General features: G+C 41.2%; 3 protein-coding genes and 2 long non-coding RNA genes across 5 annotated transcripts in view; 3 read left to right on the plus strand and 2 right to left on the minus strand.

Annotated features, from left to right (window-relative positions):
* Positions 1–12,297: 12,297 nt before the first annotated feature.
* Positions 12,298–14,696, plus strand: tmem256 (transmembrane protein 256). Its single transcript, XM_034220533.1, has 4 exons — positions 12,298–12,410; positions 13,071–13,107; positions 13,270–13,350; positions 14,092–14,696. Exons 1-4 carry the CDS (start codon positions 12,329–12,331, stop codon positions 14,276–14,278), a joined length of 387 nt encoding a protein of 128 aa, XP_034076424.1. The 5' UTR covers positions 12,298–12,328; the 3' UTR covers positions 14,279–14,696.
* A 6,954-nt stretch (positions 14,697–21,650) lies between these two features.
* tmem102 (transmembrane protein 102) lies at positions 21,651–46,427 on the plus strand. Its single transcript, XM_034220564.1, has 6 exons — positions 21,651–22,042; positions 23,301–23,512; positions 39,369–39,716; positions 40,807–41,000; positions 41,986–42,198; positions 42,554–46,427. Exons 2-6 carry the CDS (start codon positions 23,311–23,313, stop codon positions 43,151–43,153), a joined length of 1,557 nt encoding a protein of 518 aa, XP_034076455.1. The 5' UTR covers positions 21,651–22,042; positions 23,301–23,310; the 3' UTR covers positions 43,154–46,427.
* Positions 46,428–58,392: 11,965 nt separating this feature from the next.
* On the minus strand, positions 58,393–58,844 carry LOC117549009. Its single transcript, XR_004569406.1, has 2 exons — positions 58,676–58,844; positions 58,393–58,547 (listed from the first exon to the last, which is right to left on the minus strand). It is a non-coding gene; the product is annotated as an uncharacterized LOC117549009 (long non-coding RNA).
* A 6,127-nt stretch (positions 58,845–64,971) lies between these two features.
* LOC117549010 lies at positions 64,972–65,417 on the minus strand. The gene is made up of 2 exons (XR_004569407.1): positions 65,255–65,417; positions 64,972–65,126 (listed from the first exon to the last, which is right to left on the minus strand). It is a non-coding gene; the product is annotated as an uncharacterized LOC117549010 (long non-coding RNA).
* A 5,693-nt stretch (positions 65,418–71,110) lies between these two features.
* LOC117549015 overlaps positions 71,111–72,089 on the plus strand; it is a 3,061-nt gene continuing 2,082 nt past the window's right edge. The window contains exons 1-2 of the mRNA XM_034220571.1: positions 71,111–71,303; positions 71,646–72,089. The exon at positions 71,646–72,089 is cut by the window's right edge and continues 2,082 nt beyond it. Of these exons, the coding sequence (XP_034076462.1) occupies positions 71,901–72,089 (189 nt within the window). The 5' untranslated portion in view covers positions 71,111–71,303; positions 71,646–71,900. The remainder of the gene's footprint in view (positions 71,304–71,645) is intronic.

A 72,089-nucleotide genomic window follows, 5' to 3' on the forward strand; every position in this document is an offset into this window, starting at 1 on the left:
ACCCAGTGTGGTGTGTTTGAGTGAAGCTCTGCTGCAGGAATTAGATATTTCAGGTACCAATATTCGTACCTTAATGCCACGGATTATGTGATAACCAGGAAGGCTGGTACTGAACGTAATTAAATAGAAGTTGATTTGAAATGAGGGTAAATGAGAGCATTAATTTTGGATTATATTATGTGCTCAGTGCAGGGGTAGAAAATGAATTTGTTCCCTGCTACGAAGCCGACGCTGAAGCAGTTTCCCCAACTAGGGTATTTTTTGGCCTAATTGCCGCCAGTGGCAAAATCCTACCCATTTGCATCGATCTCCTTTGAAGAGAGATGCAGATGAGCTTAACGAGTGTGATAATTATGCTCGCTCGGCGTGGGGAGCCTGCTGAAACCGCAACTTTGTGTGTTTGCGAGTGTGTGTGTGCATATTTCAGATTGTATGCCGGTGCATGCCTGAGTGTTTGTGCAAAAATGTCGGGGACAAACAACATGACATTTAGAAGAGAGTGACTTAGTGTGAATAACATTGAGTGGATTAATAACATCGGAGTGTGTTTTGATTGCATCGCACATACTGTACAGGCAGAAACACACAGCCACGGTATCAACGAAAGAAAGATTTATAAGATCATAAGATACAAATCATAAAAAAAAACGGTATCACTCTACATTTCTTTATAAAATGTCGGAAACATAATTTGACCACTGTATGATGCCTGGTTTTCATATTCACTTCAGTGTGATATATTTAAATGTTAAAGGTCCCATGTCATGGTCATTTCTACTGATCATAATTCCATTGTTGAGGTCTACTAAAATAGATTTATATTGTGCAATTTTCCAAAATCACATTGGTTTTCTCATACATCACTCTGTCCTAAACGGCTTGTTGGAGCTCCTGCCACCCCCTCCATATGAGCCCAGTGGCCATCTGCGAGACAGCGAGACACAGCGAAACCCGCCCGAACACACACACACACCCGCAGCCTGGCTGGGAGTTTGTGTGTGTGCTCACATACCGACTCACAGCCTCGCCGCGTCCCGCCATCTCAGGGAGGAGAAATCGGCGGAGCTGCAGCTGAGAAAAGATTGAGTGTGTGTATTTGAGGAAGTCCGGATTGGTCCATTTGGACCAATCCACGGACTTAACGTAATGGCTCCGCGGATGTAACGTAACGGCTCCACGGATTGGTCCATTTGGACCAATGGGTCCATTTGGGCATGGGCACGTCACTGTACCCTGGAAGAAAACAATGGAAAAAGAGAAATCTCCAACGAGGCGTTCTGGGGCAGCATGACAGGTATTTTCTGTGTTAGAGTTTTACTCCCTTGAGGGTTTGTGACTTTGCAGACCGTTTACATGCATAAAAACCTTCATAACACACAAGGGGACGGGTAATAACTGGAAAAGCATGCCATGGGACCTTTAAGTATAGAATATGTTGTTCTTTAAGGTTGCCATTTTTATTTAATTCAAGCAATTGTGTGCACGGATTTTTCTCTAAAAATATAGTATGAGTAACGTCACTTCCGGCCAAATGAAGGCCCCCGCCCACTTTCCGGTGAAAATAATGCATTAGAGTTGTCACTACCCGATCTGCAGCTCTGCCCGATCTGCAGTGTGCATGTGCGAGATGGTCCGCCATATTGGACAACTCTGGAAGGCAACCCAAGTAGGACAACATTGACACAGTGGCTTTTGGCAAAGCTCAAAAGGAAAACTCGAGAGAGAGAGATGAGTTATTGTTATTACAACGTGACTTCACTATTATTTAACAACTCTTTTTATTGGGTTCTTTTATTTGGGGTTAAGTACATTGTCAGAATAAGTGAGAAATGAATTTAACTTCTGTTAGACAGCTATATGCCATACATTTTTGCACACATTCACAGTAAATATGTATTCAGTATGATAGCTGTCTAACAGATATGTTCTGTTTGTTCGGGGACAGTAGTCCTAAACGATAGCTGGGGATTATGGGTAGTGTAGTGTCTTCGCCCATCCTAAACTCAGAAATGTTTTTCGGATTTCATATTGCATTAACACCATATCCCTACATGCATTGTGGCTAAAACATCCAATCAGCGAGCTTAAACCATAGCTGAGGATCTTGGATCAGTTCAGTGGCTGTGTATCGCAATGATGCTCGAAATGTCTCTTACGTCTGTTTCCGGTTATTTTTATTTTGAAATTCAGTTCCGGACGGACGCCAAAAAAGCCAGAGATTATGGAATTAAACAAATAAATAAAAACAAGGATAATTGTGTGTTATTGGTGAGTAAATAACAGTATGTTATTTAGAAAAGAATAACAAATTAGAAGGAAAAAAAGATAAAAAAATACAGATTTCAGTATTTTGAGGCTCTGAGTCCCATTTATTTTCCTCACAGACGACAAAAAAAGTCCGACATTATACGATTTAAAATAAAAACAATAATCGTGGCTTGATATTGAGTAAGAACATGTTTTTATGAACCCCACAGCTTCCGGTCTTCCAAGACCTGAACGGACAAAAGACGTGCTGCAGGCACGAAACACATTACCAGTAGAAATACATTGCTTTTAAAATCGTTCTGTGTGACACGAAAAAAAGGGGAAAATCGTGTTGGTGAACACGAATCAATAGATTAAATGTCGTGACTATAACACGAAATACCGTGAGACTGGGTTGTGCTACCGCCAGACCCGGCGCCAGAACAAATCTAAAGGGAGGGCATATGATTTTCATGGGAGGGCACACTAAACTGTCACGTGCTGCGGGCCTGCGGCACAATATCAAACAGCGTTGCGTAAAGACGCACACTTATCGCAAATACATACACAAATAAAGGGCAACATAGAAACCACTTTTGAAACATTGTGTGCGGGGCAGCACAAACACTGGTAAATCACGAGCAAGGCACACTGGTTAAGGATGGCAGCTTCCTCATCGTTGCACTCGGAGAGAAATAGTAGAGACGGAGACGATGAGCTGCTGTTAGCTCTATTATGGCATTGTGCATGTCGTGAGAGGTGTACGTTGCTGTGTGGGGAATGCTTTCCATTATTTTGGCCAACTCTGCATCTTTGTGCCGCGTATACTCAAACAGCGATAGCAAGAGCCCACTGCCTGACTCGGACATGCTGTGGAGTGAATCGTGGTCACCTCTGAGAGGGAATTGGTTGACAGCTAAAAAAGCTATAATATTAACGACAGCTGACAAGTAATAACGGTTCCGTGCCAGCTGATCTGCACCAAAGTACTCATTTCCTTATTTGTTTCCTCGCGTATCTCTCTCTCTCTCCACAAACTCTCACATGAAATGTGTTCTTTTGATGCCGCATGCCTTAGCAGTCCTTTATCAGTCTGTAATGCGTGTTTCCAGTCGCAAAAACGTTTGACAGTAAAAGCCGCATCAGATGAAGACGTATTTACTTTAAACTGTCTACAGGGGAAACAAAAGGCTGCGTCTGCTTTTAACGAATATTCAAGCCATGGTCTGTTGTTGTACCATGCAGCGGCAAAAGTGCGCTTCTTTCCTGAAAACAATCTCCCTGGAAAACGATCCAGTTTCACCTGGTTGGGTTTATTAACCCCAAGATCATCTGGGGCTGTTGGTCTTTGAGCGGTTGCTGGCCCAATAGCACCTGTTGACTGTGCTGCGAAGGTAGCGTCTGTAGTGGAGGCTCTGGCACGGAGGAGGAGGGGGATGCTGGCGGGTGTGTGTACAGGGTTGTGGCAACGCAGGTGGTGATGGTAGGGGCACAAGGAGCTGTGCCTCAGAGGACAGCGTTGGTGGCGGCCAGCCTTGATGAGTCAAGGCTTGGGCTCGCTAACTCAGCCCCGGGGTTTGCCGAGGTCAAGCTTGGACATTAAGGCGTGCTGCTGCAACGGCATGTGCAGAGTCGCCAGCAGCGCCATCGGCTGCAGTTCTTTCATCGCTATTTCGTTTAAATAAATCCTTAGACCTTTTAAGCCAATTTCTGATGTCCATTTTATGTAATTCAAACAGAAATGGAGAGTCTACAGAATGCACAATAAACAATAAACAAATCCAGAATAGGTGGCAGAGTGTGACGCTGTGATTGGTCTAAATGTGGACGAATCACAAATCACAACAGACACATGAATTTATTTGACGTAGCCTGCGATTTTTTTTTGTTACCATCTGATATCACATACATCGTAGCATAACAGTTCCCGTTTATTTATAATTAAAAAAATATATATATATTTATTTATTTTAAGTTTTAAATAATACCTGGCCCTCCCATGGCGCCGGGTATGGCTACCGCTAGCTTATTTGGCAAGATAGCGCCGAAAAATGGTCCTTGTTACTCACGTGATCCGACTACGTTAGCTCCGTTAGCTTTGCTAGCCTCGGGCCTTCACTTTCCGCCGACCGTTGCGACCACGGGTTTCCTTGTCGTCCAGTCGTCAGCTCGACTCGCGGACCGGCGTTCCTCGGTGCTTCGCGAGCTCTACAAGCTCCGCTAGCTTCGACGGTCCTTGCTAGCTTTGCTAGCCTCGGGCCTTCACTTTAAGCCCACCGTTGCAACCACAGGGTTTCCTTGTCGTCTGGTCGTCAGCTCGACTCGCGGACCGGCGTTCCTCGGTGCTTCGCGAGCTCCGCTAGCTTCGTTAGCTCCGCTCCGCTAGCTTCGTTAGCTCCGCTCCGCTAGCTTCGACGGTCCTTGCTAGCTTTGCTAGCCTCGGGCCTTCACTTCCCGCCGCTCGTTGTGACCACGGGCAATCCTGCTCGTCCGGTTGTCACTGTAGTCTACATTCCTAGCTGTCTCTCGCCATCGGTTGAAACCTTTATCCCTCCCGATGCGGTTAGTTAACAACTGTACTGTCTATCCCCCGACAGTATGGGTGAAATCAAGATGCACGGTAACAACTCATAGTTTTGATGATTTAATCAAATCCAAATAGGTTGTTAACCTTAGAAGAAAAAGGACAACAACAATACAACAATTAGGATCACACATATCCCATACAACTTAAATCCCATTCAATATAATAATCACACTTACTAGTGGCCTCTCCTGATTCCTCAATCTCAATGACGTTCATTTATGTATCCCCTCTATTTATAACATATCAATAAACCCTGTGAATCTCCACCCAGATTTAAAGTCACACTCACATAAACTGAACCCCATTAATTGGACCCTCATACAACCAGCACAAACCATGAGTTTACAGCACAGTGTGTGTGTGTGTGTGTGTGTTGTGTGTGTGTGTGTGTGTGTGTGTGTGATGTGTGTGTGTGTGTGTGTGTGTGTGTGTGGTGTGTGTGTGTTGTGTGTGTGTGTGTGTGGTGTGTGTGTGTGTGTGGTGTGTGTGTGTGTGTGTGTGTGTGTGTGTGTGTGTGTGTGTGTATACTGCTCTGCCAGTGTAATGGCAATGACTGGTGTTGTCTCCCCCAGCTCACAAAAGCCTGCACACCCAGACAAAATGTCAGTCGACAGGCCTGTCTCTACTATCTCTCTCGGCCTCCCCATCCTCTTCCTCGCCCCTCATTCTTTCCTCTTCGCTGAAAGGGAATGTAATGACGTGGACGGGTGACAGAGCGGGAGCATGAAAAGCTGTGACACCGGGGCACAATACGAACATTTGTGACTAAACATCTTGGAGACATGAAAGCCCCCTAACGGATAGATAATTGGCCGCGGTTGCTGCTCCTCAGACAGTGAAGGGCTGCGACTGTCAAAACACATCAAGGTTAAATCGAGAATTTCAGAAATGTTGGCTTCTTTTATAATCTATCCGAAGGAGGGAGCACGCCACCCAGCATGAAAAAGCTGTTACCTTGGTTGGTTATTGGCTAATGCTTACAAGCCAAAAAATCGTTATGACATCATAGAGTGGCCAAAATCTGATCAGCTCATTTTCAGACAGGTTTTTATATAAATATATCAGGACAAAAAGAGAGGGAATATTTTTTCCTGAAACTTTCAGAATCTTTTAATGCAGAGGGGACACATATTTATGTATAAAAGACATGAAAAGAGGATCTTGCATAATAGGTGCTTTAACTGTTACTCCATCAAAATTGTTGCAACAGTGATAGTTTACAAATGCTATTTAAGCTTAATATGTATTTATAAAAAATATCATATCATAAAATTCATTCATAATGTCTACCTTTAACATATCGATATTTTTCCAAAAGTATTGTAACACTGTAATCCTGCTATAAATATCTGCTGTTTTTGAACATTAATCTGATTACTTATTTTTATTTGTTATGTAATTGTAATCGAGTACCTTTTTTTTGTATGTTGATTACGTAATCTCGTTACATGTAAACCTAAACCTGCATGACACACCCTTTGGTTTAAACGGTAAATACACACAATCGTGACAGCTTGAACTTAAACATGACCCCTCATTAAAATGGCTCTTACAATTCCCATGCCAGAAAACATCACGAGTGTCTCTAAAATAATGACATCTGAGAGGTCTCACTGCGGTGTTCCCATCTGTCTTGTTACCTACTAACAAAAAAACAAACTTTACTTTTATTTGGAAGACACCAGCCGCTCCCATTTTATTTGCCTTGCATTAAAATTACCTAAGATGCATTGCCACTGGATAAACCAAACAATATAGCTAACAAGAATAGGAGATTGGTTTTTCAAAACAACCCAAGGCACTACATTAAACTGAGAGGAAATGGATATTTCAGGTGTGTGTACACTTATTTTAATATGCATGGCAAGGAAGCCACTTGTTGTTTTATTTCTCTTTTGTTTGTCATTGTCCCCACCATGCCATTGTCTTACTTCTACACTTAACAATTAAAAACAACATTTATTTGTATGTATATACAATATGCTTATGTTGCTGTTAGTAGATTGGTATATTTGAGAGGATCCTAATTTATTTTATATTGTGTCGATACTCTTCTGAATAAATATATTTTCTACTGATAATATATATTTTATATTATTTTTAGGTTTATTTGTATTTCTTTTGTATTTTATTCTATTTGTAAGACATGTTGTAATTCTTGCATATTGACTGTCAAAATGCTGCTGTGACAAAGCTATTTCCCAACTTTGGATAAAGTACTGTAAGTATTTTGTACCTTTAGTTACTTTGCAGATGTGGTTTAACGATGTGAAATATAATCAAGTGTTGAATCAGACTTTAGTTCCACCTGGAGTAAATTCACAAGCTGCCCTGCAGTATACAAAAGTCTTTCAAACTAGCTGCACCTTTACCAGCTTTGATAACACTTTAATGATCAATAATTATAAAACATATCATATATATTATTGTGAAATGGACCAATCTGCACAATGACTTACTTTTACTTTTAGTATATTTTGACGCTAATACTTTTGTACTTTTACTTGAGTAACATTTTGAATGCAGGACATTTACTTGTCACGGAGTATTCCTACACTCTGGCACTTCTACTTTTACTCAAGTACAAGATCTGAGTACTTCTCCCACCTCTGGTTATAACTGGGCTTTTCTTCACATTGTACATTTTACATTTAATTGAATATGGCATTCCTTGCACACTTGATGTAAATAAGGCCCTTCATAGTGGCTTCATAGTCTATTTGTATATATTTTTACTTTTTAGGTCTGTTTTATTCTATTTTGATTATGTCAATATTTCACGTTTGTTAATTTTCTGCTCTTTTTATTTGTCAAATGATGGGCAATGCCTTGATTAAACATGCCGTGACGAAAAATCTTATTTCATCTTATAACAACTTCCCATTTGCAGGTAGTGCTCAATCTGTTTCCTTGTTTGAAGCGGGTTGTATTCATCTTTCGCCACAGCCAAATGTTTTCTTGGACGGGGACACGATAGGCCGGGGACAAACAATCCGAGGAGATCAGACGCATAAATGCAAAATGCTTCTGCTCAAACACCGAGGTTTGTCTGAGAATGAAGCTGTCACCAGAGACGAGGCACGAGAGGAGGCTGAAGTGAGACGGATGTCGGCTCCTGGAGGAACCTCAGGACAATCTGCTGCTTGTAGGTCTCCCTTGAAAAAGAGATCAATGATCTCAATGGGACCTAGCTGGTTAAATAAAGGTTTGAAATGAAATGAAAATTGTCTGTGAAAACAGGATGTAAAGCCATACTTCATTGTCCTCGATGTCCCACCTGCCAAGGGTCAAAATCACCTGTGAGTGGATTTAACAGAAAACAAGGATACTTCTCCATACAAATACTTCGTTATTGTACTTTAGTAGATTCTTCTGGTATCAGTACTCAACTATTCTTTTGTCTGACAACTTTTTACTTTTACTCCTTACATTTTAACACAAACATGTACTTTCTACATGATTTAGAGTCAACACACGCCTATTTCCACCTAATTTCATACAGAAAACACGATTGGTATATATGACAATGACAGAAATACAATTTGAATTAGAAGTTCTTTAATGTTTATTAATGTAAAATTAGGTGAAGTTACCAGCTATAAAACAGTTTGAATTGATGGCTACTTTTTACTTAAAGGTCCCATGTCATGGCCATTTCTACTGATCATAATTCCATTGTTGAGGTCTACTAGAGTAGATTTAAATTGGGCAATTTTCCAAACTCACATTGGTTTCTCATACAGCATCTCTGTAAAGTATGTGTATTCACTCTCTGTCCTAAACAGCTTGCTGGAGCTCCTGCCCCCCCCCCCCCCTGATTGGTCGGGACGTTGCAAGGCTCGCTGCTGCGAGGAGCGGGTCGGCGATACAGCGAGACACAGTGAAACTCATCCTGAGCACACACAAACACTCACAGCCGAAGTAAAAACAATAAGTGTGGCTTGATATTGAGTAAGAAAAAGGTTTATAACGCTGTGAGAATGGGTCTGCTGAGAGCATTCCTCCGCGATCCCAACTCGTCTATTACCAGCGTTCAGGGAGCTCTATGCAAGTCAATGGGACTCCCAGTTAGTTAGCCAAGGGATCCTGGTGTGTGAGGTGCTCCGTGGATTGGTCCATTTGGGCCAATCCGGTGATTTGTTGTTGATTTGGGTGTTCACACGTCACAGAACCCAGGAAGAAAACAACGGAACATGAGAAATCTCCAACGAGGCGTTTTGGGGCAGCATAGACAGGTCTTCTCTGTGTTAGAGTTGTACTCGCTACAGGGTGTACTTTGAGGGTTTTTGACTCTGCAGACCGTTTACATGCAGAAAAACCTTCATAACACACTAGGGGAGGGGTAATAACCTGAAAAGCATGACATGGGCCCTTTAAGTAGCCTACATTTCAAAGTCCTTCTGTACTGAGAAGAAGTTTAGCCAGTACTTTAACTTTCAGTCTCAACAGGAGTATCTCTGTACTACTTGAGTGAAGGATGTGTGTACTTCTCTGATCCAAACCAACAAGCGGGCAGAGAAATTATGCCAAAAGGAGAACACGAACAGTCAGTGTCCACAGGTTGGGTTTGATGATGAAGGCTTGTGACTCATCGGGCTTCTTTTTAATTAGTTACTTGGTCATTAGGACGTGTTAATTGTATGCATTGTGTTACTGCTGCGTCAAAGTCAGCTAAGGATGAGGCTCAGCGGAAACTGTGTTTCAGTGACTCCCCAGTAATGCGGTGTGACCCCAAGTAATTTCAATATGATAATTGGAAGAAGTCCTCCCGCCCCCCTCAATGTGTACACACACACACACACACACACACAAACACACACACACGGCATGGAAAAGCAATACAGCACCCCCTTTTGGTAGGCATACTGAAGGGACTAGTTTTCAAAGGGTAACTCTAGCCTTCAACTTACCATCTCTGCTTGCAGGAAAAAATGTCCAAACATTATGAGAAATGCACAAAAGCTTAGTCAACATAGCTTTCCAAATTACACTGCTTTATAAAGGACTGCCACACCAATGCACCCTTTGCACCGCTGAGCATTCATTGATATGATGCAATTTGCTGCCAATGGTGTATGCTGAAAAAGGGTATTTAATCCTTTCTAAAGCCAAGCAACCCCTCTGTGGAGGAAAATTACCTATTCATACAGCACAATAGTAAAATTCACGCCTGCCAATAATAATGCAATTCAGAATGAGGCCTTAAGGCAGGGGAAAACATGATTTTCTTTTTCCATTTGTGAAATAGTCAGTGAAAGCAGTGAGTTTGCGCATTTTTACAGCTCTCAAGGCTGAATATGACCAGATGTTACACAGAATGAAATGATAATTAAATAAGGTGCTTTTTTACTTAAATCCTGTGTGCAGTTTCTCCTGCAGTGAAAGTCTGAATTTAGGCTACCAGTCATTGGAGTTTGAACTGCCTACACTAACATAGCCTCAGACAGTAGCTTACAGCCTAGGGGTGATTAAAGACTGCTGAAGTGTCGTGTCAGTGTCACATCTATTTGGTAGAGTTATGAAATTCACCAGTGGGCTGAAACCATGGATGTATAATAATAAGAACCTAAGGCTGAAACTGTAGCACGGCAGATCGCCATTTAGGTTGAAGCCTACAAAGGGATAGGGATTAGTGATGTGTCGGTCGCGGTCTTTTAAGTGAAAGACGGGAGCCGTCTCGCGCCCGCGAACGAGCCGTGTTTTTTTTTGTTTTTTTGTTAAGTAATACAAGACAGAATGATATGATGATGATCTCCGCGCTACAGCTGCTCCGTGCATGCATGCAGTGACATGTAATATCCAAGGATTAGAGACTGTTGGATGCTGCTGTTTTGCGTATTGCAATACATTTATTTTTATTATGATTTTTTATGATTAGAGACGGTTGGATGCTGCTGTTTTGAGCATTGCAATATATTTATTTTCACTATGTTATTTATTTCTGATTATCCTTAGGCTCAGCAAAGATTTGATGTCAGCTGCTGCTGTCTTTTTTTCTATAGTTAATAGTTACTGAAATAGAGCCCTGCTGTTTTGTCACGGCCTTTTCTTTAAATATAATTTAAAAATGTCCATACAGTAGCCCCTTTTTTAAATGTCTATGCTTACGTTTTTATAGGTTTTGCTATCTGCTTTGTATAGCGTGGTTCTAGCAAGTCAGTGCATTCATTGGGTGGTATCAGAGAGTTACAAGGGTCTGTAAATGCAATGAAAACATTTGGCCACAGCAAATCATTTATATTAAACATGTCATTTTTACTTTTGAATACTTCAGTACAAAGGATGTATTGAATAATTTAAGTGATATATGTGTACACATATAAATCATTAGTCAAAACAGGGCTACATTTGATTTAATTATAAAAGGTACAATATGTGGTAAACTGAAGAGCCGTTTGGGAGCCGAAAGAGCCGGCTCTTCTTGGTGAGCCGAGCCAAATGATCCGGCTCACCAAGAAGAGCCAAAATTCCCATCACTAAGCGGATGTGCCAGGAGCAGTGGAATGACCGCAGTGGTGCATTCATGGGCTAAACAGAAAGTCGTAATAAGGGACAAATAGTTGTCAATTGAATTATTTGTGTTAATATCAAAACGTGAGATGTGGACTAGGATGTGTAAATGAGTCTGACATATTTTCTATTCTATTTACGCCATCTGGTGTATTCATATCTTATGAATTGGTTGTTTAAAGATATGTGTATACTTAATTTGTGAACTGAATAAGCAACAATGGTATGCAAAAGGCCACAAGATCAGCGGATGTTTATATTCTCTATCTTCTGTAATACAGTTATGTTACAATGTGTTTGACTATTTGTATTACTTTGTTAAACCTCACCAGCAGAGGTGGAAAGTAAATACATATATTTACTCAAGTGCTGTACTTAAGTACACATTTGGGGTACTTGTACTTTACCCGAGCATTTTCATTGTGTACGACTTTATACTTCTACTTTTTTACATTTTGGAAGCAAATTGTGTACTTTTTACTCAACTACATTTATTTTTAGATATTAATTTACCAGTTACATTTATGGATTTTGAGGCACACAACTTTAGAAAACTTTTAAAAATATGATTATTTGGTATACATTAAATCATCTAACATAATATTTAATTCACTAAAACAATGAGTGGGTTAACATTACATTTATTGGAATTAAGATTGTTTTGTTAAAAAATATGTGTTGCTCTTGCTTTAAAATATATTAATATTTGTTTTGCAATAACTGCTATTACTCCGAATACTTTAAGTACATTTTCCTAATCGTACTCTTGTACTTTTACTGAAGTACCATTCTACATGCAGAACTTTTTATTGAAATGTGTGGTATTCTAATTTTTACTCAGGTTAAGAATCTGAATACTTTTTCCAACACTGACTATTTGTGTTACGTAACCTCTGATTTCAGAAGGCGGATTTTCCTTAAGGACAGTGAAGGCAGCATCGCTGTCAGTCTTCCGCTTGTTGGATAAACACGCAGCTTCCAAACATGACCGCTGCTGTTGTTGTCCGGAGGTTAGCAGCTCTGTCAGGGGCTTCTGCGGTGGCAGCAGGGGCATACGGGGCTCACGGTAGGGTCACTGCACATTAGAGTATTCGCCATACTCATGCAATAGTATTTCCTTTAGGTTGGAATTGTAAAACAGCGGGGAAACACTGCCATGTCAAGCTAACCACTCCAGCCTCCGTTGCAAAAAATGCCAATTTAAGATTAGCTTCTATAACGGCGTATTTGCTGGACTAAAAAATAACACATATCTGCTGCTAATGTTGAATAGGCTAATAGTTAGTTTGGCATACAAATGACACTCAAAGCAGCAGCATGCTAATTTACTAAATAAACAGTTTTGTAATTAAGGTGACCGCCCCCTGCGTGTCATGGAGGAGTCAATGGCAAACGTGCAGTCAGAAAGTCAAGTTAGTATTAGCTGAATTAAGCTAAACATTGCTCTATTTTATTTTTTTACGAGACATCAGACATAATCATGTTTGGGCTGCACTATTTGAGGTTATATTTATACCCCTCAGTATTCACTACTGCCATTGATCAAAAGCATCAACAAAAGCCTAAACTTAAAATCTTCAGACATTAGTTACTCATTCAAAACAAATGTATTGTGTGGGGAACTTATAAGAGACTAGTATTGATGCCATTTAAATTGTCATAAAGTGTGTCAACTTGTGTTTGAAAGTAATATTATATCTTTCATTTTGTAATTTTTCTGTTTTAGGCTTCAAAACAGCGACCCCGATGACTACCAGAGAGTGGTATGTTAATATTGCTGTTGTGATGGCACATTTTGATGTTAAAAAATTGCTTTTACTTCAACACTTTTTACCTGATCACTGTCACAGTCTCGATCGTGTCATGATCTGGATTATGCAGGATTAGTCTGAGTGCTGTTCTCTCTTTGTGTCTTGCTTTTCCAGCTATTTGAAACGGCCAACAAGTATCATTTCTACCACAGCCTGGCTCTGCTGGGTGCTGCCCACTCCAGCAAACCTGCTGTGGTGAGTATCAAACCTATACCAACTGTTAGCCCTCAAGTGTCCCTTTTGAAAAGGAATATTTAAGTGCCATAATCCGTCTGTCCCCACTCAGAAACCAGCATGGAATTGAAAGAGAAGTTGTTATTGTAACTCCTTTACACACATCTCTACAGTACATTTTAGCTACAACATGCATTGCTTATTCCGTTATTAAGAAAACATTTAATTGAATAAAAAATGACTGAAACAATGGGGTAAAAATTGAGACTGGTAGCTTTTTAAATATGTTTTTTTCCCTTAAAAGAAGGAGAAGTAACAATAGGCTGTTATCATCACATTATAAATAAGTAATAATATTATGTATACCTTCAGTACTAAGGGCATGTGTATTTACTATTTATGCACAATATATCATTTACAAAATAGGCAACCATAAAATAAATGAATTATTCAGAAGTGTACAGATTTGTTCAATATACATTTTGTCCTATTTTCAGATTTATGTTTCTAATTTAGTTTGAGGCAGAATCTAAAAAGAAACAAGACCATTTTCTTTCACACTAAGTAGAAGTACGAAATAACTCAATTTAATATATGACCGCCTTTAATCTTCTTAAATAAATGTTTTTGTTTGTGCCGCTGAATCTAAAAGGAACAAGTACATTTTCTGCAACTTACATTTTAAACCTAATAAATGACTAATTAATCTGCTTTTGTCAGTAACCTAATTATAAAATGTTTGTCTGTGTCCCCTCTCTACAGGCGGGGACCCTCCTGTAGCGGGCATGGGCATGTTCTGTGGCTCTCTGTACCACCAGTCCATGACCGAGAGACCCTGCTCTACGCAAGATTGCTCCCATGGGGGGGTGTAGCCTATGATCGCTGGCTGGCTGGCTATAATTATCTGAACTGTAACAGTTCACGTCCCCTCCACAGGGCCGCTCTGTGACGCTGGACTGTCAGACTGTTAATGGATGAACTGCAGGGGGGGGGGGGGAGTTTAGAAGTGCTGAGTAATGTCGCCCATCTAATCGCTCATGTCCAGGGGTTGTGGGTGTCAGCGGCAGATAAGGTCACAGGATTATCACTTTTCTACCATTGCTGTCTGTTTCTGATCGCTGCCCTTAAGTTAAAATGGATACACAGAGAATAAAGCATGTGTCATCTCGACAAATTGTTGACTCATTTCCACTGGTATGTCAATTTTGAACTTGGAAATCAAATCTAGAAGTTCCTGAAGTTTTACTTAACAGTGAATAAATACAGTTTCTATTTATGTTTCTGTAAATGTATACAGCAGTGGTATTGCAGAAGTAGAGCAAAAATGAAAGGAATATGAGGAGAAATAAATACTTTTTCTTACACATTGTTGGGTTTCCTGATTTTTACACATGACTTTTTCATTACTTCTCCAAGTACATTTTCAATCTGCCTAATACATGTCCTTTTCACCTATCTACATTGTCTTGTAAAGGTTGTACTTTGCTGATTAGACAAACCATGTAATTGGTTTATACATTTTTATAAATGAATATATGTATAATGCAGATTAAACTGACTACCTGATCGATTACAATTACAACTTGTTAATACATTAATGACTAATTCACTGTATAAAACAATCACCCTGAATGTGTTAATTCTGCATAATGAGTACTTTTAGGAATAACTCTTAAATGGCAATTATAGTCCAGACTGAAATTCAAATTATTATTAGACCTATAGTAAGTAACATTTATTTATAAAGCCCTTTTTCCAGACATAGTCACAAAGTATTTGACAAAGCATTAAAACATCAAGCCACGTGTAGCATTGTGCAGGATAGGTTAGATACTATGTACATAATATACATTTTTTACTATTTTCTGTCTAGATAATGTCAATTGTTAAATTCCTTCCAATGCATTTATCATATATGGACAGAAGAACATTTTCACTACCAATACAGTACTGCTGATATGGGTACATGTACCTGGATTAATGCATCCAGAGTAAATTAACAGTTGCGAAACCTGAATGCAATCCAATTCCAATTGAGAAACGCCAATTCCAGTTTAACAGCGGTCTCTTCAGTGAGTGGTTCTCAGTAAAGGTCGGATAAACTCAGGATCCACCGCCTATAGAAGCCAAAGAAAATCCTCCCTCTTGCGGTGCTGAATGTCTTCACAGCCTGGAGCATTTGATCCTCTAAGTGGCAGAACACAAAGTAGTTCATTACCCATGGCCTCCCCGTAGCCAGGGCCGTGTTCCAACCACTCCTCATTCAAATTGAAATCCATTGAAACACTAATTTGCCTTCCTGACTGTAGGCCCACGAATGGGAGACCTTTAGAAAATAGCTGTATAAATCTTCGGGTCAATTTTCTGGGGTCGTCACAGGAGCCGAGGCTCTGCTCAGAAGAGAAAGAGCTATCGACTGCACACGGTGCCAATGAGCTCTTGATCACAACTCATACAACCCTCATTAGAATAAAGTAGCTATTGAGAAGCATTCTGCTATTCCAGGACCAGGCAACAGATAACGCTCTGACACCCGGTCTCATATCTCTGACTCACAACTTTTAACTTTACAGGAGACACATGACTGGAAGTCACAGCGTGTTCCGCACTGTCAGGTGCATAATTGAAGTGCCATCATCACATTTTCAGCTGTACGTGTTAAATACTTGAGGGGATAATCATGTGACTGACTAGCAAGACAACATTTGACCACTTTCACACAGCAGTCTTATTTTAGGGCGATTTATTTATCAGCTGACATCCAGAAGTGTGGATCCCTGTTGGTGCCAGCACAGCACTCCTGTGTTAAGATCTAGCCGGATCAAGATGCTCTGCTGTGGCCGACCACATCAAATGTGTCTTCATTAATGTGCTTTTCTGTAGCTTTCCAAGTTATTGAGACAGAGCTAGTCAGTTCTCAGTGTTTGTCTTTTCATACATTTTAAGCAAGTTAACAGTGTCTTCAAATGAGGATTCAAAAGTTATCTAAATAACTAAAAACGTTTTCAACCCCTTCAAAATTGAGTATTCCCAACATTTGTTTTACCGATTTACCTGGCCAGGAAATAGTCCCAGTCAAAATGTTGTGATGCAAATAGATTTACCGTGTTATTTCCATGTTTAAGGACAAATTCCTGCAGCTCCTGCAAAGATTCAGGTGTGTCCTATTTCAGTGATAAGAGTACACATTAAATCCTCTTGTATTCATTATTATTTATAGGCTCTGTATGTTGCCATTTTATCCACATGTCATAAAGCAGGAGGGTCTGAAAGCAAATCCACTGCTGGTGCTTTGCTTCAGTCTGTAAAGTAGTGAGTGTCGGAGAAAGAAGATAATAACAGTAGATACTGTTCATTATACCTCCAGGGACTTCCTCTGCACTTCACAAGCCTCCCTATGCTTTTTTTCTCTTACTCTGCAGTTGGATTTAATTACATCAGCTCCTTCTGGTAGGCCTCGCTGTCCCATTGATTTCTTGGTCAGAGCCTGTTTTGGTTAAAGATGAAGAGGGAGTGTTTGTGTGAGAGTCAGCAGTCATGAACGAGGGGGGTGATAGAGAGCTTATGGGATGAGATGGGCTGACTGTGGAAATGCGTGCTCCTCTGGAATAAAACGCTGGCCATCTTGCATGATTAGCCACAGTTTCCTCCATCTTGCTCACATGGACCAGGAGACACACACATATCAACCCACAGGCAATGATGATACACACAACAGCAGTGCCAAATCCTCTCTCGGACATCAATCAGGCGGCGGCTCTTTGCACAGTGAAGCGGAATGACTGTAATGGCCGTCCCACATCGCCACGCTGACCCTTTCTAGCCACTTAAATGATGGTCAGCGCTACAGCACACCCTCAGATAGATTATTCCCTCACTTCAATGGACACAGAGTCACTACAGCCCCCTTTTTCACAGTTGTATCCTCTATCCTTTCACTCCAATCTGCAGCACAGTGATGACGGCCATGCATCAGAGGAGCTAACGGGATGACACCAAGGGGAAGCGGCCATTGTTAAGGCATCACCATAACCACTATCAGCGGCGGTCGTCTCGCAGAGTAACGCAGTGTCTGGGTTATTACCCAGCAGGGAGATGCTGGATGTTGGTGATGGTTTGGGTTATGCTGCGTAAAGGGATAACTGTCTGTTGTAATAGCGCTGTGAAAGTTTACAACTCTCAAACGTTAGAGTTGTAAACTACCCTTTTTTCCCTGTGAGCTGCTTAACCGTAACATTTAAACACTCCCTCATCAGAAGCAAGTTGCATTTCAGAGAGCAGAAAAGGGTTTAAGGGCATGTTAACATGAAGTAAACATTTTGCTCCCAGAACATTTCCCAATGGGCTGCAAATATAGATCATTTTATCACTGATCAGCACTTGCTCTAGGTGATATCTTTGTACGTGTTTAGTCCAATTACCAATCCATATTGCATACTATAAATTTCACAACACTAACTGGCATAGTATATTAGGAGTTAGTTAGTATACAAAATATCAACATGAATAGTACTCGCACTTTATAGACATTGGTTGTCGATTTTACACAGTTATTCCAAAATACAATTCTCCAATTAATCTACAATTTTGTTCTCCAAGATTAGTTTGGAAGTGCATGTGCTTCAACCGAACACTCGTGTAAACACAATAAAACCTTATAAGTATATAGATTGGATTTGTGACATTTGTGGAAGAGTCTACAGCATTGTCAGCTTGTTAGTCACATTACAATAACTGTAACGTTGACTTTAAATAAATATATTTTGTCAACAGATTTCACAGAACTGTAATTAGTTAATTGAAAGCAATAATATTAAGTTAAAATGAAATAATATGTTAAACTTAATATTATTGCTTTCAAGTGACCTAATACAGTTATGTGACATCTGTTGAAATAATGCATATGTTTGAAGTTAACATTTCATTTTTTTCAGTGCAGAAGGAATAAAGAGTTTTAAATGTTTTGTATTGTTAGTAGTACATTTTGAAATGCGTAAACCCCTTTTTGAAACGATGAATGTTTGAGAGATATTTATAGTATAACAAAGTATTTGGAACAACCTGAATACTCCGATCAAGGCAAGATCTTAAGATATATTTCTGTATTCCTGTTTGTGCAAAAGGCAAGGCAAGGCAAGTTTATTTATATAGCACTTTTCAACACAAGGCAATTCAAAGTGCTTTACAAAAAATGAAAGAGATTAAGAAAATGGCATTTAAAATCAGTCATTAAAAAGAAAAGCTAATAAAATAAACATTAAAAGAAAAAATACATGGATAAAAGTTACAGTGCAGTCAATTAAACATTAAAAGAAAAAAAGTACATGGATAAAAGTTACAGTGCAGTCTAAGATATGAATAGTTCAATTAAAAGCAGCGACAAAAAGAAAAGTCTTCAGCCTGGATTTAAAAGTAGTCAGAGTTGCAGCGGACCTGCAGGTTTCTGGGAGTTTGTTCCAGATATTTGGAGCATAATAACTGAACGCTGCTTCTCCATGTTTAGTTCTGACTCTGGGGACAGAAAGCTGACCAGTCCCTGAAGACCTGAGAGATCTGGATGGTTCATAATTTAGCAGGAGGTCAGTAAATGTATTTTGGGCCTAAACCATTCAGTGCTTTATAAACCAGCAGCAGTATTTTGAAATCTATTCTTTGACACACAGGAAGCCAGTGTAAAGACTTCAGAACTGGAGTGATGTGATCCACTTTCTTAGTGTTAGTGAGGACTCGAGCAGCAGCGTTCTGAATCAGCTGCAGCTTCCTAATAGATTTTTTAGTGAGACCTGTGAAGACACCATTGCAGTAGTCGAGTCTACTGAAGATAAAAGCATGGACAAGTTTTTCCAAATCCTGCTGTGACATTAGTCTTTTAATCCTAGATATATTCTTTAGGTGATAGTAGGCTGATTTAGTAACTGTTTTAATGTGACTGTTGAAACTCAGGTCAGAGTCCATGACTACACCTAGATTTCTGGCTTTATCTGTTGTTTTGAACATTGCACACTGAAGCTCAGCGCTAACTTTTATACGTTCTGCCTTGGCTCCAAAAACCATTACCTCAGTTTTATCTTTGTTTAATTGGAGAAAGTTCTGACACATCCAGTCATTGATTTGTTCAATGCACTTACTCAGTGTTTGAATTGGAGCATAGTCTCCTGGTGAAATTATTACGTAAATTTGTGTGTCATCTGCATAGCTATGGTAACTTATTTTGTTGTTCTTCATTATCTGAGCCAGTGGTAGCATGTAGATGTTAAAGAGAAGAGGCCCCAAGATGGAGCCTTGAGGAACCCCACATGTCATATTTGTCAACTCAGATGTGTATTTACCTATAGAAACAAAGTTGTTTCTGTCCTTTAAGTAGGATTCAAACCAATTCAGAACTGTTTCCGAAAGTCCCACCCAGTTTTCCAGTCGGTCTAGTAATATGCTGTGGTCAACAGTGTCAAACGCAGCACTGAGATCTAATAATACTAACACTGAAGTTCTGCCACTGTCTGTGTTTAAGTGGATGTCATTAAAGACCTTTACAAGAGCAGTCTCAGTGCTGTGGTTTGGACGAAAGCCTGACTGGAACACATCAAAATAGTTATTTAAATGCAAGAAATTACTCAACTGTTGAAAAACAACTTTTTCAATGATTTTACCTAGAAATGGCAGGTTTGATATGGGCCTGTAATTGTTCATTACTGAAGCATCTAGATTATTCTTTTTTAAGAGCGGTTTAATGACTGCAGTTTTCAGGGCCTGTGGAAAAATACCTGAGTGAAGAGATTTGTTTACTATATGAAGTAGATCTGAGGCCATGCAAGGCAACACATCTTTGAAAAATCCTGTTGGAATAATATCAAGGCAGCAAGAGGAGGATTTCAGAAGTTGAATAATGTCCTCTAGGCAAAGAATGAAATAAAAATGATATTTTCATCCATTTTCCTTCCTCCTGCTCTTCCGTCCACCTTTCCCTATTATTATCTTAGGGCACCTCCCCTCTTTCTTTCTTTTATTTTCTTGCATCACTTCTCCTTCACTAATTTTGCTGAATAAGCACTAACTTCAGAGACTGATCCATGAATATCAGACGTGACACATTCCCATCAAATGCCTGGGATTCGACTTGAAGATTTTTATGGTACCAATTCTAGCCCAGGGGGATATATTGAGGAATGTCAAGCGAGCTGGTAATGTTTTTCCATTTCTTTCTGATTAAAAAGAAACCAAAGAAAAAGTTCGAGAGATATTGCGTTTTCTTTTTGCTGTCTGTCTCACTGTCTCACTGCTGAAGGCCAGGATCGTCTCTAACCTCTCATTTTGCAGAAAGGTAATGTCACTCCCTCAACTTGCTCATTAAGTGCTCTTTGGTACAGAGTTACCTTGAAAAATGTCGGACTTATGCTACAGAATAGGCTGATGAATCACACGCTGCATTGTACTATACACAGACAGCTCTTCCCACAATGTGAGACGGTAATGATCCATCGACAGGCTGAGGTGCGACAGGTAATTCCAGACACCATCAATCCAAAGAAGTTTAGCAGGAAAAGAATAACTTGGAAGTGTAATTAAGGAGGTTTATGCGTACTGTATAGACAGGAAGTATTTTATATAGTGGAACCTGTTTTTTAGTGAGCATAACAAATTATACAAAAATGCAGAAAGAGGTAAAATGGTTGCTTCTTTTACACAATCTATTCAAATTGAGAAACAAACACTACCAGAAGCTCCCCATATAAATATGATTTATCTTGTGACTAGTCTAATAAAAAAGACGTGATTGAGTTGCGTTATGGCACTATTGCACTATAGGGACTATAAATACAATAAAATGAAATGAAATCTCTCTTTACTTTATAAAATGTGAGAAAGAAATGCTGTAATAAAAGCCAACACACTGTTATGGTAAAAAAATAAACTACAACGAGGTCCTTTTCTCGTAGTGTGTCATGATTCTGTTAAGACATTATGTAAGAGGCCAGCTATTTATTTATATATTAATTTTATATATGTTGGGTATATTGCATATCATTTATTTATTCAAATAAATTGAATGTAGGTTAAGATTGAATATTCAAAGCATTCTACCTGGTATGCAATTCCCTCCTCCTGTATGCATTCACAAAGTCAAGAGTTATTTTAACACATGTAATTATATAATAGGCTTACTCATTTATAACCATATAATACCATCATTCATTTAAGGATGATTATATTAGGCGGATCTCTTCAGATGCATTGTGTAATCCACTTTACATACCCTCCCTCCATCAACAGGTGGTCTATTATCATTATATAGGGGTGGGTGGGCACTGTGGGGAGAATCAGTGCTTCCACATGCAGCCCCTTACAACAGGAAGGACTCCTCACATTCCCATGCATCTAAACATTGGCTGTTCATTGGTGAAACCGCCCTGCCTTATACTGCTAAACCTCAGCACAGCCTTATTTTATCTGCGAGGACACGGGCACAATTTTTTAACCTGACCTCACAAATCCGTGTGTAGTCCTCCTGTAATGTGGGGCGTTCGTGGCACACATACTACTAATCCCTGGATCCTCAAGGACCATGATGATTTCTGGGACGGTGTTGCCAGGGGGAAGGTGGCGACTGGGACCTGTTGGAAATGACAGCTGAAGAAGGCGGATTGAAGCACAGGAATCACAATAACAGTAAACATAGAAGATAGCGGAGAGACTCCCTCGGATCACTGTGTAAAGGGTGTGTGTCTGTTTGCGATACTTGGCAGCTTTAGCCTGATAGCTAATCGTTGCACTGTGATCCGCTACTCGCAAGCTAACGAGTGCATGTGGGTGCAAGCGTGTGTGTGGCTATATATTTTTAGTGTGAATGTGAGTTTGTATACGGGGATGTGAGCTCGCATTTTCACTATCCCCACCTGTCATGTTAGCTAGCATGCTAATTTGATAAAAGCTACTTAGCTAATAAAAGAAATTAGCTGACTGGGCGAGGTACCAAACCGACCCTATTACTGGGAGTCCAATGGTGTGCTTATATAGTTATACAGCAGTCATATGCACCTAGCTAACGCTGCCCACGATATTGTGCTGTTTATTACGAATGATCTAATTAGCTAGCTAATGTTAGACAGCAGGCTGGCTAATTTGCTGTGCTATTAGCTTAGCGGCTAGGAGCTTGCTCGCTAATTGACCTAGTTTGGTAGGGCAGAGGCCATGACATTCCACTGAACTGTGTTTACATTACAAGTTTGTAACTTGTTACTAACAAGACACGGTATTTAATACAACTAGTTAAACATGTAATAACTCAATAAGCGTAACGCCCTTTCCACTTTACGCTAATTCCTTCAAGAAATATGCTGTCCCCTTAACAGGCTACATGTTACCCATTTCTTAAGCACGACCAACTCTTACTATTTGACATGCTATGATACAATGAACGATACAATATACGTCTTAAAGGCATGAACTATTTACAAAAAATATTTTATCAGGTTAGAAGCATGTAGTAAGTGAATCATACATATTATTAATCATGTTATAAGTGCATTTGTGGGCTGTTAGAATATTAAACATTTGCATCAGGTTTAATGACTGGATGTTAATCAAAGCTGTAATTGCTACAGCATATTTGTTTGTCACTAAAATGTAATTTCAGTTCTTCCCTGATGTCATGTGTTTCTCCAGACTTGCCCCTCAAAGTCTCATGATTCACATGGGGCTTTTGAAAACAAGGCCAGCATTATATGGAAATAACACAAAGGCTTAAGAACTAAATCAGTCTAAAAATACAGTTAGCTGAACATTGTGAAAACAGGTCAAACAAAGACCTGTGTTTTGTTCAAGGGTGCTAAATAGTTAGCTTCAAATCCAAAAGTTGTTATTGGCACTGTGACAGCATAGTTTATTTGAGTTGGCAATGAAAATAGGGCTGTTGTGATAATAAAAAAACCCAATCTAGCTAACCAAACAACTGATATATTATCTCTACCCTCCAGGGTTGTAGACATGGAGTCCCTGATGAGTGCGGTGGCCCCGCGCTCCCCAGCCCCCGCCAAGAAGCTGTCAGAGGTCGACTTCCGGTCGGGGGCCACCCTGGAGCAGTTGTCAGCGCAGGTGTCCGAGCTGGTGGTACTGGAGCAGGGAGAGTTCGGAGACCAGACTGCCTTAGAGGTCCACACCGCCAAGGACTTTATCTTCAACATGCTCGGTATGTCTGCAAAAAATGCTCTCCATTCACCACTAAATAATTGGAACACCTACTTCCTTACTTAGCTGTTGACCATTTGGTGTTGGAATCACAATCTTTACTTACCATCTGGGATAAACGTGCAGAAATATGTCACATTGTTTTTTAGAAAATCTGTTCTCCTAATTGTCACAGATGAATCTCCTTATTATGCTCTTGTCTCTGTCGATGTCTATTTTTGCCCCTCGGTCTCTTAGTATGCACAGGTATATATTTTTTAAGTGTGTATAGGAAAAAAAAGAGCATAATTATCTACTTTTGGCCCTTTATTTACCCAGGGTAGTTCTGGGAGAGCAATGAGTAATCATTCCCAGCAGCAACACCTTGTTCCCCAGTTGGCTATTTAACATGCATTAACATGTAACAAGCTGGGCTTGCACTCAGTGCATTTTATGTGACATCAATACAATCTAATGGAACAAATTGTATGGCTAAATCCATATCATGTCGAACACGTAGTTGTCATGATACTAAAATGTATAACTTAAATCTAAATTGACACAACATTGAGGGCACAACATTTTAGATTTCTATTAAAATTATGAATACAACAAGGCTTTAACGTGATACTAAGTTTTCTTTTCTTGGCCAGTAGCATAGAACAGCAGAAATGACTTAAGTAAACGTTAACAATGTTTAAACTTTCTTAAATGTAACAAAACTATATTATTCTTGAGGTAGTTCACTGCATTAAAGATCCTTTTGTATTCAAAAGGCAAACAAGAACATTTTTGACAGTTGAATCTGTTTTGAATATCCAGACTCAGACCGAAATGGGCAAGAACCAACAGGACTAAGGACAAGGACAGCAGAATATTTATTTATTTATGGTTGCTTTTGATTTATTTCTGTCTGTAGAAATGTGACATTCAATTTTAGCCAAAGGAGAAAAAGCAATACAATCTGATTTAAACATGATGGGACACGCTTCTGTTTTGCAGGCACGTTTTATGACTCAGGTTGTGAGACGGCATGTGTGACAAACACGATCAACACTGTATTCTTAGTATGTGTTGAAATGACGCATGTGAAAAGGTGCAATATCTGCCATTTAATCCCCTTGAAGATTATCACATGGTTGTTTTATTTAAGTGTCGAATGCAAAATTAGATATTTGTAAGAAGTGGCAATGGGGATGCATTCAAGCACATCCATTAGAATCCACACATGCACACCCTGAACCAATGAGAGATGGCTTTGCTAGGTGTGACATGAAGCTGTTTCTAATGTATTGTATTTTTCAGAAGTGAAGTGTCTTTGTTATTCCAATAGGTGGCACTCTCCCCCTCCCTGCTGTCATCCTCATGTCACCATCAGTCTGTCCATCCTGAAAAGTTTGGTCCATTTTGGTTCTAGTTTCATACTTCATTCACTGTGTATTTGGAATATTATTACACACAATCACTGTCAAACTAGTACTATTACATTGGTTGAGACACAGCTCCTGTAGGATTCAAAATAGCCTCATCAAACAGGTATGTCATGTATTTCCCAGTGGATGAAGTAGCCTGTGTCTCTTATTTTATTGTAACACCATTACTGTACATGCAGAGATTATATTTGTGCGTAAACTAGTTTTTTGGTCTTTTAGATTTGTCATGTTGCCAGTTGAGCTGCCTCTTTGTCTTCTCCCACTTTCACACTCTCAGTTAAGAGTCTCCTTTTTCTCCCTCTCCTGCATAATCACCAATGGTTTGCTGGTATTTCTTACACCCCGTGCCTCACCGCTCACTGTGACAGCTCTGACTGTGAGAAGAAAAAAGTTTGCAGCGTTCCACAGAGGGAGACGCTTTGGATTCTAGGAATATAAAGTTTAGTATGCGTCGGTAGCTGCATTAGGAGCATCTCAATGCTCTGCAGAGGATGAAAGGCAGCACTTAAATGAAGCACTGAAAAGCAAATGTCATCCTTTTGATGCAGGGACCTTGTTACCGGCCTTCTGGATGAGCTTTATCATGCGGCAGTTAAAGTTTGTGTGCATGGGTGCCACTGTGCTTTGTACACTGTCAGGAAAAAGGATAGAGAAAAGATATTAAACGTAAATACACCCAGTGAGTTTCTTCACAGTGTGACTGATCTAAAAATAAACTCTTATTTACCGTGCCTTTCGGTAAACACTGTTGAACCTTCGGGCAGGGGAGGTGGGGGTGACACAGTATCTATGTTTTGAAAAAGTCTGATGAAGGCAGAAATAGATCTAGAGTGCCGGTGAAGCAGAAGATATATTGCTTTGCCTAAACCCAACTTTTTGTCAAAGTGTGTTGGCCAGCTAAGTTCAGGAAATGTCATCTCTGTTCCTTTTTGTCCAGATTTTGAAATGTTTCTCTCTGAGACTACAGAATAACCTCTTGTCTGTTGATATTTTGCGACAAGAAATGAGTTTCTCTTTATGCAGTGCACCAAATCTTCCTTTTGTCCTCCAGTGACCTCACATTCTTGCCTTCCTGTTTGTCTTCTTACATCAGCCCCTTTGTTTTCCACTACTCTCCGCACTTAGCACTGTTCAAACATAAATGTGCATCACACTAAACAGGCCCTCAGTGAAGGCGTTTCAATAGGGAAGGGGGATCCGTTTTTTCTTCTTCTTCCAAGTCAGGAGATTCAAAAGTTCACCTTGAGCTGTAACAAAAACTGAAAAACAAAACAAAGCCTATCTGCGCGTGTTCGTTGGTGTGTGAGTGATGGTGCATGACAGCCTGCAAATGAATAATTCCCACTAAAATCCCAAGATCTTTTCGGCATTGTTGTGGCTCATAACATTTCACAGTTGTTCCAAAACAGAGGGATACAAATTCCAAACTTTTCTCACACCAAATGTCCAAAATCCTGACATTTCCATTGGACAGGGTTCCTTAAACTCAAATGTTATCCAGGTTGGTAGGTTCTATAAATAAGGCCTTACTGTACATTTTTTTTACATATTTGTCTGACATTATGCAGAACTTAATAACAAAAAAGTTATATTCAGTTATATTCAGTGCCATACACACAAGTGAGTACAACTTTTCCATGAGACGTTAAGGCTTTAATACTGGCTGCTTTTATAAGATACTAAATATCTCCTCCCAAACTTTCTAACCTTTCCATGGCTGCTCAGACTTTAAGCAAAGTCATGCATATTTTATTTCGGGGAATAAGAAATCCCTCCTGGTTACATTTTAACCACCAGAGTGGCGACTATCTCCTTCGGGAAACCAGCTGACTCAGTTTTGGTTTTCTAGCTCAGGACCCACAATTGATGCTTTGGCTGTCTAATTCTCTGCTAATGTCATTTTGGATTTGAGAGGCAGCCAATCCAGATCCATGGCAGTGCAACAGTAGATGAAATATTGTGTTTAATTAGTTCACACACACACACACACACACACACACACACACACACACACACACACACACACACACACACACACACACACACACACACACACACACACACACACACACACACACACCACACACACACACACACACACACACACACACACACACCACACACACACACACACACACACACACACACACACACCATTACATTGACTTACATGCATTTCCTGGAGACTTATCCTAACCTTAACCAACACATGCCTAACCCTAACCCTTACCCTTAACCTAATCCTAAACCTAACCAAGTCTTCACCCTAAAATTAATGATTCCCCTAATGGGGACCTCCATTTTGTCCCCATAAGGGAGGCGAGTCCCCACACGTGACTATGTAAACAGATCTAGGTCCCCACAAGTATAGTAATGCAAGGCCACACACACACACACACACACACACACACACACACACACACACACACACACACACACACACACACACACACACACACACACACACACACACACAGTACCAATACTTGAAAGGTACCGCGATACCCTGCCGTTAAAAACGTTACGATTCCTCCGTTTCATTAGTATCGGTACTTTAAGAATGACGGGGAAAAGTACTCCGGTGAGAAAGCGCTGTTTTAGTAAGAGCCGTGTGTGTTCAGCGCTCTGCTTCCACTCCCTGCACTGCAGCCGTGCCTGCAGTCCCTCCCCTCTCAAGCACGCTCTAAGTGCCTCCCCTCTCAAGCACGCTCTAAGTGCCTCCCATCTCTCGTGCACGCTCCAAGTCCCTCCCCTCTCTCGTGCACGCGCTAGCTGCCAGAGCATGTGAGAAAACGAGAAGCATGGCTGCAAGTGGGAGTGCAACTGCCGCTGCGCCTCGGCTTGTTGACACAAAAGATGCCAGAAGCGACATTTGGAAGTATTTGAGCTATATCTCTGACAGTGAGGGCAAGCCTACGGACACCACGAGGCCTGTCTGTGAGACATGTTTTAGATCCCTGCAAACCAAGGGAGCCAACACATCAAACTTCGCGAAGCACCTCACCGACCGGCATCCAGACAGGTTAGCGAATGTGATAGATATCATAATTACATCATGCTCAAGCCATGCCCTCAAATCTAAGTCAAACCAGTGTAATTTATTTTGTGACAAATGAACGTTTTCGTAGTTTGCCGAGGCAATTAATGGCAATGATAACTGTCTAATATGGTTATCTTTTTTGCTAACTTACCAATGTGGCTAACATCTGCAATGTACATTTAGTCAATAATTATTTATATTACTGTTGCCTACTATTACATGTTAATAAAATATAAAGTTAACTATCAAAGAAATCACATACACTCAAGTATAAAGAAAATACCATGTTGTAAGAAAACACTTAACAGATAAACTACAATTTTATTTATCATGAAAATAATAAAAGAAAAGTATCGAAAAAGAATCCGAATCTCAATTCTTGACTTGGTATCGGTATCGTGACCACACACACACACACACACACACACACACACACACACACACACACACACACACACACACACACACACACACACACACACACACACACACACACACACACACACACACACACACACACACACACACACACACACACACACCAAGCAGCACAGATGAGATGCGACTTTCCTGCCATAAACGACGGTCATTGTTCCTCACTGACTCAGCATTTTTTGGCAGCATTAAGCCTAATTGTCGGACAGCTGGCACATCAGTGAAAATGAATGCAAAACACAATTTAGATGATGTTAATTTAGCTCCGCTCGCAACCTCTCTTACATAATGCTCTGTAACAAATCAAACTGTCTGTCATTTAAACACAGTAGAGTGTCCTGTGACTGAACATGGCCTCATCCATTAAGCCTTTCATAGTATCTAATTAAATACGACTTACATAATTTGGCATGTTCTCTAAGCAGTGTTTTGACACCGCATGACATATTATCTACTGTGGTGTTCGTTTTAATAAGCACAGCTGACATAGTGATTTTTTTCCTCTTTCGTAATCACACTTGAAGTATTCCTGAGGCAAAGGGGGAGGAATAATTGGGTCTGTGGCTGTCAAATGATAACATAATTGTATGCGCAGGCTGTGGCGGCCTGAGTTGCCGGGGAAAAAAACAATTAAAAAGTGAATGTTTGCAGCACACCTCGTCACTTTCAGTTATTTTTATCAAGGGATTTAGAGGGCAAACAGACATTCCCCTATTTCCTTCAAATCAGATAGTGAAGTTTCTGAAAACTTCAAATAACGTTTTTATAAATGCTGGGAGAACTAAAGGACAAAGCGAGAGTTTGTGACGCACAATTTTTTGTAACGTGCAGATATGATTTTCAAATTAAAACAGGGGACCCAGTAAAGCTTTAACATGATTCTGTGCTTGTTTTATTCTCTACTTTAAACAGTTTAAAGGGCTGTTTATAGGCATGGGCAAATGATTAGACAAAGACATGCATCACCTTTTGCTATATAGGATCATGCCAGACTTTATACTTACTTAGCTGCTTTTTGTTGTGGTTTTGTTTCTCTTGGTGATCATTCTAATGGTTGTTTTGTAGATTGGTTTTTCTATTGATTTGCTGGTCTTTGTTGTGTTTTAGTGTCCCTTTGTAGTCATTTTGTGTCTCTTTGTGGAAGTTTTGGCCCTTTCAATTGTTGTTTCGCTCTAATTTGGTATTTTTTAAAGTTTCATTGTGGTCATTTTAAATCGTTTCCTGGTTGGGACGTGTCTCTTCAATTGAAAGCCAGGGGGGGGGGCTTGTGCCGTTAGGCCAATTCAGTATGCCATCCATATTAATAGGCAAAACAACTGTAACTGATTCCGTTTGTCCTTTATCTGGAAAATAACAAAAAAAACGTATATTGTAATAAGTACATAAGACATAAGTAGGACTGCTTCTGATAATGTAATGGGGGCTCATTACTTTATATGAGACTTTCTCTCCTCCTTAATAGTGTATCAAGGAATCAGTTTTGCATGGCTTCACAAGCAACTAGGCCGCTCTAAAATGTCAAAGTCCACCTGCAGTTTTTCCTTTAGCGATAATTGCCTGTCATTTAGCGGGACATGGCATCAGAGAGAGTATACCTGGCATCAAAGCAGCAGTGAAGAGCTGGAAGACCCTGACAGCTTCCTGCATCCTCCCTCTGCAGGTGGTGTGTCTTTCATCCCGCTGAGCGACTGTTTGTATTGAACACACACACACATACACACACCTGGCTCAGTGGTTTAAACCCATCCCGCCAAGTGAGATTAAAATGGAACTTCTCCATTTCATCTCTAAAAAGGGCCTATTTTTTAGCTAATCTCCTGCCTTGATATGAATTCATAAACAGCGAGTTGCAGGATTAATCTGCTATTAGCGTGCGAGGTGAGGCTGCAAGAAGCACTGATAACATCCGGGCGAGACTTCATTTGTCGGGAGTCTATTGTTACGGATTGAGATGCTCCTTTCGGGATGAGGCTGCTTTTTAAGATTAGTGTTATGGCACGATCCACAGCTGAAGTTGAGTTTTATTGTCTGAAATAACAGAAAGGTCGCATAGAGGAGCAACAGAAATTGTGAATATCATTCAGACTCAGACAACTTCCTTTTTAATCATTAGCCCTTTGGTAATGAATTTCAACTTACATTTTCAAAGGATTTGTTGAACATTTCAGAATTATATTGCTTTCTTTTCAAGACTTGTTTGACAATACAGGAGACAGTCAAGGGACAGTTAGCTTAACTTAATAAAAAGACGCAAAGTCCTCCATATTGTGATTAATCCTGGTCAGGAAGTAGTCCAGTGCATAACCTCGTCCATAAAACATAAAAAACGTTGTCTTTTGATGAAAAAAAGCTCATATTTTGGTGAGCTATCTAGATTTGCTTTATCAAATAGCTAGGCTAATGGTTTCCTCGTTTTATGCCAAGCTAAGTCAACAAAGTTGTAGCTTTGTTTTTAGCATAGAGACCTAAGAATGCATCTTTTAAGAAGTAGTTCGGAGCATTACTTTGTCCGTAAAACATAACAAAACCTTGTCTTTTGATGAAAGAAATACTAGATAAAGCTCTTTTATTGGTGAGCTTTAGAGGTTTACTATCCAGATTTACTTTATCAAAGAGCTAAGCTAATGGTATTCCCGGTTTTATGCTCAGCTAAGCTAACCGATAGCAGGTTGTAGCTTTGTTTTTAGCATAGAGACATGAGTATGCATCTTTTTATGTAACTCAGAACGTAATCAAACAAATATTAAACTAGTTTTTAACATGTTGGTGTTCCTCACTTATGGATCTACGTGAATGTAAGAGAAGTCAACTGTCTTTAGATAAATAAACGTTAAAAATAAATCGCAAAATAAAGCAATAACTGGCTTTTCCTGCATGACCAGTTTTGGCTCCTCTCTTTCTCACCTCCAGCAACAGCATATATAAGTCACCAGCTTATTTAGAGAAATCCCATTTTCCAGGGAGATTTACAGAGCTATTGTTGGAGTCCATCAAACCAGAGGTGTTTGGCAGAAACCTCTCATTCTGGCTGTGATGAAAAAAGGCGTTTTTCCCATGATGCCACTGCTCTGCTTCAGGGGGATTTCTCTGCAGTGCTTTGCAGAAGGTCTTATACTTTACTTGTAAATACAGATGCAACTATTAATCCATTATTTTCTCCCATTTTGAGGAGGCCCTGCTTAGTATAAATGCTCTCGGACCAGATTTCCCGTTTATCTTTCTCAAAGAAAATGTTTCTTGTCCTCCTTTTTTTGCTTCTTCAAAATAGCTTTTACCAACCCTTATCCAAACTAAATATGCATACAGATATCTAGACTTGAGTTTATTTCTGCATTAGTTTCATTGTAAGAATTCAAATTCAGAAATGAAGATGCAGTGCAGAGGTCGGCAGCGGCTGCAGATCTGTGCTGTTGGTTTAGGCTAATTTAAGTTTTTTTTCCTAGCCTCATTTCCTGGTGCAAGTCATTTTGAGACTCTAGCAACAAAATATTGTGCCTTCATTACAGCATACATGATTTATGCCCTTAAGAAATTGTGTTAGGATTGAAATTTGAATATACTGCCATAGATGTAGGTAGGCTGTGCTGTTACCAAACACTGAGTAACCAATAGCCATCAAATAGTGCGTCACAGACCTAAAATTGGGTGTATTCTGAGAATAGCTCTTATTGGAAAACGTCCCTCTAATGGAAATCTACATTCAAAGGCATTTCTTATAGGATTACGTTTAATCCGTGGCTGTGAAACCGGCCTCGACTGTCTCCATTCCAGCTCTATTCTCAGACTGTGAGTCTACAGGCATATATGATGGAGTGTGTGCATCCACGTGTGTGTGTGTACACGCGTGTGCGTGTGTACGCGTACGCTGGCGGATGCCCAGTAAAGCACTGTCGGTTTGAGAGTTTGGATTAAAAAAGCAGATTGTGTTCCTTGGAACAACCTCAAACTTCTGGCAGCCAGTGTTTCAGATTAAAGAAGCCTCACTAATTGATACAGTTTTTCCTCTCTAACTGGAGCCCTTGCCGGAGAGATAATAAGCTCTTTCTTTCTTTTTTCCCCAATTTATCAGTGACAGATAAAACCAAACAAATCAGAGGAGCCGCAGCTTCAAACTTGTTGCCCTTTGGCTGGTGTCTGATTCTTTCCCCCTTCCAACACGCTCTTTTCCTCACTCTTCCTGGCTTTGATCTGCCCATAAAGTGTTACTCCCCTCCCCTCTTCCCGAAGAGACTTCAAATTGATCGCTCATAATTTGTTTTGCAAATCTAATGCACAAACACTCACCTCAGATTTAGTGTGAGTTAAGTATGAAGCACTTTTTGCCATCACACAACTCTACTGTGATTACCTTAGACATCACACCAAATGATGTTACAGCAATCTGTAATGCTGTGTTTTTGCCATCACATGACAGTGCATTCAGACCTGTTTAATAAGTAAAAACGGGGAAGTGGGACTCTTCACCAATCAATATCAGAGAGGAGTGCACACTTTTTTAATTTTAATCCTAGTTCAGACATCACTTGAAGAACTTCGGCCAGGCAGGATATATGTACAGTATTCAATAAAAAATGTCTTAACCTGCTAGATTAGATAAGATTGCATATATGTTATAGCTCAGAGTTCCCGTTAGAATATTTTTTCGCCGGTCAACATGTCCGTTAAAGTTGAAATCTTCCGGACAAAATTTGAAAAGTGCTGGTCAAAGGTCTTCTTTGTTATTTATTAAGCTTTAAAACAAATTGATATGATTCGATATTAAACAAACTAACTATAGTAGATTAACTACATTATTCAAAAGTGTACAGTAATTTACAATAACACGGGAATAATACACAGAGCGCACTCTCCCTCTCCTGACAGCCCGTCATGCAGCTCGCGGATCAGTAATGAGTGACCCGACAGTAAAACTAAACATATCTATAACTAGTTACGGTAGTTTGAGAGGTAATTAAAATAGCTACGTGTGCTATTCTAACCTGAAGTGTGTGTTTTGTCCGCTCACCGCTACATGTGATCATGCAGAGCTGCGTGTCGACTCGTCAGCAGCAGCTGATCTCTCTCTCTTCAGATTAGACTTTACTCGCGTTTATGTCCATATCGATCAGATCCAGCTAGTTCTAGCTAATGATATGACTACCTGCTTATTAAAAGGGATATTTTTTTTTAAATCCTCTGGAGCAGAGAGAGGAGCTGTGGATTATTGTTATTGATTAATGCATCAGTGTTTCTTAGGGTCAAAAACACTAAACTCACAACTTAAAATGAAAGCGTTTAGTTTATTTAATAAAAGAGCACATGTTCAATGTGAAAAAGTAGATATAGATAAGTTGCAATTTGGTGCTATATATACTAGTGTTGTCACGATACCAACATTTTGGTTTCGATACCGATACCAAGTCAAGAATTGCGATTCCGATTCTTTTTCGATACTTTTCTTAAAAAAAGAGAAAGTCTTAAATGTAATTATTGTGCTTTATTTCACACCAGAACCATAACACAAACTTTTAAACAATGAGAATAATAAACAAAATAAATGACAATAATTCGTATTAAATAAAATTAAGCATCATAAACAACTTTTTTGTTTTATAAAATATAATTTTTTTTATATTTTATTAACATGTACAGTAATATAAATAATTAAAACTGCGGTCGCACATGTGCGCGCAGTGATGAGCGGGCCCTCGCGTCCGTGCGCCTGTCGGGGAGGGCAGCCGGTCGTCCCGGCGTCAAGCAGACGCGCGCGAGTCCTCGGAAATGAGCCGTTTGTCATTTCTCAAATTTCGCGTCCCAGACTCCCAGGTGTGTGTGTGAGAGAGTTGATGTGGCAGGCAGACAGGTAGGTGTCAGTAGGTTACCTGACATAAATGGTCAAAAATTGTACATTCTCCGTTAGCCTACGAGCTCCCCGTTTGAGCGAAGGACTGTTCCTTCTCAATGTAGCATGACATTGGATATGCGCTTAACTTGTCCTGGATTGGAATTTTTTCGAACATTTCCCTAGGAGGAGTTTGCAAAAATGTGCTTAAAATGCATGAAAAACGCACATATTTGAAAATTACCGAGTTTTTGGGGGGCGGGGGCTAATGGAGGCTACAACTACAACAAAATGAACATATTTTACCGTGATTTAATTGTAATACACGTTTCAAAATGATGCCGAAGTAACAACATACTGATACCGGTTAGTAAAAACCATGAATTAATGCTTTGACAAGTCTGCAGACAGACGGCAGGCGTAAAACCTTTTAAAATGCGTGTTTTCTAAATGGAGATTGGCTAAGCTAACGTTGTAAATGCTCCGACCGTCCACACTCACAACAACGGCCTATACAGACATAAATAAACCAGCGACTGTATTCGCCATGACACAGACAGTCTGTGGTTTGTACTTGTTTAACTTTTGTCAAGTTTCTGAACAGATATGAGGAGCTGTGAGCTGTGAGTGCTAACAGCTAACGGCTGTGTTGTTTTTCTGGGGCTCTCATTGAAGATGACGTCACGGCTCCGCCTACACTGCGTTACTATAGATACTACCCCAGTTCCTAAACTGTAATGGAAATGCGCCATAAAGTGAGCCAGTCCTAACGAGGCCTAACCACCGAGCGAGGCCGTGTAGTGGAAATGCGCCATTAGAGCTTGCTTGAGAGGGGCGGGACTGCAGGCACGGCTGCAGTGCAGGGAGTGGAAGCAGAGCGCTGAACACACACGGCAATTATTAAAACGGCGCTTTCTCACCGGAGTACTGACAGTCAGGAGGCGTAGCCGCCTTTATATACTGTGAGCTGCGCGTGCATTCAGGTAGGCTCGCCCCCTGATTGGCCGGCTACGTTTATACAACTTCAGTGTGTGAACGCTCGTGTATCATTGATGAGAGTAGTACCCATAGAGTCCAGAAAATGGCTCCGCCTGTGCTAATACGTAACCCACCGTTACCTCCAGATGACTGCAAAAATGATAACTCATTCTCAGAGTTTTAGGACTCATTCCTGCAGTCTATATTTAATAATGGAGCTTTCGGAGATGTCTTCAGATAGTTCAGGTTGGGGAATTTTAGGAAAGACTGAGATTGAAAGTCTAGTTAGTCAGGAGATGACTGGAGCCGTACAGGGAGATTCTGCTAACACATTTGAAAATCCAAAGATACATACTTTTTTTTTTTTCTTCGACCTCCACCCCAGTGGTCGCCTTAAATAAGGCCCTTTCATTTTGCACCTTCTCAAAGCAAAGCACCAGAGAGATCTTCGTGAGCTCATTTGAGTTTGACGTTTCAGTCCCTGGAATATTTCCCTCAAATTCTCATTTAAAAAATAACTGTTCTACCTTTTTTGATATACTGAAGGAAACAAATGCGTGGGTGGGGATGCTGCTCTTGAAATGTCCCTCAGTCACAGCATCATGCGTTGGATATAAAATCTAAAATAAACTAAAATATCTTTCTAAATGTAACATCTTCACACTTTAAATTGCCACTTTTTGAGTAGCTGTGGCATTTTCCTTTTCTCTGGAGTCACAATTTCAAGTCCAACACGCTTAGGTACACACACATGCCACCACATGAAAACATGCCACTAAGGTTGTGTGCCCATGTAATTGGATAAGAGGAATCATGGGGAGCTTTGTGCCCCGAGGCATGACCTACAGGCCCGGTCTGATGCCCCTGTTTCAGCTGTCTGCAGCCACTTAACCGCCCTGGAGGGACTCGAGCTCAGGATCTGTCCTCTGCTGCGGGTTTTTAAGTGTCCATGCTCCTCCTTTGACCTACAGTAGCTGGCAGTTAGCTTGAAACTAGCACAGGGTTTTAGTGGCAGGATCAAGTTGTTCTTTTAAGCTGGAAAAATATAATTTACTCCAGAACTGCGGCTCCCATGGGCCCGGAGCCTGGGAAGTTTACAACACAGCTAAGTAGCCATAAAGGGATTTGGAGGGTGAGTTTCTCCCCTATAAACTGTTTAGAGAGGAGAGTAAGGAATACCTTTTAAGCAGTATATAGTAAAACGATCATTGCTTGTATGCCTTGCCCAATCAGACTTCCTCAACAACTAAGTCAAGGCAAGGCAAGTTTATTTATATAGCACCTTTCAGCACCAGGCAATTCAAGGTGCTTTACAAAAATGAAAGACATTCAGACAAAGGCATTTAAAAACAGTAAAAGAAACATTAAAAGAAAAACAAAAAATGAAAGACATTAAGAAAATGGCATTTAAAATCAGTCATTAAAAAGAAAAGCTAATAAAATAAACATTAAAAGATAGAAGTTACAGTGCAGTCTAAGATATGAATAGTTCAATTATTTAACTAACTCAAGAAGCTACAATATGAACACAGGAAATCTCCTTTCCCATTTCTTGCTAATCTAAAACGGAAACCCCTCGACCAATCATGGTGTAGATGCATGTCGGCAAAGAGCTGAAATGAAGGACATGTAGGCTAGTTCTCGTTAATGTCTCGCCCAGCAGTCACTGAGAGGGGCTGTTAATTTCACACTCTATCTTGTGTCAATATTACTGCAGCTCATACTCATAAATATATGCATTACAAACCGAGCTGGAAATGTGTGCGTGCTCCGAGCTTGTCCGTGCATTTGAATATGAAATGCATTTTAATATGAGTGGAAGAGAAAAAACCCATTGGCGGAAACTAGGGATGTGCATCTCCATCACTGAGGCCGATACGATGCACATCTCGATACGCTGCCAACGATACGATACATTAACGATACCTTTGAAACACCAGGCGATGCGATACGATTCACCCCTGTTGCGATACAGTTCGATACGATTTGATTCAACATTATGCGATACAGGGCGATACGATGCGATTCAACACGATGCAAAATAATGATACAATTCAATATAGTACGACAGAGGATTTTTGTTTTATTCCTTATATGCAGCAAATCACACATTAACAAAAAAGTGATTTACATATTTGGTTCTCTCTACTAGTACTGCACATCCCATTATGCTGTTTCTTTTTTACCTTAAACAAAACAAACACTTGGACCTTTCACAAACTGGCCTTTTCACAAGTGTAGTAGTGTTCTCTGTCTCCAGTAGTGTTAATTTCGTTGACTAAAACTATGACGAAATATGTTCGTCAACGACCTTTTTTTCCTTGACGAAAATGAGACGATGACGAGACGGCACCGACGGTAGTAAACAATAACTGTAACGAAATCATCATGCAATATCGTTGACGAAAAGTGACGAGCCGAAAATGTAGTTTACTAAATAAAAACTATGCCAAAATCTCTCTTTACTTTCGTTGACGAAAAATGAGGAGACGAAATATTATTAAAGATAACGTTACATCTCTGATAGTCAGTTTTTCTCCCAGCAGTTCCATTTCCGGCGCTGCGGCTGGGCAGCAGCTGTGTGTCTGCGGTGCGCGCGGCGGTAGATTTGAATTACACCGGGCAGCGGCACACTGAACTGTCAGGAAGACTCGGGTCTAACTCATGGTCTAACTAACCTTATTTAACAGAAAATGAAATGGCAACAGGGCTTGGGAGCAGTGGTCGCACTCACGTTAACCGAATACCCCCCCGTCAGCGCGAGTGAGTGATAAATTGTGCACTCGACGGATAATAATGGATTATGACGGAAATGTTACGATCCTGTCCGTCAAAATTACTGACAACGAAAAAGTCTAAAGCCACCACTGCTTGGGAGAAAGAAACGATGTGATATTTGGGCCCATTTTCGCTACAATGAGGCGGAGAAAAAAAGCGAATGCATTGTTTTATCAGAAGGGAAGCACAGCTGGTAAAAACACCACAAACCTGATCAGATACTCTCTGCAAAGCTGCTTTCTTAATCATTCAACCTGCTTTTCATCAAACAAGGACAAGATATAATCTTATTGTGAAATACGTTTGACTAAAATGACAAATTATTGGTTTTGGCTGACTAGTTTGACTGAAATGTTCTATATAATCTGATGACTAAAAAAGACTCAACAGTTTTCATTGACAAAAAGTAGACTAAAATAATTAGTTTTCTTTGACTAAAATAAGACTAAAATGCTCAGACTTTTAGTCGACTAAATCTTGACCGGTCTCCAGAGTAAAGTACAATTTTATAACACCTCACAGTTAAACAATTTAAGGATGCATTGCCCATGATTAACAATGTGCAAATAACAACTACCATAGTGCAATGCCCATACAGCTGCCAGCCTGATGTGCTTAACACTCATCCATAGGCTAACTCACCAGTGAGCAGAAAGCAGTGGTTTCTATATAAACAATAAAAAATACAAATAAAATTTCACAAACAGGTATTTCATAACTGCTTACAGTAAGGAAGACATTTAAACTATTATTGGCAGTCACAGTCTGCTGTACACTAAACACCACTGTGTTTAACTCATATTAAGTGATTTAACTCGTATGTCTAACTTTCAGGTTTTTCTTTTCAGCCGCAGACCCCATGTCGCCTCTTTATGTGCGTCGCTAAGTTCCTCGTACTACTTGTGTACTTTAAAGCGGCACGGCATCGTTTACAATTTGCGAGCGATTTTTCAAGTTGTCCGTCTTTCTTGAAAAATCCGAAGTGTTGCCAAACATTTGATTTGTAGGTATTTTTCGGTGTGCTGTGTTTCTCTTTCTCCTCGACTTCCATGTGTGTTGATAACTGAGACTCTCGGCCGCTGTAGTGGCGAAGCAAAGATCAAATATCGTCTCTGCTGAGTGCTGACAGGTTGAGAGGATTTTATATGAATGAATCGTTTTTTTACCGATGCAAAGACGCTACAATCGATGCATCGCGAGTTCCACCCAAACTGTAGCCGATGTGCACTCTTTCAACCGGTGCACTCGCATCTTGAACGTTTATGCCGGTGCACCGATGCGAATCGGTGAATCTTAACATCCCTAGCGGAAACGCATCTCGAAACATACCGACGACTGAATATTAATTGTGCTGAGTGTGATTTAGTTTTTTTCTTCACCTGCAACCCTTTAGGATTAGTCCAAAAAGTGGACCAGCGCCTCCCGGTGGCCAACGAGTACCTCCTGCTGTCAGGTGGGGCCCGAGAGGGAGTCTTGGACCTCAACCCAGAGGATCTTGGGGACTACGCCAAAGGGGCCGACTTTGACCTGGACTTCACCCTGCTGGTGCCCGCCCTCAAGCTCCACGACCGCAACCAGCCCGTCACGCTGGACATGAGGCACTCCCCCCCTTGCCACTCCTGGCTCAGCCTCCGCCTCTGCGACTCCAACGTCATGTCCCGCTGGAGCATCTGCTGCCAGGAGGAGAATGGACTCCCCGCTGAGGAGGACGAGGAGGAGGAGGAAGAGGAGGGGGATATGTGTAAGTAGGATGGGAGTGAAGGGAGGATGGGTAGAAAGATATAAGCAGAGGTGGAAGAAGTACCAGTGTAGGAAATACTCTGTTACAAGTAAAAGTCTTGCAATCAAAATGTTACTCAAGTACAAGTACAAAAATATAAGCATCATAATATACTTAAAGTACCAAAAGTAGTCATTGTGTAGAATAATATATATTATATGTTTTATAATTATTGATCATGAAAGTGTTCTCAAAGCTGGTAAAAGTGAAGCTAGTTTTAATGACTTTGTATACTGCAGGGTAGCTTGTGAATTTACTCCAGGTGGAACTAAAGTCTGATTTAACACTTGATTATATTTCACATCATTAATCCAAATGTGCAAAGTAAGTAAAGGTATTAAATAAATGTAATGGAGTGAAAGTACAGTATTTACCTCTGAATTGTAGTGGAGTAGAAGTACAAAGTAGCACCTTAAACGAAAGGGAGCCAATTTCATTTTTTCCGTGTTTCCCCCCATGGTAATTTGATGCATGATGCACTTTTGCCCGTTCTTATATAACTCCTCAGATATGTTAGACGAGAAACGCCTCCCCACGCTGCAACATTTATGAGTATAGCCGCACAATCGAAAGTTCAAGCTACCTTATTACGCCTCGACATCAATCTGCCACACCGCTCGCCAGTGGGAGACTTCCAAGATGGGAAAAAGTAATGACGTTATTGAAATGGATCGCTTTAATTCGCAGCCGTTTGGAAAACACATTTGCAATATTTCTTGGTCGTATCATAACATTTCCCACGGGGTATTATGTAACAGTACTTCAGGTGGCAGGGGGGGATTAGCTTGATAAGTTAACAGCATTGACATGCATCCCAGCAAAATGCTACTGAAAGGTTAAAAAAAGGGCAAGAATTTAAATTTGATTTATATTATTTGCAGCAAAGCACTGGCACATTGTTTGCTTTTGACTGTATACTGCATCTAACAGGTACCAAAATATTTAAACTAGATTCCGTTTGCATGTTTTGTTTGATGAGCTAGAACCAGAAACTGTTGTGTCCGTATGGAGGGCCCCAGCATTTAGACCCTTCCCTCTCTCCCTTGCTCAGGTAAAGGTTCCATCCCTTCTCTGGACTCCCCTCAGTCTCTGGACGGGTGCTACTTCTCCCCCTCCCTGGTGACAGACTGGTTCTGGGGGGTGGTGAGCGAGGCTGTGGACGAGCTGAGGCGCAGCCCCCAGAGAGGCATTCCCACCCCGGACCGACTGGAGAGGAATGGCCCCCTCACCACTATCATCCTCCAGGTACAGATTGAAGAAATACTGAAAAAACTTGTTATCTATATGGAATGCTTTAAAGGTCCTTTATACATAAATATGTGTCCCCGGTGTGTCAGGGAACAAAACCCTCTCTCTTTTCCTCCGTACCCAAATCTCTAAAAACGGGGGTACAACGGAGCTGATCCAGATTTGCGTCCGATATAACGTAATATCGGAAATGTGGGCTGCCTTTACACCCACGGCCCTATCAATCAATCAATGTTTATTTATATAGCCCAATATCACAAATGTTACATTTGTCTCAGTGGACTTCACAGTTTGTACAGAATATCAGTATGACAATACGACACCCTCTGTCCTTAGACCCTCACATCGTACAAGGAAAAACTTCCAGAGAAAACCCACAGTTTAAAGGGAAAATGGGAGAAACCTCAGGGAGAGCAACAGAGGAGGGATCCCTCTCCCAGGACGGACAGACGTGCAATAGATGCCGTGTGTAAATTGAAAAGATAATACATTTACATTAGCAAGCATCGCTAACACTCAGAGCTAACCTGTACTGGAGAGAGTATGTGTAGAAAAGCAGGAAATGAAAAAAGGAATTCACCTTGTGGTAAACCCGCAAGAGAAAAAGCATTTGAGCTCCCAACTGCTTCAGAAATAATCCTTGATGTGGTTTGGAACATGATATGGCGTTTAATCACGGCAGCATTTAGCTGTATCTCGGTAGAATTCTGAGCAGGCACCAGCTCCTCTTTTTTTTTTTCTTTTTTTTTTTAAAGCTAAGGACCCAGAATCAGCAGTTCTCTAACAGGGCTGAAATAGAGGGATATGAGAGATGTCTAAAATATATGATCTGCTTGGTATTTTGAGCATAACACATGATAGACATGGTTTTTATATATCTGAGACCCATAATATATGCCTAAAAATAGCATGATAGGAGATCTTTAAGGTTCCCCGGAGTTTTCTTGTTAAAGTTATGTCCCCCCTCCCTCCCTCCCTGCAGGCGGGATCGAGCCGGGTGCTGTACGACCTCCTGCCTGTGGTGTCGTTCCGGGGCTGGCCTGCCGTGGCTCAAGGTTGGCTGACGGCCAACCACTTCTGGGATGGTAAAATCACAGAGGAGGAAGCCATATCGGGCTTCTATCTGCTTCCCTGCTGCTCCCCGCTGGGTGGCCGGCCCGACAGGGAGTGGAGGCTGGCATTCTCCCGTAGCGAGGTGAGCGGACTGTTAATGTGTCAGGTTTAAATCATCTATATGCTTCCATCTGGTCTTCTTTCTTTGCCTTTGTGTTACATTTTAAGTTATTGGGCAAAGATATGCCCATATGATCAAAGAAAGCAATTTTTTAAAGTACTACATACAGAAATGTGAACGTTTTATTACATTTGATATGCAAGGTGCAGACGAAACTAAAGAGTTTTCTGTCTTTGTGGAAGATGTGTAGACTTTCTGTTGTCCTGATATCAATTGGGAGCTTGTTACACCTTTTTGGAGTCAGATTAGCAAACTGTTCACATGTCTTGTCTACATATGTCTTTATTGATTGGTCCTCTATTTCTCTTATTCCCAGGTTCAGTTGAAGAAGTGCATCCCGTACCCCATGGCCCAGGCTTTCCAAGCAGCGAAGGCTGTGTTGTCCCGTGTCCTCTCCCGACCTCGCCGTGGCCTCAGCCTCTATCATCTGCGTACCCTCCTCTTCTGGGCCTGCGACCGACTTCCTGCCTCCTACCTGTCGTGCTCTGACCCCGACACCGCCGGCCGCCTCATCCTAGGTCTCCTTGATGACCTCGCTCATTGCATCCTGGGTAAAAATTGCCCAAACTACTTCCTGCCCCAGTGCAACATGCTGGAGCACCTCACAGACAGCCAGGCGCTGCTCGTCGCCAGGAAACTCGCCCACCTGAGATCGGATCCCAGCGAGCACCTGCGGGCGGCCCTGCATCAGGCCCAGCAGGCGGGGCAGCTGAAGAAGGAGCTAACAGCTAGCACCAACGGCCACGGGTCCCCCGGGCACAACCCAGCCAACGGCATCATCTCCCCGTCGGAGGACAAGCTGGCGCAGCGACTGCAGCAGCTGGTCACTGAGAACCCTGGGAAATCCATATCGGTCTTTCTCAACCCCGATGATGTCACCAGGCCGCACTTCCGCATCGATGACAAGTTTTACTGACATGTTTCGACGTGTGGGAATGTGTTTAGCTAACAAACACGGCCTGAAAATTACGTCAAAGGGTGAGAGGAATACAAATCAGGCATGGAACTGAACACACTCCTCAACAACGCCTTGCTGCTGACTCTTTAAACCAAAAACAAATGTCCTACTACTGACTTCACGACAGACATGATGTCACCAAGCTGTTGCCACGGAGACGGTCCTCTCCTAACGAGCTGGCCTTAACGAGACTCATCAGCTGGTGCTACAAAGACAATGGCTGGCTTTAGTCAAAAAAGTGTGTTGTGTGTGTGTGTGTGTGTGTGTGTGTGTGTGTGTGTGTGTGTGTGTGTGTGTGTGTGTGTGTGTGTGTGTGTGTGTGTGTGTGTGTGTGTGTGTGTGTGTGTGTGTGTGTGTGTGTGTGTGTGTGTGTGTGCACGCGCGTACGCCTAAGGGTTTTCACATATGACTTCTTAAGATGGAGAGAAAAGCTCCTTGATTGCTGCGTTCCTCCCTCCCGTTTGTTTTAGATCAGCAATGGCTGGAAAACAAGGTGTGGCTGATGTAACTGAATGTAATGTTGTGAGGAGAGTCTCTTTTCTCTGTCGACTACATTTTAGCCCACTTATCTTTCCACCCCCAAGCCACCATTTATGGCATCTTTTTCATTTAAAAATGTATCTTTCTCAGGTATTCAGTCATTTTTGTATGTATATGATTCATTTAAGGTCTTAATCTATGTTTCAATGCCCCTTACATTTCATTGGGTAGTGGAATGTACCAAAGAGCTGCGTTTGTGCGGTTTTGCAAAGAGAAATGTACATCTTATTTTGATGAGTCATGATCAGAATGTTAATCAACCTTTTCTCCTTCTGAAGGTCTGGTCACTACAGCAGCTACAACGCAACACTGGCAAAAATCAATCATTCCAATGGAATCAGTGCAGAAGTTGGACTTGATAATAAGTTTAAAACAGGGATTAATGACAGTTATACAACAGGTGTCGTTGGTGCAAATACGTCTCTTGAATGTTATCTAACTTGTTTTTCCCCTTCTTTATTGGAATCCTTTATTGATTAAAACAATTTCAGATCTTGAGAACAAGGCACAGAGCAAGTGGAAATAAGCTGGGTTAGCTATCTGTGAATAATCACTCCCAGAGGTTTGACATTTATTGATTATTTACTGTTTTGATGAAAAGAGCAAAATGGCAAATAACCCCTTGCCAAATGTTCTTTTATTCTCCTTTCTCAATGATGGTCAATTGACTGTATTTGTGTTTCAGATTGTTGATTAGCTAAACAAGTCATTTGAAGACACCACTATGGGCTCCGTGACATTTTACACAAACAAAAGTAACCAATAATGAAAACGTACTTTGCTGTTCTACCTTCTGCCGTGACCAGGCCTCGGAAAATGGTTGACACTGAAAAGGATGGGAATGTAAAATGTATTAAACTTGCTAATTATATTATAATACAATGTCTATCTTGTATTGTACTAAGATGTAAGGGTTGTTACATTATACGTGAAACCCTTGGCGCTTTTTCAAGTTCTGTTCCCCTACCTGAGCGGACATTTTGGTCTTTTGTGTTTGGAGTGTTAAGGTAGGCCCTTTATAAGGGATCTAGAAAATATATATTGAGATACGAGGAATCTAATTATGAGTGTACTAGGCAAAAACACAGGTCTAGAATCAGGACTTTGGTGATTTATCACGACTAATTCAAGGTACTTCACTTTCAAAACGGCCCGGCACATCTTCATCTATTAACTTTCCGTTGAAGTTTTGTTTGTCTCGATTTTGGAAACTAGTTCCAACCTGAGTGATTCTGATAATTGTCCTCTGCATGGTTGGACTTTTTTAATGAGTTTTGTGTGTGTGTGTGTGTGTGTGTGTGTGTGTGTGTGCGCGCACCCAGAGACGAGGCGCACAGCAGGACGCAGACAAACACCCAGATGCTGCCCGCTGAATTTCACCCTCAGTGGGTGCGTGTTAGTCGCTGCGCCCTATCGTTGCTCAGCAGACGGGTATCATCCACAGGGGGACGGGGGGAGGACAGGCCTATCTCTGCTCCTTTGAGGACGGAAGACAGGCCTTGCGGGGCCTGGACAGCTGCCTCTTTCTCCTGTATTCTGCTTTCTCTTTTTGCTCCTCTTCCTCCCTCCTAACACCCACATATCTCCTCATAGGGTTGGCTTCTTTATTTCTTTTAAGATCTAGAGCAGAAAAAAGTCTTCTAATCTTATGTTTACACTCTTTACACCAATTTGAGTAGGAGTTATAAAGCTAGTTAATGGTGCAGTGGAGACATAATAATAACCAGACGAGCATTAATGTCAATTTGTTGTGTCTTAATGTAAGTCATTTGAGACAAACTTGCTGCTATACTTGTGCAAAGGCAAGATTGAAAAGCTACATGCACATGATTGGTTACAGTTTATTTGAAATGTCAACGTGGTGATGGTTAATTCATTTAAAGCTGCTGGTGTGAATATTTCTGAGTTTTCTATTAGAACATCTGCTCTAAAATCTCATGTGCTTACTACTGAATGATTTTTTTTTTGTACTGCATCCATCTGTTCTGATGTGTATGAATTGAAAACCAAAGCGTGTTGTTGAGACGTTGTAGAATGTGTGTGTCCGTTAGAGCTTTCAGCACTTTTTCCGAGACAGGCTCAAATATCAAATAACTTTAAGACAGAAGAAATGCAGCAGTTATTTATTTATCGGAAATGTAAAAGGTACCTTCTCATTGCCTGTTATGTTCGACTGAGTCTCACTTTGTACCTTATTGGGCCTAGTTAGAGATTACTAAACACTGGAAAGAATCACAATATTAAAATGTACGGTGTCAGTTTTTAGATATGCAATCAATCCTTCTACTCTAATTCCAACTGTAATAGTGAAAGGGTATCTGCTGTCCAGGGGTTGCATGATGACACTCCCAAACATCTGTTTTCCGTGCTGAAACCACTGATGATTATTTTTCAGATTCTGCGCATAAATAACTGACTGAATACGATGAATATATCCAACATATCTCCAATCTGTTCCCCCCTGGAGGCTCACCGCTATCTGCACCGATACACTCCGATCCAATAAGATTCTGTTCTGAATCACTCCACACTTTGAGAAATGTCATATCTCTGTTATTACTTGAGGTCTTTTCTTTTTTAATAAGTGCAAATTATTTTCTCTATCATGATATGCTGTATTTATTACTGTTTCTTTCTGGGGGTTTATATTGATCAAGCTTTAGCATGGAATAAATCACTACATTTCAAATCACATGGTGTGGGAGTAAATCATTTTGCATGATTTATTTATATTCAATATATTCAATGAGAGGGGATGATTGGAAGAAGACCCCTTTATATACTCTGTATATAATTGTATAGTGCCTTACTTAACCTGCAACACACATTAAGTCCAACAGAGGGCGCTCTAAGACTGTTTCTACCGAGACATTTCTGCCCTCTCACAGTTAGAGGATGCTCCAGGCTGACAAACACATGCTGTAAGTATCACAACACTGACTGCACATTTTAATGGAGGCTTTTAATTTGGACTTGTAGCAACCAATTATTTAATACAATTAGCACTTAACCTTAAATAAAATGAAATAGAAACCGAATAAAGTAAAAACCTGGTCAAGTGTTCTGTCTTCTGTTGCTCTCCCTGAGGTTTCTTACATTTATTCCACCATTCATTTATTGAGAGGGGGGGGGGAGTTGGTCACTGTTCAAATCAATGAAAGGGTATGTTTTACAGATAGTAATTTTAAATATTTGGCTATATCAGTAACATTTGATTAATTGATTGAATGGAATACATTTCCTAACTGACATCTTAATAATAATAAAGCTGCTTCTTGTTTCAGTCCAGCGCTACCACTCAATATCTCCTTAAAAGGGTCGGGGTCGAAATGCACTTTTCTCTTGCCAATGATCTAGATCAGGAGTGTCCACATTTATTTGAAAGTGGACTTCTTAACACAAGAACACTACAGTATAATATATGTTAACATATATATTTAGGAAGACAAAAATAAGAAAAGCACAAGTTTCACGTGTGGGCCATATTCCATTGTACTTATTCAAATAAGCCAATTCAAAGTAGACAACGGGCTGTAGTTTGGACACCCCTGATCTAGATGGACACTTCCCTTATACATTTAATAATGTTGCCCATCACTTTCTCTTAATTGTCTATACTGTACGCTGCTAGAGTTACTCCCAAAAATAATGTATATATTTTTATTTTAAGACTAAATAAATAAACCTACATCATTGACATGATATAGACTAGAGTCTAGTCTATATCATGACAATGATGTAGGTTTAGTCTTATATCATTATCTGTGATGCAGATTCATGTTGTGTCTGCGTAGTAATTCTAGATGAAATAGCATGCTTGTTATTTGGAGAGTTCAAAAACTGATGATCCGTAAATTCCTTAATCCAAACTCAAGTGTTATTTTCAAACAGGTTGCAATCTTAATGGGAACTGGGGAAAAGTGTATTTCTTTGAATAAATCTTCAGATTGCAAAAGTTAAAGCTCTCCAGAAGGTTTCATGCAACTGGTATTTAAAATCTGAAGCAGTGCGTATGCTGAGGACATAATGTAATATCTGGTCGAGTCCCCAGGCGGTTCCTGACATTTTCGAAATATTTAGCCATTGTCTGTCATCAGTTATGTGATGATGGCGCAGATATTTTTGGTACAAACACACATATCATTTTAATTTTTTTTAATTAAAACTCCATGCAGGCACTGACAGCAGCTGTTGATGTCTATTAAGCAGATTATGAAGCGAGGAATTCTCTGGATTGTGTTACAGATGTGACTGTCCACAATTTAATGTTTATTTTATTTCAGCCTCATGTTAGCCCAGGTTTAAAGTTTAAACTACTTGAATTTGTGTCAGATTAATATGCTTTGTCCTTAGGTTGAGGTGTTTAATTATTTGTTTCTGATAAACATTGATGATAACAGATCCAATAATTCAATAGTTTTTGATGGATCTCATATTAGCTATTGCTCCAAACAAAAATATCTCAAGAAATATTGGATAGATTGCCATGAAATGTATAAACCCAAAGGAGCTAATATATGTTATCTCCAAAGGAGCTAACATATATTAACTGGAGTTAGCGTCAAACTCACGGTAACCAAACAACCATGCCGCCGAGAGGAGAGGACAACGTCAGCCTGTCACAGGTGCGTGAACTGTTAAAACAACAACAGGATGCATACGGGCAGCTACTAACGCAGCAAGAAAACAATTTTAAAAGTTTCATCCAAATCTTGGTTGATTCCACCAACAAGAGAATGGATGATATGAATAGGGAGGCTCAGGACCTTAAGAACAGTCTACAGTTCTCCCAAAAAGAAGTGGATGAACTAAAAGAGACTTGTAAGGAGTTGAAGAAGAAGAGCCAAGAAGCACGCACAGACATTAGTACTGTGCATGAATCTGTTATGACAATGAGTGGAAAATCAGACTATCTAGAGGGCCAATCGAAACGCAAAAACTTAATTATTGATGGAATCCCAAAGTCTCCAGGGGAGAGTTGGGAGGAATCGGAGTACAAGGTCCGGGAGCTGCTCAGAACAGAACTACAGATGGATGAGGAGAGGATCGAGATGGAAAGGGCACATTGAATGGGAAACGGCAGGGGCGCAGACAAGCCTAGGCAGATTGTTGTGAAGTTTCTGCGTTTCAAGGACAAGACGGCTGTGATGGGGAGACGAAACAGGTTGAAAGGAACGAACATCTTCCTCAACGAGGATTATCCTGAAGCGGTATGCCAGAAGAGAAAGGAACTCATCCCTGCCATGAAGGCCGAAAGGAGCAAAGGGAACATTGCTTACATTAGATACGACAGACTCATTGTTCATCCTCCGCAAACCCCCACCCATCCGCCGATCCCCCCCTCCCAAAGGGCTGAGAGAACGGACTCACGCCACTCATCTCAGAGGACTGAGAAAAGGGACTAAAGAGACAGAAGGGGTTCGTAGCTTGGTGCATGCATATACACACGCACACACAAGGGATGCACACATACACACACACAAACATGCACTTTAGCATCAGAACTGTAATGGACATTGTGCTTAATTTTCTGTGAGTCTATCTCTATTTATGTCAGTGAATGCTAAACTACCTAAGAAAGGGCTAAAGATCGCTCACTTGAATATCTGCAGCCTCAGAAATAAGGTTCAGTGTGTTCAGGATATGTTGATATCAAATAATATTCATATTTTGGCCATCTCTGAAACTCACTTAGATGACTCGTTTGAGGACGGTGCAATATCAATACAAGGGGTACAATTTTTACAGAAAGGATATAAACTGCAATGGGGGAGGAGTGGCTTTTTATGTACAAAGTCACATTCCTGTGAAGTATAGGGAGGATTTGATGTTAAGTGAGGTAGAGATGGTATGGCTGCAGGTTCACCTGCCCCATTTCAAACCTATGTTGCTGGGATGTTGCTATACACCAAGCTCTGATAGTAATTATCTAGATAAATTGTGTGAAATGATTGAGAAGACATGTGATGAAAACAGGGAGATATATTTATTGGGTGACGTGAATATTGACTTGCTGTCATCAGACTGTTCATTGAAAAACAAATTGATGACGGTAACAAGTGCATGTAACCTAGATCAGATGATCAATCAACCAACCAGGGTAATTACCAATAGCTCTGGAGTAACATCATCCAAATGCATTGATCACATATACACAAACACAAGTGAACTGTGCTCAAAAGTGGTATCAGTACCAATTGGCTTCAGCGATCATAACCTTGTAGCAATATGTAGGAAAGCCAAAGTCCCAAAAGCAGGACCGAAAATAGTGCTGAAGAGATCATATAAAGGGTTTTGCTGTGATTCATATGTGGAGGATGTTAAGGGAGTATGTTGGTCTAATGTTTTTAAAGAGAGTGACACAAATGTGGCACTGGATGTTTTCATGAAATTGTTGTTACCAGTGATGGATAAACATGCACCTGTTAAGAAGTTAACCGTTAAAACAGTAAAGGCACCATGAATTGACGAGGAGCTAAAGAAATGTATGGCTGATAGAGACAGAACAAAAAGGGCAGCAATGAATTCCGGCAATCATTCTGAGTGGCAGTTATATTGCAAAATAAGAAATAATGTGACAAAACTGAACAGAAAGAAGAAGAAAATGTATTATGAGATTAAGATAAATGATATAAAGCATGATGGAAAAAAGCTCTGGGGTACCTTGAATACCATCATGGGTAGGAAAAACAACTCAACACCATCCTTTATAGAATCAGAGGGGGCATACATCACTAGACCATTAGATATTGCCAATTATTTTAATAACTATTTCATTGATAAAGTGGAGAAGCTAAGGCAGGGAATGCCTAAATCTAGCTGCGAGTCGTCCTATGTTAATATTAGAGAACGTATTTTGAAAAACAAAAATTGCACCTTTAAGCTGGATAAAGTTAGGACAGAAGAGGTGGAAAAGTTATTGTTGGCAATCAATAATGATAAACCACCAGCACCAGGTATTGATAACTTAGACGGTCAGCTATTAAAGAATGTAGCCAAGTTCATTGCTGCACCCATCTGTCATATTTTTAACATGAGTCTGGAAGGTACATGCCCGCAAATCTGGAAAGTAGCTAAAGTTATTCCACTCCCTAAAAATGCAAAGAATGCCTTCACTGGCTCTAACAGCAGACCAATCAGCCTGTCACCTGTTCTAAACAAACTACTAGAAAAAATGGTATTCAATCAAATACAATGCTATTTTTCTGTTAACAGTCTGATGAGTGAGTATCAACATGCGTATAGAGAGGGTCACTCAACAGCCACAGCATTAACACAAATGACGGATCAATGGATGAAAGAGATTGATGTGAAGAAAATGGTCGGAGCAGTACTATTAGATTATAGCGCTGCCTTTGATTTGATAGACCATAGAATTTTACTTGACAAATTGGAGTGCTATGGTTTTGCCCCAAAGGCGATATCATGGCTAGAAAGCTATCTATATAACAGAACTCAAAGTGTATACTTTAATGGCAGTATCTCTAGTGCTAGATTTGTTGCAAGTGGAATTCCACAAGGAAGTTCACTAGGTCCTTTACTCTTCTCAATCTGTACAAATGATTTTCCATTAGCTCTTGAAAAAGCACAAGTCTCTATATACTCGGATGACACGACAATATATACACAGGCTCCCACAGAGATAACTGATATTCTGAACAAAGAACTGAAAACAGTAATGGAATGGGTGACCAGCAACAAATTAGTGCTCAACATTCAAAAAACAAAAAGTATTGTATTTGGCACAAATGACGTACTAAGGTCTAAACCGCAGTTGAATCTGATGCTGAATAATGTAGAGGTTGAGCAGGTGGAGGAAACAAAGCTCCTGGGACTCATCCTAGTGAACAATTTATCATGGACGAAACACATAGAGTCAGTGGTGGCAAAGATGGGGAGGAATATATCTGTCATCAAGAGGTGCTCAGTGTTTTTACCTCCGCAACTGACAAAACAAGTCATTGAGACTCTAGTCCTTTCACAACTGGACTACTGCTCAATGATCTGGTCAGGGGCAAACAAGAGGGACCTGGGAAAGCTGCAACTGGTTCAAAACAGAACAGCTCGGCTTGCCCTTAGGTGTACACCAAGACATAATGTAAACAAAATGCATGTCAAGCTCTCCTGGACATTAGTCACGGAGAGGCTGATGGTATCACTCCTTGTCTTTTTGAGAAACATAAATGAGCTGAAACATCCAACCTGTCTATATAAGCAACTTACACCTAGCTCTAAAATCCATACATATAAAACGAGACATGCCACAAGAGGTTGCTATCAAATCCCTAAAGCCAAAACAGAGTCTATGAAGAGCACAGTGCTGTATAGAGCCATGGCTGCATGGAACACACTGCCAGATCAGATTTCTAAAGAAACAACTAAAGCAAGCTTCAAAAGACGATTGAAGAGGCATCTAGAAGCCCAAAGACTGTAAATTACACAAGCGGCAGACAGGTTATGGTAAACATACAGCAGCACACCGATTCATATAGGTTTTTTAAACGCATGCAGGAATATGGTACTTTCGCTAACATAGACACACACACAGCCTTTCACAGTTATGATGAGGATTGTGTTTGTTTAGTTTGTTTTACTCTAAAAGAAGCGAAGGGAGACATTTGGAAAATCACTATTATTATTATTCTTTTTTTGAATTTTTCTTTCCAAGGAAATGGGGAATAAGAAAATAAGCTGTATGTGATGGTTGATATGAAAGTCACTGTTTGAAGGAAAATTTACGCCGTACACGATTTGTATCATTGTCTTGTAATGTACTGTCGAATGTCATGTTTTATGTTATTTGTGGACCCCAGGAAGATTAGCTGTTGTTATGCACCGGCTAATGGGGATCCTAATCAAATAAACAAATAAACCTTAATCCCATATAAAATCTGTGGAGGGAGCTGAAGCTTCTAGATGCCAAGCATCAGCCTCAAAACCTGAAGGATTTGGATTTGGACAGGACCTTCAGAGAGGAGTGGATCCTTCCTGAGATGTCCACAAACCTGGAGACCAACTACAAGAATCATCTGACCTCTGTGCTGTCCAACAAGGGTTTCTCCAGAAAGTACTAAGACATGTTCTGCAAGGGGATCAAATTATTTCCCACAGTTAAATGCAAATACATGTTTACCTTTTCTATAATGTCCATTTCTGGATTTTCTTTTTGATATTCTTACTCTCACTGTTAAAATAAACCTACCATTAAAAATATAGACTGTTAATTTCTTTCTTTATATACAAAATGTGCAGGCAGGGCCGTCCCTCCCTACAGGCCGATCACGCAGACTGCATGTGGCCTCACCTTGCGGAGTGGGCGCATAGGTTATGCTACGTAAATAGTTTTCGCCGCTGCGAGGCTCCACTAGCAACCCTAGTTGCCTCCACTGTAACTGCAAACAAAACGACATTCCCATCAGCCTTAGTAATTTTTTATGACAATAATAAGCAGAGCTGCCAAGTTTCAGTAAAAAGTAGGAGTGAGACTTTCGGGGGAAGATGCGTTTTGATTTTTTTTGTTGCCTTTTTTAACGTCGATTTAGAGGAATATCTCAATTTAAATGAACATTAAGACTGTTGTGATGTCTTCACCCCCATGCCAGCTGCTCTCCCTGCACTGTCGGCCTCCTCATGCTTATATAGTGTTAATAATTGACCAGCACAAGTAGAAATGAAAACAATTGTAACAAATAAAAGTTTGACAAATAAAATACATTTATTTATAAAATGTCAATATAAAGAAAACATAGCAGCCTTTTAAGAACCAATCGCAGCCTTTTCCTTTAGTGCATTTTTTTTTTAAGAGTAACAAAATTAGAACCAGAATAATATATATATATATATATATATATATATATATATATATATGCGTATATATTTATATATTATATATATATATATATATTTATATATAATTTATATTTATAAATAAATAAAGTGCATGTCTTTGTTCGTGTGTTTTGGTTTACATGACATGTCTCATGTTGTAGGTGTTTGTGGCAGATGTTGATGCCTTGATGACAGAGGGAGGGGGCTCCCATTTGAAACACTGTGGCTCAAGGTTTGCCATCTTCACAGTCATGATGGATGATAGAGTTCCATCAAGAGCCAAACAGTTTTTCGGGTTTTGTTCAGTCCCACCACAGAGAACACTCGTTCAGCATCAGCATTTGAATGTGGAAGTACCAACACCAACTTGGCAATACGAGAGAGCCTCCCAAATCTGCTCATACCGGTCACCTTTGAAAAATGTAGGAAGCCTAATTACTCTCAAGTATTTTTGTATAGAATTAAGTTGATTACGTCAATGGGTATTTCAAAGGGTGCAGAATAATTCTTACCTTATTCTTCATTGATGCCATGTTCCCCCAAAAGCTCTCAATGTCGAACGTGGCTGGGTCTTCGGGCATGGCAATGTCCATGGACTGGTAGTCCAAAAACTCCTCACTCAGTTTGTCACGCTCGTCAGGTCCGTTGTATGGGAGAAGTTCAGGAAACCTAAAAAGAACACAATGTGCACTGATCTGGTCAAGTAATGTAGCTGAAACGGGTTGTTTTTCAGATGTGGTCATTAAACTTTACAATCTATTAAGAAAATGTGACAAGAGCCAAGAGTCTTTAACCTGCTCTACTTATTAAGTATATTGAGATAACTTGTGTTATGATTTGGCACTATAGATAAATGTACTTGACTTGATACCCCAACTAACCTGTCGACAAAGTACAAGGCGTCTTCCACTCCACACTCTACCCTCTGCTGGACATCCAGAAACATGGCATGTTTTATCAGGGGCTCTCTCATGTGGAGTTTCTTCATGGCATACTCCACAGCCCTCACCAGAAATGCCACTGCTGCCTGCTGGAACCTCTGCACTTGCTGCGGTGTAATGTCTCCTGCATCAAGGAGCCTGTTGAGTGTAGCTCGAGTAGTGAATCCAATCACCAGCTTTTCTCCTACGAGAGACACAATAAATCAACAACATCACAGAGGTCATTAAGGTGCTGTATGCGATTCTGGAGAAAGATTGATGCAATATGTTCTCATTCCCAACACCAACATGTCAGTATGAGACTGGGAATAAGACCGGTGTTGAGTCCCTTTAGCAATCATCAACAACCACAATAGCTAACTTGAAAGCACCCCTTTAAGTATCTTCATCACATCAGTGATTGATTGATTGAATACTTTATTAGACAGAAATGCAAACAGCACAAGGTACAGTCACACATTTGGGCTAAAAGGATAACATAAAAAAGTCCTGTGGACTTGTTTCCATTGCGGTCCTATGTGTGTGATGAGATGAGATGATCAAACTCATAACTTGTCTGCACAAGCAGCCCTCTAACAAACACAAACAGTATCATGTGAGTGAGATCAGTGAGTGGAAAGTGTATGTGCATCTGCTGATGTGAAACTTGGAGGATTACCTATGGCAGTTGGTTTGATGGGTCCTTATAGAGGATTTCATGCAATTCCCGGTGCTGCAGTGCTGCTGGCTTCAGAAACTTCGAGAGCAACTTGCGGATGAAACTCTGTATCTACAAATTTGTATTTCAGAAAAGATTTTCAAAATTACATTTAACCTAGAAGTAGAGTGCTAATGAAAAAGGGAACAAACATAGTACATTATTACTAGCATACTGTATTGGTGCTTCCTTTAAACCAGTATCCCACATCCACAGTCAGATCCTCTGGATCAAAATATAGCTACATGTAACTGTTTGATTGAATATTTTATTAGACAGAAATGCAAACAGCACAGGTACAGTACTGTAAATTCCCTTAGCTCATAGTAAGTATCCATTAGCTCACACACGCAAATACGTGATGATTTAACACTGCTATTAGTCACGGTTGTTGTTAAACCCACCGCAGCAACCTGCCACACTGCTCACCAGCAGCCTGTGTAATATGAGGGGCCGTACAGGCCATAATTCATACTGGTCCTCTCACGCACATACATTCTCCTTTTACATACATATATTTTCACTGTTACATACATACATTCTCCTCTTACATACATATATTTTATAATATGCATGTCTGAAGAGAATATATGTATGCAAGTGAAGAATGTATGTATGTGTGAAGACAATATATGTATGTGAGAGAAGAATGTATGTATGTGAGAGAGAAAGTATAGTGGAAACGGAAGGAGTATGATTGAAACGGAAGGCAGGTCGTTCTTGCGCTGTGATTGGCTCAGAAGGTCGAGCGGGGCGGGCTCATGTTCAGAACTTCTGATTCAAATCAACATGATGGAGGGAGATGAATCGCGTAGATTGCAGCAAGCATTAGGGGGTTTAAGGAACATTTTTGTCAACCCTTGAAACTGTCACATCCCTGGCCAGGTGTCCTTGCGGGTGCGTTCGCTTTACTTATCAGAGCGTGCCGTAAGGGCGGTTACTCTTTGGTTTATAAACTCCCGCCTGGGACGGACTGATGCATTAGATTATGTGCTATATGGAGGGGACTTTGACAGAGTATTTCTCACAAAGTACACAGTAAAAGTACTTCAATGTATTGTTAGTAGCAGTCAAACTAGTACCGAGTCCAACAGTGTCAGTTTTATGAAGAACTTGTGGTAAAATATATTTGTAAAAAGAAAATGAAGAGCTACTGATTTGAAAAAACGGCTCTCTGTATAGTTTAAATCTCCTAACAATGTTGTCCATGTATTCTTCTCCCCTCGAGTCCAACAGTGTCAGTTTTATTAAGAACTTTCAGTAAAAAATATTTGTAAAATATGAAGAGCAGCTGATTTGAAAAGACAAACGCGAGAGACGGCTGAGTGACCGCAGTGCAGAATCGCTGTATAGTTTAAATCTCCTAACAATGTTGTCCATTTTAGACACATGCTTATTATATTTACAGCCTTAATAACATTCATTTTCTGGGCTCAATGTGTGTCTTGGCCGTTTTCGTTGTGATCGCTAAATTCACCTTGTTTCCCCTTGTTTATAATTATGTTCAACGTTCCAAGCAAACGAGTGCTTTTGTTTTGAAATCACTTCCGCGAGTATCGTGCCCCCCCCCACCCTTGTGACAGTTTCAAGGGTTGACAAAAATGTTCCTTAAACCCCCTAATGCTTGCTGCAATCTACGCGATTCATCTCCCTCCATCATGTTGATTTGAAATCAGAAGTTCTGAACATGAGCCCGCCCCGCTCGACCTTCTGAGCCAATCACAGCGCAAGAATGACCTGCCTTCCGTTTCAACCATACTCCTTCCGTTTCCACTATACTTTCTCTCACACATACATACATTCTTCTCTCACATACATATATTGTCTTCACACATACATACATTCTTCACTTGCATACATATATTGTCTTCACACATACATACATTCTTCTCTTGCATACATATATTCTCTTCAGACATGCATATATTATAAAATATATGTATGTAAAAGGAGAATGTATGTATTTAAGAGTGAAAATATATGTATGTAAAAGGAGAATGTATGTATGTAAGAGTGAAAATGTATGTATGTAAAAGTAGAATGTATGTATGTACGAATGAAAATATATGTATGTAAAAGGAGAATGTATGTATTTAAGAGTGAAAATATATGTATGTAAAAGGAGAATGTATGTATGTAAGAATGAAAATATATGTATGTAAAAGGAGAATGTATGTTTGTAAGAGTGAAAATATATGTATGTAAAAGAAGAATGTATGTGCGTGAAAGGACCAGTATGAATTACGGCCTGTACGGCCCCTCATAGTGTAACGTTAAGTCTCACGTAGTCAGACCCACCGTTGACTTCACCAACATAAAAATATTTGTAAAAATAATGTGGTTACCTACCGTTTGACCTCCGGCTTCAGATGAAAATGTCAGTCACGGCATTATTGAGGCGCTGACACAGACGTTTCACGTTTACTTTTCGATTTCTCCGCCATAGAGTTAGGTTGTTCTTCATAGGATAGAGACGCAATGACCCGCCCTCTGATTGGTTTGTATACGTGGTGCCTTTCGTTGGGTTGGTTAGATTTAGCCTCGAGGGCTGATGATTGGTTATCACATATCTCGGTCAGCCAATCGGGGGCAGAATAGGGCGGACTCACCCTGTCCCTGATTCGAACTACGGCAAGCCTCGAGCAACAAGTTATGGAAATATATCATTAAATACAAAAATAATTATAAAGTAGTGAGAGGGGGAAAAAAGCGTGTGAAATGGCAAGTGTGGCGTGAGGCGTGTGAAGAGGTTAAATCGCGTGACTCTCACTCTCAAAGGGTGAGACTTGGCAGCTCTGATAATAAGCCAGTATAGCATGCTAGCTTGCTAAACCAAGTTGGTGAACATGGTAAAATTTGTCCCGCTTAATATTAGCAGTGGAAGTGTCATCATATTGAGCAGGTTAGCATACTAAAGTTAGCGTCCATCTCAAAGCATCAATGATCCCCAATTGTTTCAGAGTGCTAACATGGCTGAAGTGAAATGGTAAAAAAAGGGTCCTTTACACATTGATACACTTACATGTTTATATCTGTGGTAACCGTGACTGAGGTTGCCACATGTAAAGCTAGTACTTGACAACGCCACCTCCTGCTAAGGGGCAGGAGGAACCCGTGGACCCTAAATGTAAGTCGTGGATCGCTTTGTTTAAAGCTTCCCTTAATTGGTCCAATTATGACAGAGGCATGAATTCCAAAAACATAACACAGCTTTATTTAATAAGTGTTTGGAAACAGTTTAAAATGTCGATTCATGTCCAGTATAAAAATGGCAAATACAATTCAATACATATATAAGTTACCCTCCTCAGTTGGGCAGGCCCGGTCCGCTGGGTTGCAGTGCCTGCTAATCGTGAGGGACAAAAACAAGAAAAGCCACACACCAAAACAACATAAGCATGCAATATTTAAACCACAATCTCTATAAAATAATAACAGTGAGTTATTTAGCATACAGAAAATAAAGTGTCACACCGTGCAGTCCCTACACTGAAGGCAGGCAGCGTTCCACCCGGGCCCAGGCCTACGCCGCAGAGGAGCGCAACCTACGACACAAATATTAAAATGATTATACTGCCATACACTGCACATGAAGAAAATGGGTAAGAAAATACACAAGAAACACTATAGGACAGTGGCTGGCCTGGTCTTCCACAGAGTAGGTTTCCAACTCGGCTTAATCCTGTCGGGGAAATGGTCACTTAATATCCCGGGTAGCTGGGCCGGTTGTGTACATTAAGCTCCGGTCTTGTGCCTGTCGGGAAAGTTTTCCTCCGTCAATGGTAAACTCTCGTCTTGCACTCGCCCTTTGTGAGAGGGAGAAGACCAGTGACAAGCAGCCAAGAGAGACTTTCTTGAACTGACGGCAAACTTTGTATGGCTTCCTGTTTACTCGGTCACCGGTCATGTGACCGCATCAGGTGACAATGACGTCAGATTCCCACATTCACCCCATCAAAAAGTGTCGTCGCCCCGACGACAAGTTACTCACAACCAGGGTCTAAACAAGTGGGCATTAACCATTTCAGGCACCCAGGGAGCAGCCGCCCTCACCACACCCATTGCGTTGTTGCTAGTCACTGTGGACCTTGGAAGGTTATGTGGGTTTAGGTTTCTTCCAGCAGTAGCCCGGGTTGTTCTTCTGGGAGCTGACGCCTCTCTTTGGGATGGTAGTGCCTCCTGCCTACCAGGGAGTATGATTGAATCGCCATTGACTGCACCTTGGGTGCTGGATGTTCGGTTGGGGAAGGGCTGTGGGACATCCTGTGGAGTTGAATCAGGGTTTTGAGGGAGTCTTCTTTTACTTCTCCAACCCAGGATCTCTTCATCTTCACTACTGCCGGAGTCACTGGCAGGGATGTCTTGGTTGCTGGACGACAGACATGGGTTAAGTGTCATTGGTGCAGATGGTAGAATTTCAAGATGCGCTGCCCTCATCTCGGCCCTATGCACCCGCCGAACATCAGCAGTGCCATCAGCTCTGGTAATGGTGTACGGCCCACCAGACTCAGTGGGCACGCTAACCACCAGATAAAGAACTGGTGACCAGACATCCTGGATCTTGCGACGACCTTTACATTGATGATCCTTCAAGTAGACCAGCTGTCCTTCTGTAAAACCTGCATCGCGTGCCTGCTGGTTGTGATGTTGCTGTCGGTAGTCTGCTGCCTGTTGTAGGTTATTTCGTGCCAAGTCTCTTGCTACTTGTAGCCGTTCCCGATGCTGCTGGACCCACTCATCCCAGGAGCTGGTTGTGTCTTCTGGGGTACCTTCTCCCAAGAGAAAATCTGCAGGGACCCGTGGTGGCACACCAAACATTAAGCTATAAGGGGTATTCCCAGTCGAGCGATGTGCTGAGGTGTTGTATGCCCACACTAGCTGGGAGATGTACTTTGGCCATACACGCTTCTTCTCCGGGGGAAGAGATCGGAGCAGGTCGTGAAGTGTCCGGTTGAATCTCTCACATTGGCCATTTCCCTGTGGATGGTATGGCGTAGTCCTGGACTTCTCAATCCCATATAACTGGCAAACCTGCCGGATGAGGGCACTCTCAAAGTTTCTCCCCTGATCAGAGTGTATTCTCTTTGGTACGCCGAACCGGTGGAACCAGCTGTTGACTAGGACTTTCGCTACCGTGAGAGCAGTCTGGTCCTTAGTTGGCACCGCCTGCGTGTATTTCGAGAACACGTCGGTCATGACCAGCACATTCTCTTTACCGTCAGTTGCAGGCTCCAGCAAGGTGAAATCTATGGCCAGTATCTCCATTGGTTGGGTGGCCAACAGAGTACCCTGGTAGGTCTTCACCCCAGGCTGGACAGCTTTTGACAATACACAGCGTTGGCAACTCCGACAGTGGTTCTCTATATCAGCCCCCATACCAGGCCAGTAACATCTCTGCCTGGCCAGGTCAGTGGTCCGTCGCACCCCCTGGTGTCCATGTTTGTCGTGGAGGTTATTTAAAAGTTCTTCGTGCAGGCACATGGGCAGAAGCAGTTGTGCATAGACTTCCCCATGAGGGGCTGTGACCTGCCTATACAGTACACCCTCTTTTTCCAGAATGCGATCCCATTGCTGGACAAGATGCTTGACATCCTTTGAGAGTAGTAACCTCTCTTCCATATTTGGTGGCTTTCCTCTTTTCCAGAATGAAAGAAAGACTTCAATGGTGAGGTCAGCACCTTGCAGTGTAGCCAGATCGTCTGGTGATCTGCTTGGGAAGACTCCGATTTGCTGCTGTGCCACTACCACAGGTTTCGCGACGTCAGGCGAAATATTTGAGGAGGTGTTGGCATGTTGGTTCGGCTGCTCTTGAGGCACATCCTGGTCACTGTACTGGCGAGAGAGAGAGTCAGCATTTCCATTGTTTCTTCCAGGTTTGTAATGCACAGTGAAGTCAAAAGCTGCTAATTGAGCTGCCCATCTTTGCTCAGTGGCCCCCAGCTTAATGTTCTGAAAATGGCTTAAGGGATTGTTATCAGTGTACACTGTGCACTTACTGCCCAACAAATATTCCCTGAATTTCTCTGATATTGCCCACTTCAGTGCCAGGAACTCTAGTTTCATAGAGCTATAGTTCTCCATGTTGCGCTCTGAACCCCTCAGTGAACGACTTGCATATGCCACTGGTCTTAATTTGCCCTGGTGGTCTTGTGACAGTACAGCTCCTAGTCCCTGATGACTAGCATCCACCTCTAGGACAAAAGGTTTTGTGAAGTCGGCAAAGGCTAAGATGGGTGTACTAGTAAACATCCTCTTCAATTCACTGAAACTGTGATTGCATTCCTCCGTCCACATGGTAGGCAGTATAACTGCTGGCCTTTTTCTGCTTTCTTTGGCTACTCTGATGACATTTGCCACCAGTTGATGTAGGGGCGCAGCCAATTGTGCAAACCCCTTTACAAAGCGACGGTAATAGCTGCAGAACCCAAGGAAAGATCTTACTTCAGTCACATCTCGGGGTACCCTCCAGTTTTCCACGGCAGAAATCTTGTCTGGATCAGTTGCCACTCCTTCACTGGACACCCGGTGTCCAAGGTACTGCACCTCTTTCTGAAAGAAGTGGCATTTGCTCATTTTGGCCTTCAGGCCTTTCATTTGGAATCTGCTGAGGACCATCTCCAACTGCTGCAGATGCTGTTCTATGGAGGTAGAGAAAACAATGACATCATCCAGATAGAGAAGGACTGACTGAAGGCTCTGGTCACCAAATATTCTTTCCATAAGTCTCTGAAAAGTCCCAGGAGCATTACACAAGCCAAAAGGCATTCTCTCAAACTCAAACAGTCCAAAAGGCGTACAAAAGGCTGTCTTGGCTCTATCCTTCTCAGCGACAGGGACCTGATTGTAGCCACTTGCCAGATCTAATGTGGAGAACCATTGAGCGCCAGCAAGAGCATCCAGAGTTTCCTCGATGCGGGGTAGTGGGTAGGCATCTTTCCGAGTTTTAGCATTGAGTTGCCGGTAATCCACACACATCCTAATCTCTCCAGTCTTCTTGCGCACCAACACAATGGGGGAAGCATAAGGACTGCTGCTCTCCCGGATGACTTTACTATCAAGCAGCTGCTTAATGTGATCCTTAACTGCCTGCCACTGCGTAGGGGGAATTCGTCTATATCTTTGGCGGACAGGGACCTCATCAAGAAGTGGAATCTCATGTACAATCTCATCAGTACACCCTAGGTCTCCCTCATGTTTAGCGAAGACTTGACTATACTTCCCTATCAGCTCCCTTGCCTGCATTTCTTCTGCAGGTGAAAGCCCTGGCCAACGTAAGGCTGAAATAGTTTCAGAAATGGTAACTGGGGCCTCTGCAACAACCTGTGCGCTGACTACCGTCACGACTTCCTCCACTTCACCCTCCACATGTTCCTCCTCAAAACTCAGTTCTGACCCCTCAATCCCCTCAACAAAATGCAATGTACCCAACACCTGTTTAAAGTGGACTGCAGCTCCGGTGGCTCCCACATTAACCACCGGCACAAAAGCAACACCGTTTTCGACTGTCACTAGGGAAGGGGACAAAAGCAGGCCTGGAGCAAGATCTGAGCCCCCAGGCTCTAAAAGCATGGTGGTGGGCGGAGCGTATGGAATTTTTGGGCAGGTCACTTGCACAAACTTTACTGATCCAGCGGGTATAAACTCCCCAGTCCTGCTGAGGACACGAACACTACCCCCCGGAACTAGTGGGCAGGCCTCGAGTCTGTGACAGTAGCGGAGAGCTGGCCCCCAGCCTGTCTCTGCCTGGATGGCAGACAAAGAGGCAGACAAAGAGGAAAACAATGCGTCCCCTTGTTGGGCAAATAGCTCTCTATAGCATTCTGTGATTACATTCATCCCCAAAAGCCCTGGCACATTGTGTTGCTGTAAGGCAGAAGCAGTGTCTTTCAACACCAAGACCCCACGACTTGGAATCTTTTTACCCAACACCTGGATATCCAACTCAAGATATCCAACATAGGGAATCTCTAGGCCGTTGGCAGCCTTCAAAGCTAACCACCCGCATGTTTTAAGTTTAGGGGCATCCCAGTGTTGAAACACCTTTTTAAAGAGTGACTCTGTTATGGTTGTGACCATAGAACCTGTGTCCAGCAAACACTTTACCTTTACACCACCCATCTGTACCTCTACCACAGGACATTTACCTATGAGGGGTCGCAGGTTGTTTGCAAGGGGAGGGGCCTGCTTAGGGTGACCATCATAAACAATGTGATCATTAGCGATTGATTCTTCTGCAAAACCCATACCTGACGATATTACAGCAGCTGGAGCCGGGCTGCATTCTGGCCGGTCACTGGGTACGCTGGATGCTTGTGGCCTCTGACCCTGGCGACACTGGCGGAGGACATGCCCAGGCTTCCGACAGCGGAGGCAAATGGGTTGGCCATCTGCAGTAAACTGGTAGTTGGGCTTATTGACACGAGAAACAGATTGGTCAAGTACAGTTTCCATCTTAGACAGACCTTTTATAATGCTTTCAATTTGCAACTGCTGTTTCTTAAATAGTTCTTGCAAAGAAACCAGATCGGGTCCAGCCCCAACAGCATGGCAAGCTCCACCTAAATTTACATCTGCCCCACATTGATGTAGGCCAGCTCGAGCATGTCCTGCAGGCCTCTCACCCTCTTCAGCCCACCTGATTCCCTCCTGACGCAGTGATAAAAAAGAAATTTCCGGACGTTGCCTTATGAGACTCTTTAACTCGCGGCGCAAGGCCATATCCCGCACATACTCCACAAACTGGTCCCTAGCCAGAATATCTGGCTCCATCAACCTATTTGGATATGCACGTTTGATAGTCTCAATCATTTCCCACAAAGAATGGGAGAATTCCTTTAAAGACTCTCCCTCTCTTTGTTTTCGATCAAAAAACTGTTTTTGCAGGCTTACAAAGGAGGAGGAGGAACCATACAGCTCTTTCAGAATGACTAAAATTGTATCAGGATTTTCCCTTTCCACCAAAGTACGAAATCTGATTTCAGTTTTTGCTTCCCCCTCCAAATGATCATAAAGAAAGAGGGCCTTCTCTCTGGCAGTCATGTGCCTGTCTCTCAAACATGACTGCAACTGTTCTATCCAATCATATATGGACATGTCAAGCTTAGAGCTGGAGCCTGAAAAGTAGGGACATTTTCTCTCTCTTTGTATGTACACAAAACGCTCAACTTGGGGTGTAGACAAGTTGGGTGATGCTACATTACCGCTCGGAGGTAAGCCACCTGTATTTGCACTGGTAGTAGCTGCATCTGAACTGGCACCTCTTTCTTGGAGTAGATGCTCATTCGCCACACGCAGTCTCTGTACCTCTTCACGCAGAGCAAACAGTTTCCCCACCTCTTGATCAACACTCATTTTTGTAGGTTGGTTAATAACTTTGCAAAAAAATGAGAAACAAGTGTTCGAGATATATGTAATACAGTTAAACAGCAATGGGGTCACATTTGTTGTCAATGGCCTTTGGTTTCCATTACAGGTTCATCCAAGTCCAAGGGCCTTCGTCCCGTTGTCCAGCGCCAGCCACTGTCTCTATTTCAATAAACAAAACAAACCAAAGAAACCAAAAATACAGGAATTCATGCCTCTTTTAAGTCAATCCTGCCGACAACGCCAAAATGTGGTAACCGTGACTGAGGTTGCCACATGTAAAGCTAGTACTTGACAACGCCACCTCCTGCTAAGGAGCAGGAGGAACCCGTGGACCCTAAATGTAAGTCGTGGATCGCTTTGTTTAAAGCTTCCCTTAATCGGTCCAATTATGACAGAGGCATGAATTCCAAAAACATAACACAGCTTTATTTAATAAGTGTTTGGAAACAGTTTAAAATGTCGATTCATGTCCAGTATAAAAATGGCAAATACAATTCAATACATATATAAGTTACCCTCCTCAGTTGGGCAGGCCCGGTCCGCTGGGTTGCAGTGCCTGCTAATCGTGAGGGACAAAAACAAGAAAAGCCACACACCAAAACAACATAAGCATGCAATATTTAAACCACAATCTCTATAAAATAATAACAGTGAGTTATTTAGCATACAGAAAATAAAGTGTCACACCGTGCAGTCCCTACACTGAAGGCAGGCAGCGTTCCACCCGGGCCCAGGCCTACGCCGCAGAGGAGCGCAACCTACGACACAAATATTAAAATGATTATACTGCCATACACTGCACATGAAGAAAATGGGTAAGAAAATACACAAGAAACACTATAGGACAGTGGCTGGCTTGGTCTTCCACAGAGTAGGTTTCCAACTCGGCTTAATCCTGCCGGGGAAATGGTCACTTAATATCCCGGGTAGCTGGGCCGGTTGTGTACATTAAGCTCCGGTCTTGTGCCTGTCGGGAGAGTTTTCCTCCGTCAATGGTAAACTCTCGTCTTGCACTCCCCTTTGTGAGAGGGAGAAGACCAGTGACAAGCAGCCAAGAGAGACTTTCTTGAACTGACGGCAAACTTTTTATGGCCTCCTGTTTACTCGGTCACCGGTCATGTGACCGCATCAGGTGACAATGACATCAGATTCCCACATATCAAAATGGGTTTCATGTGTCCCCATCCAATTTGCATTTGATAGTGGTGTCCTCATCAGTGTGTCTTGCCAGTAATTGTGACCAAATCTACATTGTAAATAGGTCACTGTAACCTCAGCCCTCAAGCAGCTTTCTGTGTGTGTGTGTGTGTGTGTGTGTGTGTGTGTGTGTGTGTCCTGAGAGTCGTGTGTTGGCATGTATGAGGACCAATGTTGCCAACTCCATAGTAAGGAAAGTAGCTATTGGCTGTCCGAAAAGTCGCCAGAAGTCGCTAAATGACGTCATCGCCTAATTTGCATATCATGTAATGGCGGCTGTAGGCAAAAAACGTTCCCAACCCTTCAAGGATCAAAACTTGAAACCACCGGAGTTAAATCCAGACGACAGTAGATCAGAAATGTCTTTGCCTTTTGAGTATGTTTTGGGGTTTTAACATGACAGTTTGGCATAGAAATCCCCCTTACAATAAAGGCAGTATGCCCGTGTGTCATTTCCAATAAATGGCTTCAACCATCCTTTATACTCAGGGTTTTATTCCCACTCCTTTCTGTATTTTTGAGAATACAATTTAGACTGTGCCATGATGTTTAGCTTGTCACAGAGATGTTTAGCTTGTCACAGAGAGGCACACACACAGTGGACGAGGTGATTGAGTGACTGAGGCTGTGTGAGGCAAAGCAAAGCAAAGGCAGTTATTTATTATAGTGTGAAAGTGAGTGAAGAAACATTTACATTCAACATTTAAATCCCGCTCAAAACCAGGACGGCTTGGCAGTTGGCACATGCGCAATTCATTTGCAGTCTCGACGCGGGGGAGTGTGGTTGTCTCCTCTCTGCTCTGACTGCAGCAGCAGCTCTGCTGCGGCCAGGCAACTGTCAGTCTGAGCGCCTGTGAGTACTATGGGAGGGAGGCGGGGCTCACGGCAGCACCCGCGGCTCGTTAACTGCAGAACAATGTGAGTCTCCAAACACCAGAAAAGGTTATCGCTAATAACCAGAGGTGTGGACTCGAGTCACATGACTTGGACTCGAGTCAGACTCGAGTCACACATTTTATGACTTGAGACTCGACTTGACAGCATCACAAAAGACTTGCGACTCGACTTGGACTTGAACACCAATGACTCGGGACTTGACTTGGACTTGAGCCTTCTGACTTGAGGTGACTTGCTACTTTAATTCAGAGGTCTCCAACACGCCGATCGCGAGCTGCCGCTAGAAGAGCAGACTCCCGTCGGGGAAAGCAGAATCTTCAGCCGCTCCTACTCTTGCTAGAATCCTTGCAGGCAGGGGCGGGTCTTTATTTAGCTGGGCCACCATGCGGCCAATCATATGCGAGGACACACTAGGATCATACCATTATGTGAAAGAAGGGTGGGGGCACAGCATGTGCAGAGCGACGGGGAGACGGGGAGCCGGATTTAAATGCAAGCGCGTCGGAAAAAGTCAAGAAATGAGCGAAAACCGAAAAAAGAAGCAGCATCTGGCTGCTTTTCAATGATATTGGAGAAAGCAAAGCTGAGTGCAGGATTTGTAAAAATGAAAATAACCTTCAGAGCAGGGTAAACACTCAGGATTTATTGTCAGAGGTGGGAGAAGTTCAGACAATTAAAAAAAGTTACAATCAGGGTTCCCGCGGGGTCTTAACAAGTCTTAAAATACATACATTTGATAATCAGAATTGAAGGCCTTAAAAAGGTCTTAAATATGATTCAGAAGGTCTTAAAAATTATCGGATTTGAAAGGTACTTCTATGTTGCGATAGCGTCTAAATGTGTTTTGGGGGAAATGTCCGGGCTGCAAAGTAACCAGTACGGTAATAGCCTTTCAAGTTCCCCCCAACAATTTGTATTGAATTAAATCAACATGGAACCAGTAATCACTAACTTTGTTTCCCCCGGCCCCTTGTTGGAGAACACCCAGCTAGTAACCTAGCAACCAAGCTTCAGCTCATGTAGCCTATCTTCGAATCTACTTACAAATAAATATGGGGAAGTGTAAGTTCAACCGTATTTGGTTGGAAAACATCTAATTTAGTGCTTGGTTGAAACCAGTGGAGGGAACGTGTTTGAAGCCCGTTGCACCTTTTGCAAAATAAATTAGTGTTTGTTTTGCTAGTGGAGCGTTAGCTAGTGCAGCAGCAGCTAATCCAGCGTTAGCTAGTGCAGCAGCAGCTAATCCAGCGTTAGCTAGTGCAGCAGCAGCTAATGCAGCAGCTCCCGCAACAACATCGGGGGACCTCCGGGCTAAGTTTGGGTCTACGTCAACCCTAAAAGTGGAGGTGCTGTAGACGCTAAATACCGTAGCTAAACACCAATCATACAACAGCAACGATGAAATAGTGTAGCCAAGGCAGCAGAGCTCTGAATATAGCTCTTGTCACTCTCTCTCTCTCACACACACACACACACACACACACACACACACACACACACACACACACACACACACACACACACACACACACACACACACACACACACACACACACAAGGGCTGCTCGATTATGGCAATAATCAAGATTATGTTGGTCAATAATTAATATCACGATTATTAAATATGATTATTCATTGACTTTGAAAACATCCATTTATTGAACTTTAAAACAGATAATAATTTGAACAATATCTTTTTAACTGTTGATTACCCTGAACGTATAATTCAACTGAAAAACCAATACAAAAATTAATTAAATAAATGATACATTACTAAAAAATTAATTAGATCAAATATGTTGTAGTGCACTGTCACAACCTAGCAAAGCAAAATAATCGTTTTTTACGATTATGTTGTTTTCGTAATTGTGGCAGGCCAAAATCGTAATTGCGATTAAAATATGATTAATTGCACAGCCCTAACACACACACACACACTCAAGCGCACACACATACACACACTTTTTGTCTAACACGCTAACACAGTTCTGTACTGTTACGCTGTTGTGTTCAGTCACTGTTCTTATGTTGAACATGAATACATTTACTTTGTAAGTGATTATGGGACGTATTTCTTCTTTATATACATTTTTCTTCATACTTTATTGCCGTGAAATAGGTCTTAAATTCTATTCAAAGTGGTCTTAAAAAGGTGTTAAAAAGTCTTAAATTTGAGTTGGCGAAACCTGCAGGAACCCTGTACAATAAAAAGTCCTGCATTCAAAATGTTACAAGTAAAAGTACAAAAGTATTAGCATCAAAATATACTTAAAGTACCACCTGCAGAGGGATCTAGATTCAGGTGTTCTTTTCCCCATAGAGACCGCCTCGCTGCACATTCCTTGCATAAAGATAGATTGTGGGTCCCTTATAACATGTTGTACACAGTAGAAATAAACATTCTTCATCAGGGATCTTATCCATTAAACTCCTTCTGAATCAAACCGTCACGGTAGCCTTACCTTACTGATCCCTCTTAAATTAGAAAAACACACGTTACTTTACCAGCAGAGAGAAAATGGATTATTAAATTATTAATGTGACTAATAAAGAGCAATTTGATTATTAAGTATTATTCTGTTGATCGATGTCATTACATTTGGTGAAAAACACATAATGACTTGTTTATGACTCGTTTTGTCAAAGTTTAGGACTTGACTTGACTTGAACTTGCCCATCCTGACTTGAGACTTGACTTGGACTTGCAAAACAATGACTTGAGACTTGACTCGGACTTGAGCGCAAAGACTTGAGACTTGACTCGGACTTGCAAAACAATGACTTGGTCCCACCTCTGCTAATAACACCATTATAAATCGCTAGATTAGTCGTTAGTCGCTTTTGACACAAATAAGTCGCCGGAGGGTTTGGAAATCCGCCAAATTTAACGAGAAAATCGCCAAGTTGGCAACACTGATGAGGACAGGCTGTAACTCCATCGCACGGTGCTGTCTGTCACTGGGAAACTGGGGCTGAACGGGGACATATGTTCACCTGACACACACAACAGAAACAGTAGAAGGCAATTGTAAGCCCTGTCCTCCTAGATACATCCTGCATAAATGAAGAGGTTTGTTTCCGTCCGTGTGTGTGTGTGTGTGTGTGTGTGTGTGTGTGTGTGTGCCCCAAACGTGTCTTCAGAATCAGGGAGAAAAAAATGCTCTGTGCAGTGAAGCAATCATAAATCCATAACCTCGACCTAGAAGTGTTTAGGCAGGAAAGCTGGATGTTGCAACTTCCTTAACGCCTCACTTACCTGATGGTAACTAGCCACTAGTGTAAGAAATACAAGTATATAAAATATGTGTGCCGGAATTGAAAATTAAACCTTGTTCTTTCAGAACGAGACGAAAAGTATTAAACGAGGTGAAAATCATTACACGTCTGGGCATGTTGAGAGCTGCTATTACACAAAAGGGGAGTTAGTCGGTTCCGTAAGAGCCAGCATGCGCAACCCAGTCTCACGGCATTTCGTGTAATAGTCACAAAATAAATGTAATCTATTGATTTGTGTTCACCAACACAATTTTCCCATTTTTTTCGTGTCAAACAGAACGATTTTAAAAGCAATGTATTGGTAGCTATGATTCGTGCCTGCACCACGTCTTTTTGTCCGGTCGGGTCTTGGAAGACCAGGAGCTGTGTGGTTCATAAAAACATTTTCCTACTCAATATCAAGCCACGATTATTGTTTTTATTTAAAATTGTATAATGTGTGACCTTTTCTTGTCGTCCGCGAGGAAAATAAATGGGGCTCAAAGCCTCAGAATACTGACATCTGTATATTCAATATTTTTTCCTTCTAATTTGATATTATTTACAATAATTTCTTGACTATAACACGAAATGCCGTGAGACTGGGTTGGCATGCGGGACCAGCTGTACAAGGTTTCGGTGAGTGTTAAACGAGTGTAATGTGCAAAGTTAATGTCAGCTAGCTAACATTAGTTTAGCAACTCGTTTTCTGTGTACCTTGTCCTTGCCAACACTAATGCTATCCACAGCATACACGCAGTTCTTAACTTGACTTCCGGCTTCACAGAGTTTCTTTGTTTATAGCCGTTAGCAAACAGTATGTTATGAATGAGATTATAAGGAGAGTGACCTGTGGCGTAACATATATAATTAAACACACAAAGTCTAATGCTCCTTATTGACGTTATTAATCACTCGCGGGAGACAAATCTAAGGATACGTCACCATGAAGCTGAGAGGAAGACACGGCCCTCGTTCATGCAACCAATAGAAGAAGATTACAGGATGATATATATGAGAGTGTGGGGAGACGCACTCTCTCTCTCTCTCTTCGATCACTGCTGTGAAACTTTTAGTAAAATCCACAACAACGCTACTTTATTAAATATTCTTAAAACTTCCTGAGGCGCCACCTTGTCTCCTTTTAAACGTAGGTGTTCTGTTACAGCTAAGTTTACTCTTGTTTGCATTTTCTGGGCTATTCTTTGTGTGCCTATTGTGCCTAGTCGTGGTCCCTTTAAGAATCAGGATGACATCATCAGATGGGTGTGTCAGGTGATCATTAGAGAGGAAATAGGCAACACATGGCTCTGTGAACAATGTGTTATTGTTTGTTAGAAATCCAGCTACATCTGCATAGGTCTTAATGCCTTTGATCGCATCGTATGTAAGTATTGTTTATGTTTGTGTTATTAACAATTACAGATGATTATTTTTAGGAAATATTGTATTCTGTGGTGTTTAATGCTGGAGATCTTCCGAGTTGTCTCAATATTGTACAAGGCTAATGCAATGAGAGTTAAATGTACAAATGGCTGATTATATGTTTAAAATATGATGCCATTTATAACTGTTTAAGTTCTAGAATTACAATAAATACATTAAAAAGCTTACAGTAAATATAACAAGGCAATTCAATTAATGTTAAAGCTGTGTTGATACATTGTGCATATTTGTGTATGTAGAAATGATCATAGAATTGATTATATTTTGTCTTGTTTATTTTTAGTTTCACACCTTCCTTATATCATTAAACCTGTGGGCAAAGGATTCACGTCTTCAGAGTCTTGGTGTACGGAGGGAGTTTATCTGGCTGTTAAGATATATACACTACATATACCGGGGACAGCACAGTGAAAATACGGCATTCTAGCGGGCAGGACAACGCAGTGTAAACTGGCAGACAATGACAGCATCTTCACATACAGCCACTGGATGACCGTCAAAACAGTGTCTAAAGAGAGGTACACTATCAGACGGTGCCATGACAGAAAAGGCTTCTTCGCTAAACACGCGCTCCCGTGTTTCAGGCTCCCAACTACGATCAAGAGCATCATCAACTGGGTCCGCTGCAGTCAGGGCACGAGCGAGAGCAGAAGCAGCTAAAGCACGTCTTTCCTACGCCGAAGAGGAAATTAATCTAAGGCTGGATAAAGCTAAATTGGAAGCATCT

Source organism: Gymnodraco acuticeps, unplaced genomic scaffold (assembly GCF_902827175.1).
Source record: "Gymnodraco acuticeps unplaced genomic scaffold, fGymAcu1.1, whole genome shotgun sequence".
Classification (NCBI taxonomy): Eukaryota; Metazoa; Chordata; class Actinopteri; order Perciformes; family Bathydraconidae; genus Gymnodraco; species Gymnodraco acuticeps.

Coding starts and splice junctions, on each gene's coding strand:
- tmem256 (XM_034220533.1), top strand. CDS start 12,329: ATGACCGCTGCTGTTGTTGTCCGGAGGTTAGCAGCTCTGTCAGGGGCT. Junction 12,411..13,070: donor AGGGGCATACGGGGCTCACG/GTAGGGTCACTG, acceptor TTTCTGTTTTAG/GCTTCAAAACAGCGACCCCG. Junction 13,108..13,269: donor CCGATGACTACCAGAGAGTG/GTATGTTAATAT, acceptor TTGCTTTTCCAG/CTATTTGAAACGGCCAACAA.
- tmem102 (XM_034220564.1), top strand. CDS start 23,311: ATGGAGTCCCTGATGAGTGCGGTGGCCCCGCGCTCCCCAGCCCCCGCC. Junction 39,717..40,806: donor GGAAGAGGAGGGGGATATGT/GTAAGTAGGATG, acceptor TCCCTTGCTCAG/GTAAAGGTTCCATCCCTTCT. Junction 42,199..42,553: donor TGGCATTCTCCCGTAGCGAG/GTGAGCGGACTG, acceptor TCTTATTCCCAG/GTTCAGTTGAAGAAGTGCAT.